At 47.8% G+C, this 71,888-nt stretch overlaps 2 protein-coding genes across 2 annotated transcripts; one reads left to right on the forward strand and one right to left on the reverse strand.

The window, feature by feature from the left end:
* Window positions 1-12,081: 12,081 nt before the first annotated feature.
* LOC112889273 (protein DJ-1 homolog B) lies at window positions 12,082-18,495 on the forward strand. The gene is made up of 8 exons (XM_025955827.1): window positions 12,082-12,306; window positions 12,396-12,599; window positions 13,961-14,110; window positions 14,205-14,387; window positions 16,279-16,359; window positions 17,594-17,794; window positions 17,876-18,016; window positions 18,111-18,495. The coding sequence occupies exons 1-8, from the start codon at window positions 12,136-12,138 to the stop codon at window positions 18,309-18,311; spliced, it is 1,332 nt and encodes a 443-aa protein (XP_025811612.1). The 5' UTR covers window positions 12,082-12,135; the 3' UTR covers window positions 18,312-18,495.
* A 361-nt stretch (window positions 18,496-18,856) lies between these two features.
* On the reverse strand, window positions 18,857-22,972 carry LOC112889274 (glucan endo-1,3-beta-glucosidase 14). The gene is made up of 5 exons (XM_025955828.1): window positions 22,809-22,972; window positions 22,083-22,671; window positions 21,455-21,920; window positions 19,672-19,858; window positions 18,857-19,340 (listed from the first exon to the last, which is right to left on the reverse strand). Exons 1-4 carry the CDS (start codon window positions 22,879-22,881, stop codon window positions 19,778-19,780), a joined length of 1,209 nt encoding a protein of 402 aa, XP_025811613.1. The 5' UTR covers window positions 22,882-22,972; the 3' UTR covers window positions 18,857-19,340; window positions 19,672-19,777.
* Window positions 22,973-71,888: the final 48,916 nt, after the last annotated feature.

The raw sequence follows: 71,888 nt of genomic DNA on the forward strand, positions 1-71,888 counted from the left end.
CTTTGAGACGCACGCCGCTATCACCAACATTACCGATGAGGACATCATCCGTTGCTTCCAACACGGCCTCTTCTTGAAGAACACGTACCAAGACTTCGGGCGCAATCGCCCGACTACTGCCGTGGAGCTGCGTGACATGATGGCCAGGTGGGCTGACCAGGAGGATGAGAAAAACGACCACTTTCCCAAGCACATCCACGACAAACAAGGCAACAGCAATGGCCACTTCGACAAAAGCCAGCGGAACCACTCGGGGAACCCCCGAAAGCGCAAGCCAGACCATGAAGTCGCGGCTGTCGAGCGAAACCCGCGCAGCAAGAAGTTGGGGAACAACCACTCGGACTACGAGCAAGTCTTGCATAAACAATGCCCGATACACCCGAAGTCGCGGCATACGCTCTTCGAGTGTGTCACCATCTAAAAATCACTCAATGCTCCACCCCCCCAAGCAGGAAAGCGAAAGGACAAGGAGGATGAAGAAGGAGGTGACAAGTCGAGGGCTCAAGATTTCCAGGATCCAAAAAACGTCGTCAACGTCATCTTCGGCGGAGACGGTGGATTCCCCTCCAAGCACGCGCAGAAGCTAACCCTGTGCGAAATACTCTCTGTGGAGCCAGCCACGATAAGGCCACTGAGATAAAGCAAGGTCCCGATCTCCTTTTTCAAGGATGATCAATGGACCAGCTTCTCCGAGCCGGCAAAATTCCCGCTCGTCTTAGACCCTGTCGTGGCGGGCTCACAGCTCACTCGAGTACTCATTGACGGCGGGAAATCTCAACCTTCTCTTTGCGAGTACTCTCAAGAAGATGGGACTGGACATCTCAAAGATGCTCACTCCCAGCAAAGCCCCCTTCTACAGCATTGTCCCGGGCAATGGGGCTACACCACTCGGGTCCGTGGTCTTGCCAGTCACCTTCGGGACAAAAGACAACTACCGCACCAAGTACATCAAGTTCGAGGTGGCGAATTTCGACTCATCTTACTATGCTATCCTTGCAGGCCAGCACTAGCCAAATTCATGGCCGTGCCTCATTATGTCTACCTGTTACTCAAGATGCCAGGCAAGATAGGAGTACTCACACTGCATGGCGACCTGAACAAGTTGTACGGCTGCGACCAAGAGGCGATCGAGTACGCCACTACGTCATGCATGCCAGAACCGTTTGCAAAAGTACTCGCGGCCGCGTTGAAGCTGACCAACATAGAGATGGAGATCACCAACCAACGGCCAAGCCAGTCGAGGGTTAAACCTAACCCCAACGACGTTGGCATCAAGACCATCCAGCTGCAAGAAGGCGACCCGTCCAAGATTGTTTTGATTGGAGGCGGCTTAGGTGACAAATAGGAAAGCGCGCTTGTCAGCTTCCTGAGGGCCAACCGTGATATATTCGCGTGGAAACCAGCAGATACGCTAGGGGTGCCCAAGGAGTTGATCAAGCATTGCTTGAAAGTCAATCATAAAGCCACTCCAAAGAAGCAATGACTGCGACACTTCGCCCCCAACAAGAGGGAGGCCATCAAGAAAGAATTAGCAAAACTACTCGCAGCTGATTTTATTAAGGAAGTATACCACCCCGAGTGGTTAGCTAATCCTGTACTTGTACTAAAAAAGAATAACAATGAATGGAGGATGTGTGTGGATTATACCGATCTCAATAGACACTGCCCGAAGGACCCTTTCGCGCTCCCACGCATCAACCAAGTCATCGACTCCAGGGCTGGCTGCATTATGCTCTCGTTCCTCGACTGCTACTTTGGCTATCATTAGATAGCTCTCAAGGAGGAAGATCAGATTAAAACGGAGTTCATCACCCCCTTTGGAACATATGCTTATACTACAATGTCTTTTGGGTTGAAGAACGCAGGAGCCACATATCAACGGACCATCCAACTATACCTTGCGGATCAACTACACCGCAATGTTGAAGCTTACGTGGATGATGTGGTCATCAAGACCAGACCCCACGACAAGTTCATCACTGATCTTGAGGAGACTTTCAACAGCTTGGACGGTTTCGATGAAAGCTCAACCCAACAAAGTGTATCTTTGGCATCCTCAAGTCAAACTACTCGGATTCATTGTTAGCCACCGCGGGATCAAAGCAAAACTAGAGAAGATCAACGCCATTATAGCCATGGATGCACCAAAGATGATCAAGGACGTCCAGAAACTCACTGGCTGCATGGTAGCTTTGAACCGATTCATCTCCCGACTTGGAGAAAGGGGACTACCCTTCTTCAAGTTGCACAAGCACCATGACAAGTCCAAGAGGACTAAGGAGGCAAACTAGGCACCTCAAGACCTCAAACATCACTTGCAGTCGCCATCCATCCTGACAGCTCCCCAACCAGGCAAGAACTTTCTGCTCTATATCGCCGCGACTACTCACATTGTTAGCACGGCAATCGTGGTGGAACAACAAAAAGAAGGCCACGCCTTTGGGGTGAAGCGACCAGTTTACTTCATCAGTGAAGTCCTTTTCGAATCTAAGGTTCGTTACCCGACGGTTCAAAAAATTCTTTACGGTATCCTCATCACTTTCAGGAAGCTTCGCCACTACTTTGATGCATACAATATCCTGGTGGTCTCGGACTTCCCATTGGCGGATATACTCCACAATCGGGACGCCACCAGGCGCATCTCCAAGTGAGCGGTTAAGCTAGGAGCCCTTACACTCGACTTCAAGCCCCGGACAGCCATCAAGTCGCAAGCACTAGTCGATTTCATGGTGGAGCGGCGAGAAAACCAAGTGGAAGCCCCAACTAACCAGCCAGAGCATTGGTCATGTACTTCGATGGCTCACTCAAGCTCGGTGGCGGTGGTGCGGGAGTACTTTTCATCAGCCCGAGAGGAGAACAGCTCAAGTACATGTTTCAAATACTATTCGAGGTTTCCAACAACGAGGCCGAGTACAAGGCATTGTTGCACGGTCTATGCTTGGCAATCTCCCTAGGCATCAAGCGACTACTAGACTATGGCGACTCCTTGCTGGTAGTTCAACAAGTTAATAAGGAGTGGGACATCAACAAGGACACCATGGATGCCTATGTCATGGAAATACACAAGCTCGAGAAAAAGTTCTCGGGGCTGGAAATTCACCATGTGGTCGGCGACAACAATGTGGGCGCGGACGTGCTCTCCAAACTAGGTTCTGATCGTGCTAACGTCCCACCAGGAGTATTCGTTCACGAGTTGCTCACCCTTCCATCAGGGCACCAGACTCAAGTTCCATCGTTCAGGGTCCCAAGAAACCCGATCGAGAGGCCTTGATGATCGAGGTCGACTGGAGGGTGGCCTTCATCAACTACCTCTAGGAGCACAAACTACCCCCCGACGTCAATCCAAAAACCGTTGAAACTACTCGCATCCTACGGCGTAGCAAAGGGTATGTTCTAGTTGGAGGCAATCTCTATAAGCGTGGATCAGCTTCAGGCATACTCATGAAGTGTGTCAGCATGGAGGAAGGCAAAGAAATACTCCAAGAGATTCACGAAGGCGTGTACGGGAACCACGTTTCTTCTCGCACACTAGTCGGCAAGGCATTTTCCTCTGGTTTCCACTGGCCGACTGCTTTGGCAAACGCTGAAGCACTCGTTCGCCGGTGTACCAACTGCCAATTCTTTGGCAAACAGCCCCATGTTCCGGCTCATAATCTTATCACTATACCACCTTCATGGCCGTTTGCATGCTGGGGCTTGGACATGATTGGGCCCTTCACAACTGCGCTAGGAGGTTTCACACACGTATTGGTGGCCATCGACAAGTTTACAAAGTGGATTGAGTACAAACTAATTGCAACACTCACTGCTGATCGAGTGGTTACTTTCATCTGCGACATCTTACACCGCTTTGGCTTCCCTAATACTATTATCACATATTTGGGATCTAATTTCCACTCGCATGAGTTCTGGGATTTCTATGAACGCAGATCCATTGAAGTCAAATATGTATCGGTGGCTCATCCGCGGGCCAATGGCTAGGTTGAGCGCGCCAATAGCTTGATTCTTGATGGACTGAAGAAAAGACTTTATGATGAGAACAACAAAAAGGTTGACAAATGGATCAACGAGATCTCATCAGTAGCCTAGGGGCTTTGCACACAACCAAGCAAAGCCACATGCCAGTCACCTTTCTTTCTCATATACGGGTCTGAAGCCATATTAACAGCTGATGTGATATGGAAGTCTACACGACTGGAGATGTTTGAAGAAGGGGAGGCTGACAGTGCAAGATATCTTGAACTTGATTCAACTGAGGAAATCCGATACAATGCATTGATACAGTCGGCCCGCTACCTACAAGGAGTTCGTCGTTACCACAACAGGAACGTTCAACCACTCTCTTTCAATGTTGGAGATATGGTTCTTCAACGAATCCAGAATGATATAGGGCTTCACAAGCTTAACTCGCGATGGGAAAAACCTTTCATTGTGCACAACGTCACAGGCCCTGGATCTTATCGATTACAGTACCCGAATGGCCAGGAGGTGCCAAACTCATGGAATATTGAACATCTACATCGGTTTCATCCTTAATCATCTGGGGACATCTTCTGTTGGTGCCTAGAGTTTAATTCTACCGGTACAACTTCATTTTACCGGTTTACGACTGGTACTACGCGCAAGTTTACTGGAGGGGCCTCGCTCCCATACTCCCAGTACCTAATTACTAGTTTCCGACTAGTTCCTCGGATTACTGAAGGGGCCTTGTGCTCATACTTCTAATACGATGCTGTTTTACCAGTTTATTGCTGGTACTACGCGCAAGTTGGCTGACGGGGCCTCGCTCCCTTATTTTCCAGAAATATATTACTTGTTTTCAACTCGTACACTATGTTATTGAAGGGGCCCTGCTCCCATGATAAGAACTTTACTTGTTTACAACTGGTTCCACACCTGTTCGACTATTTCGACTACTTGTCTTCACTACAATCCTAGTCGGGATAGATTTCGACCAGATGGGTATTACGCTCTCAGCGGTTTGAACCTGTCTAAAATCTTATGTTTCTTTGCACCTTCGAGTTCCTGATCTCGGTGACACCCTACCTACAAACTCACCACCTCGGGGGTATCCCTCAGTGGGCATGGTGGTAAAACACCGACGGACACCGATGGAACTTCCGCTAACTGAGGATCCTCTACAGGGACACAAGGCGTTGTACCGGAGTTATCTGCCACAATCCGACATCCCCCGACCGTACCACCTTCTCCCCAGCATCGCAGGTGAAGCAAAAAAGGCTCAATCGACTTGACCGTTGGCTCTTGGTTGTGCAACGGAGACGTATTTCACTTCGATGCACGCATTTTTATAGAACTCCCAGAACTGGTTAGCTGTGAAGTTTGATCCCAGATCCGTGATGATGGTGTTCGGGAAGCCAAAGCGATGCAGAATGTCAAAGATGAAATCAACGACTCTGTCTGGTGTGAGCTTGGTTATCGGCTTGTACTCGAGCCACTTGGTAAACTTGTCGATTGCTACCAATGTGTGGGTAAAACCACCTGGTGCCGTTGTAAATGGCCCAATCATATCAAGGCTCCAGCAGGCAAACGGTCAGGATGGCGGTATGGTGATAAGATTGTGGGCTGAGACATGAGATTGCTTGCTAAAGAATTGGCAGTTTTGGCATCTCCACACCAGGTCTTCAGCGTCTGACACTGTGGTGGGCCACCAAGAACCAGCTCTATATGCTTTCCCAACTAGTGTTCTTGAAGCTGCGTGGTTGCCGTATACTCCCTCATGTATCTCCCGCAGTATGTCATAGCCGTCTTCAGCCGTAACGCATTTCATGAGTACACCTGATTGTGCGCCATGCTGTTAGAGTTTATTGTCGACTAGGATAAAACCTATGCTTCTGCGCATGACACGAGCTGCTGCTGTGCTTTTTGCGCACATCCCCGCTGGTAGTCTTTGGTCCCGGATGAAGTCGATGTAAGTTTCTCTCCAGTTCTCCCCGAGCATCATAACCTCCCGATCGGGCTTATGAGGGTCAGTATCAGTGGTTATTTGAGATGAGGACTTGATGGATGGTTGCTTCAGCTCCTGGACAAAAACTCCCGCTGGGACTTGTGCACGGGTGGATCCTAGCTTGGATAGTATATCTGCGCTGGTATTGTGTTCCCGTATCACGTGATGAACCTCCAGTCTGGAAAATTTATTTTTCAGCTTGCACACTTCTTGTACGTAGGCGTCCATTATCTTCTTGTTGCAGTCCCACTCTTTGTTGACTTGCTGAACGACCAAAAGTGAATCGCCGTATACAAGTAGTCGCTTGATGCCTAGTGATATCGCCAAACATAGCCCGTGAAGCAAGGCTTCATACTCGGCTTCGTTATTGGATACCTCCCAAAGGATCTGGAGGACATACTTCAGTTGTTCCCCTTTCAGAGAGATAAATAGGACTCCCACACCTCCGCCATCGAGCTTAAGAGATCCATTGAAATACATGGTCCACTGCTCTGGCTTTTCGACTGGAGTTGGAATTTGGTTCTCTCTTCATTCGGCCATAAAATCGACTAGAGCTTGAGACTTAATTGCAGTGCGTGGCTTAAATCGATTGACAGAGCCCCCAGTTCCACTGCCTAGTTTGATATACGTCCTGTGGCATCCTAATTGTGTAGAATATCCGCCAATGGAAAATCCGTAATCACAGTGATCTTGTACTCGTCGAAATATTGGCGTAGCTTTCTTGATGTGATCAATATTGCATATATGAGTTTCTGAACTGCCGGGTATCGTACCTTAGATTCGGAGAGTACCTCGCTGACGAAGTACACGGGCCTCTGCACTCCAAATGCATGGCCCTCCTCGCTGCACTCGACGATGATGGCACTGCTGATGACATGAGTTGTCGCCGGAATATAGAGTAGTAGATCTTCTCCCAGCAGTGGTGCTGTGAGGACCGGGGGTGACTGTAGGTGTTGTTTCAGATCCTGCAGGGCCCGCTCGGCCTCTTCCGTCCACTGGAACTTGTCTTGGCGCTTCAGGAGTTTGAAGAAGGGTAGTCCCCTCTCCCCGAGTCGGGAGATGAACCTGTTCAGGACTGCCATACATCCTGTTAGTTTCTGCACATCTTTGATTGTGGTCAAAGCCTCCATGTCAGTGATGGCCGTGATCTTTTCAGGATTGGCTTCAATTCCCCGGTTGCTGACAATGAACCCGAGCAATTTCCCTGATGGTACTCCGAATATGTACTTTGTTGGGTTGAGCTTCCATCGGAACTTTCGCAAGCTGTTGAACGTTTCTTTCAAGTTTGCAATCAGTTCCTCGGGACTCCTGGTCTTGATGACCATGTCATCCACGTAGGTCTCAACATTCTGATGCAGCTGATCGGCGAAGCACATTTGAATTGCGCGTTGATAGGTTGCACCTGCGTTTTTCAATCCAAACGACATAGTTTTGTAGGCATATATCCCGAACAGGGTGATAAACATGGTCTTTATTTGATCTTCTCCCTTGAGCCTGATCTGGTGGTACCCCGAATAACAGTCAAGGAAACAGAGGAGTACACAATCCGCCGTCGAGTCGACGACTTGATCAATGCGCGGTAGCCCGAAGTGGTCCTTTGGGCAATGCTTGTTGAGATCGGTGTAGTCAACGCACATTCTCCATTCATTGTGCTTTTTCTTTACAACGATGGGATTAGCTACCCACTCTGGATGGATTACTTCTTTAATGAAGCTAGCCGCGAGGAGTTTAGCTATTTACCTTTTGATTGCCTCTCATTTGTCTTGAGCAAACCTTCTAAGGCATTGCTTTTTGGGCACAGCTTATGCGTGTACATTTAGGCTATGCTCGATCAGTTCCTTGGGCACCCCTGGCATATCCGCTGGTTTCCACGCGAATATGTCTCGGTTAGCCCGGAGGAAACTGACGAGCGCGATTTCCTATTTCTCACCTAAACCTGCGCCGATGACAGCGGTCTTAGATGAGTCGCCCTCCTGGAGCTGGATGGTCTTGAGGACCACATCGTCGGTCGACTGGATGCTCGACTTGCTTGCCTTCCTCGTTGGGATTTCCAGCCCGGCTTGGGAGAGTTGTTGCACGGCCGTGAGTACTTCTCCTGAAGCATCTGGCACACACGTAGTCGAAGCGTACTGGATGGCTTCCTGGTTGCAGTCATACGACTTCTTCAAGTCGCCTCGGAGAGTGAGTACCCCACTTCGTCCTGGCATCTTGAGAAATAGATAAACATAGTGCGGCACTGCCATGAATTTGGCCAGTGCCGGCCTGCCTAGAATGGCATGATATGAAGATTCGAAGTTGGCAACTTCGAATTTGATGAACTCGGTACGGTAGTTCTCCCTCGTTCTGAAGGTGACTGGAAGGACCACCGTGCCAACTGGATGCGCTGCGTTGCCTGGGACAATGCCGTAGAAGGGAGACTTGCTTGGGATGAGCATGTCCGTTAAGTCTAAGCTCATCTTTCTCAACGTGCTGGCGAAGATGAGGTTGAGACCGCTTCCGCCGTCGATGAGTACTCTGGTGAGCTTGACTTCTGCCACCACCGAGTCCAGGACTAGGGGGAATTTTCCAGGCTCCGAGAAGCTGGTCCATTGATCGTCTTGTGAGAACAAGATGGGGACCTCCGACCATCAGAGTGGTCTTGGTACCGCCGGCTCGACTGACATGATTTCTCGGAGTAGTAGTTTCTGTTCCCTCCTAGAACTGAACACTTTGTCACCTCCGAAGATGATGATGATGGTTTTCAAGGCATCTTGGAACTTCGTGTTGTCCGATTTGTCCCCTTGGTCGTCCTCTTCGGGCTCTTTATCCGTTGACTTGTTCTTTGCATTGCTGGGATTGCTGAATGTCCTCCAGAGGTTATAGCAATCGATTGCCGCATGATTGGCACCTGGATGCCATGGGAATTTCTTCTGCAAGAGTTTTTCGAATTGCTCCTGCGTTGTTGTCCTTCTACCTCGCGGAGGACGATCCACAGCCACGATGAGGTCATCTGGCTTGCACTTTCGGGATAAACTTGAGTAGTCCCGCTGGCTCTTATCGGTACGGTTGTCATTGGTGCGCTTCGAGTTGTTGTCGTTGCACCTCGGGAACCGTTCACGCATCTTCTCCTCTTGCTCGGACCAATTGTGCATCATGTCACAAAGTCCCGCAACAGTTTTTGGTCTGTTCCACCCAAAGTCTCTATAGATGCCTGGGTCAGTGAGGCCATTGTAGAAGCAGTCGATGATGTCCTCTTCCGAGATGTTCGCAATGGTGGCTCGTACATCGAAGAAACGGCGTGTGTATAACCGTAGGAGCTCGTTGCATTCCTGTTTACACTGAGCAAGGTCATGGCGAGTACCTGCGCGGGTGATCGCCCCCTGGAAGTTGTCGATGAAGACTTTCTTGAGCCCGTCCTAGGAGTCGATCGAGTTGTTGCTGAGGCTCTCCAGCTCATGTGAGCGGTGCAGGGTCCAAAGCCATCGGGAAATAGACGACCTTGGTGGTGTTGGAGCCTCCTGCGACTTCTATGGCGGTAGAGTAACCTCGTAGCCATTGCTGAGGAGCTTGTTTGCCGTCGTACTTGGTGATCCCAATTGGCTTCAAGCTCTCAGGGTACTTGTAACTGTTGAACCATGCTGTGAATGCTGGAAAGCGATCACTGCAGTCGGTACCCTCTGGATCGGCTACTTCACGCTCTCTGCATCTGGAATCAATTATAGATCGCGCATCACGTCTTTCATTGATTTTCTGGAGCAGGTCTTCTTGAGGATTCCGATGGTTGGGATGATTAGGTTGTCGTGGGTTGCCTCCTGGAGGTGGCTGCTGCCTCCCGCCAGTGGCCTGACTTCCACAAGCGTTGTCGTTGTTATTGCTTCGTTGATGTCGAGGACGGTCGCCTACTGTTCGACTGTTAGCCTGGCCGCGGCTTTCACCCATGTGTTCTTCTCCGATGGCTGACACCGGGTTTTGTTGATCGAGCTGGATCCATGCTCTCTGCGCGTAGCGAAGTGCTTGGCGCAGGTTTGGATCGTTGCTGCATTCGAGTATGGCGGTTATCCGGGCGATGTTAGCCACGGGGGTTCTGAAGCCCCGCTCGCTCACGACGGCGAATTCGGCGTCCAGTTCATGATGCATAGATCGTATGCGCTCATTGACCCTCCTTCGCCGGGCTGCGCGGGCTCTGTTCCTGGCCCTTCGTGCCTCACGCTTGGTGTCGTTTTTGTCGCCGACGTTGGTTGTGGCCTCATCTTCGGATATCATGTCAAGTGTTTCGTTGGGTGAGATGCCATCATCCTCCCCCTCTTCTACCATCAACACTTGGCGTGATATGAGTTCGTCGGAGCTCGCTTCGACTAGCTCGATCGATTCTTCTGCCGTGGTGGCTAATGGCTTGCCCTCCTGAAAAGGCAAGGGCTTGAGGTGTGACACGAGTCGGTCTTCACCTTCGAGTAGATCGGAGAGTTTCATGCCCTTCCAATGCACGAAACGACCTTCTGGGGTGGAGGTGATCATCAGACCATTGTCACCAAGGCAACCCGTAGCCCCCGGAAGTGCCGTGGCTTCGGGTTTCCCGATTTGGAGTAAAAAGTCCAAGTCCTTTTCAATGCGGAGAGGGACTCGGAGTTGTTGGCCTCCTGAGGTTCAGTGGCCGAATTGCGTGGACCGAGTCGTGATCGGCTATGCAAGTCCTCAGATTGGAGCGAGTCCAATCCGGGCGTGGTCGTTGCAGCACAGGGTGAAGTCGCGTTGAAAACGAACTCCTCCTCGATCTTCCTTGCAGAGCCATGGGTCAACAAGTCGTTGAGATTGTCGACAAACTCGTCGAGCTCGCTGCGAAAACTTGCTGCGAGAGTTTTCGGCTTCATGACGTCGAATCGATGGAAATCGCCCGCGCCATCTGCGATGCAGACCCATGAGCCGAAAACGAGAGTCATGCCCTCGGGGAGCATGGCACTGGTGAACTTGAATGATGCCATCGAGTTCGCCGGTGGATCTTCGATGTGCCCCCCCTACCTGGTGCGGCAGCTGTCGGTGTTTTACCGCCTGTCCACCGAGGGGTATACCCGAGGTGGTGAGTTTTAGGTAGGGTGTCACCGAGATCAGGAACTCGAAGGTGCAAGCAACATAAGGTTTAGACAGGTTCGGACCGCGATGTGCGTAATACCCTACATCATGTTTGGTGATTTGTATTGCCTTGGGTATTGATGTGTTTTTAGGGGGTCCCTGCCCGCCCTTATATATATATCCGAGAGGACAGGGTTACATGAATCCTAATCCGACACTAGCTTAGGAATCTTACCTGAGTACAATTCAAGTCGCTTCTTTCTGTATCGACTAGTTCTACTTCGCATGCGAGTAGAATACAGCACATATAAGGTATAGGACATGTCCTATCCCCTACTACTGTATGAACTACGTTATGTACACAGTCCCGTAGTCTCGGATCCGACAACAGGGAGGGCAGGCAGTCAGGGCCCGTTGGAGCTTGGGCTTGCACGGCGCCTCCCAGAGGGGCGGCCGAATCTTGGGCTCGCGCAGCACCAACACGAGTGGCGGTCAGAGCTTGAGTCTGGCGCGTGGAGGGTGGCCAGAGCTCGGCATTGGCATGCAAGGGCCGGTTGGATCTCGGGTTCGCGCAGCGCCGGCGGGAGGGGCAGCTAGATCTCGGGCTCACGCGATGCCGGCGGGAGCGGCAGTCGGAGCTCGAGCCTAGTGCACGGAGGGTGGCCAATGCTCGGCTCGCGTGGCGTCGGCAAGCGGGGGCCGGCCGCGGCATAGGCAGGAGCGGCGGCTGGAGCCCTCGTCTAGGAGGGAGAAAGAAGTGGTGGTTGGGTGGAATCCACGCACGGAGGGCTCCCTAGATATCTCCGGATCTGAGGGTGGACAAGGAAATTTGGAGATCTTATTACTTTAGGCTAAGTAGAGGTTCTGCTGGAATTAATCTTTTTGACGTCACTCTCCAGATTTAGAGTAAGGGATTTAATTGAATCTGCTAGGGTTGCTGTTAAACACCCTGTCCACGGGCTCCATTCTGACCCCTTCGCGGTCACTCACTCATCCAGACGACCGACTACACGTGACACCCACCCGCTTCCACCAGAATGGCTGAAACGCCCACGGTGTCCGCGGTTCTGGAACACCACCGCGAAAGCGAGGAATAACGAAGCAAGCACGGCACCCCGAAGGAAATGGCCACGCGGCCCCTCGCCTCCGCGCTCACCCTCTCCAAAACCCCACGCGCCCCCTCCTCCGGCTCCCACCACTCCCCACCTGCCCTCGTCCGCCGCCTCCAAACCCTAACCCGCGCGCTCGCGTCCTCGTCTCCCCAAGCCATGGCGTCGCCTCCCGCCCCCAAGAAGGCAAGCTCCACTCTCTCTTCTCTCCGTACCTCCTTTGCCCCGCAACGCGTTCTGACTGGTGGCGGGGGGAACGGTCGGATTGCTCGCAGGTGCTGGTCCCCATCGCGAACGGGACTGAGCCGATGGAGGCGGTCATCACCATCGACGTGCTCCGGCGCGCCGGGGCCGACGTCGCCGTCGCATCCGTCGAGCCGGGGTCCGCGACCATCGCGGCGGCGTGGGGCGTCAAGCTCGCCGCCGACGCGCTCCTCGCTGACATCGCCGACGCCGAATTCGACCTCATCTCTCTCCCCGTGAGTCACCTCTCGCTTTCCCTATGCCCGTTGTGGATGGTCCCTCTTATGTTTTGTTCTTTGCAAAATGGAAGTGAATCGGAGGCGGTTGTGCTGGGTTGGGGCATTTTTATTTTTTTCCCCGTATGATGCAAACGAAACTACCGTCAATTCGATAAGGAGGAAATTGAATTGAGTAGGTTGTGGGTTCAGACCATGTGTGTATAACTGTATACGCAGAACAACAGCTGAACAGAGCATAACTGGACGTAGCTGTTTTTAGATAAAATCTGCTCCCTTCGTTTTTAGATATAGGACGTTTGGGGCAAGCTAATTAGTTCAATTTTTGAACGAAATTGTCCTAAATGTCATATATATTAGCACAGAGGGAGTACTAATTAAACATGGACACACTGAAATTCTGTTATTGTTCTTGCCGTAACTAGCTAAAAGAGGGATTCTTCAGTATTTGCTGCCTACTTTAAGACGTGTATTCAATCTGATTCTCTTTTATGGATCTCCTGTGAATATGTATTTTGAGAACAGCATGCCAACTTTTGTAATTGCTGTCGTAAGTTTGTTGTTATTGGGTATATTATTTGTTATATAGGTCACTTGTGCTCTGCTCTAAAAAATTGAACAGCCTGATAATACCTTTATTTACTGCCACATGTAATGGGTTGTGTACCTGTGGGTGAAATATGTGACAATGTGACAAGTTCGCTAGGCTAAACTGGATGAGTAGTGTGGAAGTAGTGAAATAGACCTCCTAGGATGGAAATGGTGAAGATTGGTACCAGATGATCTGCATCTTCTGAAAACAATAAGATGAGTAAATCTGATAAATACCAGATTCTAATATAGCGATAAAAGTATTATCCTTATTTCAGAGGGTAGGGAGACATGGAGTATATCTTGCAACAAAAAGATGTATTTATTAATTGTCGCATCATATTTTACTGTGGTAGTTGGTCTGGTTTACGAGATGATATCCGATTAACTAAGATCCATGACTTATCTTATGTATAATGAAAAGACTGTCTCTAGAACAATCTATATTTTGGTTGAAGCAGAACATGTTCTGTCTTCTATCATTTTTCAATCGTCATGCACGGTACCTACAGATTTTCTGTTGTATATATATGCAACGACCTGGCATCATGCTTGACATTTATATTATGCTTGACATTTATATTATATCTCTCTCTTCCTGCAATTAAAGCTGTTGATATAAATGGAACTTTTCCAATTAAGTGCTTGCTTGTACAGGGACTACTTGGATCCAAGCCCATAATATAAATGAAATCCTAGAAATTTGTATAGCCCTCTCATCCAAACACTATAATATAACCTTTGGAGCTATTTGGGGTGTATTTATGCAGGGAGGGATGCCTGGGGCTTCCACTTTAAGAGACTGCAAACTTTTGGAGAATGTGGTTAGAAAACATGTAGAGAAGGGCAAGCTTTATGCTGCGATATGTGCTGCACCAGCTGTGGCTCTAGGAGCTTGGGGTTTGCTCAATGGCTTAAAGGTAATCTTTTCAATTTTCATCCCTTTTTCAGTATTGTGGTGTAGTGTGTCAACACCTTCTATTTGGTTAAAGCTTATTCTAACTTTTTCGACAGGCAACATGTTACCCTTCATTCATGGATAAACTTCCTTCAGAGGTGCATGCTGTGGAATCAAGGGTGCAGATTGATGGGAAGTGTGTGACCAGCCGTGGGCCAGGAACGGCCATGGAGTATTCTGTTGTTTTGGTTGAGCAACTATATGGGAAGGAAAAGGCTGAAGAAGTTGCTGGTCCGATGGTAGGAATTGCTTTCAACACTGCATATATTTGCTGGGACTTTGTTATCTTTGCTGTCAATTGCATAGATTTTACATTGCTGAAAAATTTACATTTTCATTGTACTGTACTAGGCATTTTACAGTGCTCTATTGTTTCCTTACAAAAGTATTTCATTTTGTTTGCTTTTAGAATCATGCTGCTTAGTTTTATCTTATTTTTCTCAATCAAATATTCAGGATGAATCTTCTTTCATGGATTTACATTTCACAGTTAACACACCATTGTCAGTATTATTTGATATCATGGGATGGGTTGTGATTTAACATAAAATTTTTCTTATTGTTTTTTGAGAACCAAGGAGCTTCCGTTAATTGACAGCACTTACACCACATCTTATTACAAGAGACCTGCTTCACACACTTTTGCACCACCCTTTTACGAAATCGACTAGTAAAAAGGAAATTAAATTCAGTAAACCTCCTGCTAAGCTCCTTCATATCCTTGGGAATAGGAGGCAGTTCAGAATGTTGGCCCCTCCATGTATAGATGGCCATACGGGCGGCCCAGCCCGACACGGCATGAGCCAGATGTGGCACGACCTGATTAGGCACAGCCCGTTTAGGCACGGGAGCTAAACGGGCCGTGCCGTGCCAGCCCACGGGTTGACCCTGTGGCCTAGGCACGGCACGAGGCAGCCTTAGCCATGCCGTTTAGCAGCTGCATGCCTGGAACATTGCTTGGCGTGGAGGGATGAGCGGGTGCCGGCCGTGCCGCTGCGCGGGGTGAGGAGGTGCAGCGAGCACCGGCCGTGCCGCCACGTGCGAAGCGGAGGAGCGGTGGCCGTTGGTCGCGCGGCCGTGTGCGGAGGGAAAGAGGGCCGCTAGCCGCGCCACCATGCAGGGAGAGGTGGAGAGGCGAGCGACGCCGGCTGGCCGCGCTGCCATGTCGGGAGGTGAGGGTGGAGAAGTAGCCGAGCCGAGGGAAGGGTTGAGCGCCGTCCGCGCCGGGAGAGGAGAGGCGGGAGGAGGGGTGAGGCGGGTGCCGGTTGCCTCGGTCTGAGGGTGTGGCGGCTGGGATGAGGGATTTGGGAATGCGAGGAGTTGGGGTTTTCAGGTTAAAATTGCTATATATATTTGGGCCGGGGTGAGGCATGAGCTAATCGGGCCATGCTGGGCTGGCACGACGTGCCCGAGGAGCGCCCCAGGCATGGCCCGACAACTTTGTCGTGCTGGCCCGGCACGACTAGACTCGTGCCATGCCTGGGCCGGGCCAAAATCCCGTGCCTTGGGCTGGCCCACAGGCCGCGGGCCGATTGGCCAACTATACCTCCAGGTTTCCCCATGGATCGATCAACACCTGTCATTCTTGTACTTCTATACCATCTTGCATAAGCCCCTCGGAAATTCTCCATACTGTTAGATTTTTGCTAAACTATGTAAAATTCTGTGGAGACTTATTGCCATTTTGAGGATAGGGAACTCAACATCCTAGCTGAAATTGGTTGCTAATGCTAGAGAGCTAGAGAGGTTAGTAAATGCTATGTTTTGTGTTTGTTATTGTTATAAGTAGCACTTATATTGAATAATAGCCTCATGGGGGCAATATCTAGGAGTACATGAGAGGGAAAATGGTAATATGTGAAGGACTCAAGTACCCTGTCTATTATACCCTTAACATTTATGATAACCTATCCCAACTTGCTTGGGACTAAAAGGTTTTGTTAGTGGTGGTGGTATGTTTGTTTATGACTTCCCTTCATATTTTGAGTTCTGTTTTAACTTGATGTCATCATATTTTTGATGCAATGGTTGTTCTGTTAAGATTTGGCATGTCTCTTTCCTTTCATTTTTCTTTTTGGCTATTGTTGCTGCTGTTGTTTACTATTCGACTAAGTGATTACATCCTTTCAGGTTATGCGTCCTCAGCATGGTGTTGAATTCTCTATGAAAGAGCTGAATTCAATTAGTTGGAATGTTGGTGAAACACCTAATGTAAGCATTGTTAGTGATGCCCTATTTCTTTAAGTTGGCATTCATTTGCTTGTGTTTCATGCCATGTGCAGTTTTGTGATTCCTAGTGAAACCAGATAACTAATATAAGTAGTCAGTAACTTGCTTTTCCTTCGAGAAAATCTTTTTCACATATATATTATGATATGGAGGGAAGCAGGGGCTTTTAGAGGATCTGGATTAAGTACCCAGTGATTGCATATTCATGATATTGGGCATTATTAAAGATTAGTACAAAAAGATTATATCACAGTAGCCACCTCCAGCAATTGAAGTTCTGTAAATTACTATGATCCCTTCATTTAATTTGTTGAGTTCTGTTGATTTGGACTTTATTTTTGGTCCTCTACAAGTCATTGGTACATTGTTATCAATACTTCGCTCTTTCTATATATCAGGAAAGGTTCATTTACAGCTATCTACATGTGTTTATTGTTACATCGTGTCATTGTTATTTATCTGTATTCTGTCCAAATAACCCCATGAATGTTTTTTCGTAAGTGAAAGTGACATCTACTGTCTTCTTGTGGCATTGCAACTCATGTGCATGTCCATACCGTTTTCTTTTTGAAAAAAAATGCAAAAAGCACCCTTGATTCTAACCCCATTGCAAGCTTGCACCTTAATGGTGTTATCGACAGCAGTTCTCTGAATTAGCATGATGTCACAGTGTACTAGGATACTTGCTTGGAAATTGTAGGCAGAGCAGCACATTGGGAAGAGTAGGTAACTGGCTTTCAGAGTGGTTTTGCAATATTCTCGTTTTCTTTTTTTGTGCTCTATACAATCACAAACTCTTTAATTCCATATGGTTTTGACTTTATGCTGTCTCTGAACTATTCGCGTCGGCCATTTGTTTTGTTACGTTATACTTGTGATAAATATCAGAATATAGCAAAAATAATAATGTTTTCTGTTCATTTATGAATCTTATTGTGTTTTATTCATGGTACCAATAAAGAAATAGAGAAATAAAATCCATCAAATATCTAGAAATGAAATAGGTCAAATATCAATAAGTTTCACACACTTTCCACATTGACAGGCATTTTGTTATTAGAGCTAGTAGTCTTCTTTCTATGCAGAAGACACATAGCTTACACTCAACTTTGTTGCTTGTGTGCTTGTACTTCGCCATTGGCTGTTCCATTGGAACTGAGTTAAAATATATGGTTCTGTATTTCACAGTTAAGTTTTTTGGTGATTGCCTATGCAGATTCTTGTACCAATTGCTAATGGGACAGAGGAGATGGAGGCAACTATGATCATTGACATTCTGCGCAGGGCGAAAGCAAATGTTGTGGTTGCCTCGTTGGAAGACAAGTTGGAGATTGTTGCATCCCGGAAAGTTAAGATGGTTGCTGATGTGCTGTTGGATGATGCTCTTAAGCAGCAATATGATCTCATTCTGCTACCTGTAAGTTGGATGGATCAATTTTCCCTGAACAAGTAGCATATAACTCCCAAAATCTTCTGACCTTCAAATAATTTTTGATAGGGTGGTCTTGGTGGTGCTGAAGCTTATGCAAAATCTGATACATTGATGGGTCTGATCAAGAAGCAAGCTGAGGCAAACAAATTGTATGGCGCTATATGTGCCTCTCCTGCGATTGCACTTGAACCACATGGCCTCCTAAAGGTATAGTACGAGACAAACACATGGCCTACCATCCTAGAAGAGAAAACATGCAGAAATATTTTTGGCACTTAACACTTCTTGATTACTATGCCAGGGAAAGAAGGCTACATCGTATCCTGCTATGTGGAACAAACTTGCAGACCAAAGCGAGTGCAAGAACAGAGTTCTTGTCGACAGCAACCTGATCACAAGCCAAGGTCCAGGCACTTCAATGGAATTCTCGCTTGCCATTGTGGAGAAACTCTTTGGCCGCGAGAGGGCCCTTGAGCTTGCCAAAACCATGGTTTTTGTTTGAGTTCAGTTACTTCAGTTGGTATGTATTAGGTTCCTGGAGTACGAACTTTTTGTGAATATGAGGCATGGTATGTTTTCCCCTTGTGTTGAATGTACTTTAGTGCCCTTTTTAGCTACAATAACGTGACACCTTGTAATGAGTTTAATATGCAATAAAGTTGAGGCAAACATACTTTGTATGAAAATGTTTTTGCTACTCAGTCTGCTTACTTCAAGTCTGTCTGCAGTGAACTGTGAACTGGGTGTATCGGTGAGGGCTGAGGATGCAGACATTCTGATGCGTACTTGATGTAGGTGCTTGTTGTTCTGTATGGTTAACATTGTATACTACTTGGTTAGCTTTATATGGTTCTGATGAGCTGGCTGACTTCCTTGCTACAATAATCAGTAGCTAAGTAACCTCAGTTGTGTTGAATATCCTGTACCGCCCTTAGACGACTTTCTAGACCAAAGCCTGGGTATTTTTCATCCCCTTCAAACATAGGTAATATTGAACCTGAACAGAACTATGATTAAACTTGCAGCTGAATGGCCGGTTTTCATTCATAGAAAGAATAAGAACTTTATAATCTCAATCAATATAGTTTTAACTGATTACAGTAAGAAGAGGCTGCACATGCCCCAAGTTTCCACTTATTTACATCACCGTGCACTTACCCCTGATCACCTATCACCCAGGTAAGAATGATCACCTAACTGGAGTTACCAATAAATAAATGAATCAATGATATGTACACATAAATTCGCATCAGCAAAGGCCTAACCCGCAGTTGGGCAAGGCAAAGAGAATAAAGCCTCCATCAGAAAGGGATGCCAGCGCCCAAGCAAGCGACGCAGACCACCCCCTTCCCCTCCGCCGGCTCCTCGTCACATAATTCTCAGAACCCATCTGTTTTCTTCTTCGTTCTTCCTCTTTGGTAAGAAACCAAGGAATAAAGTTGCCGCGCGCGCCAGAAAATGGCCTCGTATTTACACGCTGTTGCCGTCCTCAAGATAGTGCCTTCCACATCGCCCCCTCCCAGCTTTTCCTCTGCTCAATGGCAAAAGAGGAACCCTCATTAGCTTGTAGTTCAGTAGTCGTATATATGCAATGCAAGTGTGCAAAAAATAATAAAGATTGGTTGCCCTATGGTGTGATGTTACAACATATGAGCCGCCCCTTTTCTTTGTGAATGAGCATATGTTTTTGGGGTGTCCCATGGGTGAGGCATGTGAAAAGGTGCTAGCAAAAGAGGCCTTTCTTGCTTGATTGTTGGGGCTTGGTGATATAAAGCTGCAGATTAAAGGAGGTTGGGCAAGGGCAATGCAATGTTGTGTCATGCAAGGTCATATGAATATGGCGGGAGGGGCCACGGCTATACCTTGGAATGGTCCATCTCCCCTTTGGTCTTGGAGAGGCTTTTGGTCCACAAAAGCAAGGCCATTTTGCTGGCCTTGCAGTCGGCCGGCGTTGGGTGCCTTTTGCTATCACAAGAGCAAAGCTTGGGTGATAAGCAGGATGGCCAGAGATGTGACGAGACACAGGCCGGCAAAGTCCTTCCTTACATCCTGGGTGACAAATAGACGACGTATTGTTAGATATGTAGCAAAAGCAGTATATAATGTTAGAAAGAATGAATCTAAATCTTTTTTTAGACAAATAAATATGGTAAATCTTTCATTGCTTCTCTTTATTATTACTGGAATCTACAGAGAAGCACTTCCACTATCAAACTCCAGGGTGCTAAATTGACCAATGAAGAATAATGCCTCCTATCTTTTGTGGGGGAAAAAATCATCGCTACTTTCGGTTATTTCCAATAGTTGATCATCAACCATCATTTTGCTCCACTACAGCATATCTTTCGCCGGAAGAATCCCATTGACACCTAACGCCGATTGCTCAATCATGAAAGTTTGGCCCTCAAGACAGTAACCGTGCGAAAAGCGCACACTACGGAATTATTCTTGTGTGCGCAAATGCGCAAGGAATATATAGAAATCTTTGCTAGCTCCTCCATGCTCACATTTTAAATAGAACACACGGCCTTACAAATTTGACTCGTGCAAGCTAGGTCACATTGCAATCCCCCTCCCCCAAGTTCCAAGAAGATATGGTGTGAACTCGACCATGTGTAAACGGCCATTTTTTCCCTGTCATTGGATATGGTATCTTTGTAAGCTATGCCACTTTTGTGCCCTTTTTTTCCTCATGATGGAGCAATCTGTTGATGGTCCTTGCAGGTTCTTGATACCATGCGTGCACTTTGAGTGATAACAGGGGGAGGGAATAACTGTGCGGCAAGGTCAATGGTAAACTGCCGCCTAAGACTATCTACGCTGCGTGCTCGCTCTGACTTGTTTCTTTCCATCTTGGATACATATGAAAAGGATCGATCGGTCGATCGGATCGATCAAGTGGTTCATTTCCTGTGGTGTTTGATAGGGACTTCAAGTGACATGCACCGTGTATATATCCATGGACCACTTTGGATTGTGTTGGGGCTCTGATGTTGCAGAAAACAATTCCAGCTTGGACCAACGGTGCTCCACATGTGTAGTGCACCCATGTGGTCGATCTCTTGGGTGACGTTTTTCGGTGGAGGATGCTAATCTTAAAAGGAAACATCACTGTGAGTGATCTGGCCGAAAAGGAAGTGGCCCTGTTGTGTAGTACCACCGCACATTTCTGAGAACGCTTAGCTTTCATGCAAACATTGACTGCTGCTAAGGTCGTACTGTCGTAGTTGTCAAATTCTCTTACGTCCTTTATTTTGATCTTGATTAATAAGCTTGATTATTGCACTCCTCTTGTCAGTAGAGTTTCTGTTTTTACAAATTTATTTGCTTAAGATCCTATAATTTGTGATTCTGCTACTTGAAGACTTCTAATGTGATTTACAATCTGCAATCCTGACAACATCTGTACTCCTAATTCTACTTCACAATTAATTTACGTATGATTTGTAACATACTAGATAGCTCCTAAAATGTCGGTATTGCCTAGCATTCCTTGCATACCTTCACTGTCGTTTCTCGTGAAATGGTAAACCTAGAGCTCGAATAATTTTGAGTTTTGAATGTAAATTTTCCTTGCATTGCAATCAGAAATTCAGAATAGAACTACTATTAGAATGAAGAAAACACTTGTGGGGTAGTACTTACCCTCCTGCTGGCCGGCGACGTGGCGAGGGAGAGGGACGCCGCCGACATGGTCGCCTGCTGGTTGAGGCCGACGTTGTAAACCATGCTCATGTCCGGCTGGTACAGCCCGTAGTTCCTCTCGGAGGTCGGCCCGGGCTTCATGTCCTCGTTGAAGAGCGCGAAGAGGTAGACCTCGAGCCGGAGCTTTGGCCGCAGCGGCGTGCCCTCGCCGCTGATTTGCCGCATGAGCAGGTTGCGGTTGTACTGGCGGGCGTTCTCGACGGTGGCGCCGGCCTCGTTGGCGTCGCCCTTGGACGGCCACCCGGTCTCGGAGACGTGCACGGGGACGTTGCCGTAGCCCAGCCGCGCCGCCGCGAAGGTCACCGCGTCCACCTGCGCGTACAGCATGCTCGTGTACTGCAGGTGCGTGTAGGGGTCCACGGCGCCGACGTGGCTAGGGTTGGACAGTGCGTAGTCAAGGGACACCCTGCAGGAACGTCGTGACATCGTCGTACATGTCAGCAAGCAAACATGTCAAATGTACAATGTATCAAAGGAATTCAAGTCAAATTTGCATTGAGCTGGAGTAAACTTATCCAGAAGAGAAAAGATGAGGAGAGTAAAAAGTGGAAGCAGAAGGGATTCGCACTTTGTTGGGTCATCCTTGTAGGCGAAATAGGGGTAGGCATTAATCCAGAAGGGCGCGCTGGTGTCGACGAGGAACCGCAGCAGCTGCGCCATGTAGGGGGCGGCGGCCTGCGTGAAGACCCCCTGCGACGGCGGGTACGAGGTGGAGAGCACGGCGAGGGAGTTGGCGGTGGACACGCGCACGTACGCGTCCATGCCCAGCTGCGCCAGCGCCGCGTGCAGGTTGCGCATAGCGGGCACGAGACTGGCCTTGAGCTGCTCGTCGTCGCCCGTGAACACCTCGTTGCCCACGGCGATGCCCGTGACGCGCGTGGCCGGGAAGTAGGGGCGCACGCCGGCGGTGAGCCATTGCAGCGCCTGGGACGCGCTGGCGGCCATGCCCGGAACCAGGTCGTCGGGGACCGTGACGATGAGCTCGATGCCCGTGCCCGCGAACGCTGACAGCACCTGCGGGTTCACGTCGTAGATGCGCACCTTGCCGATCCGCAGCGAGGAGAGCAGCTGCACCACCTGCGGCGGCGGCGGCAGGTTGTTCCCCACCTGCCCGTAGTTGATGCCCAGCGCCGCCGCCTGCCGCAGCACGCCGACCTCTGCACGCATTCCAATCGAGCATACCAAATTAAGCCTCTCTCCTTCTATAACCTATATTATCAGCACTAGGCAGACAATGCTGTTTCGGAATCGGAATCGCGACGGGATTCAGAACGCAGCAGAATATGCACAGTACCTGAAAATAGAAAGACGCAGAGGATGGCGCAGATCACAAGCCTCGGTGATTTCGACAACAATGCAGCTGCCATTGTTGTGAGACGAAGCTGGGCGTGATCGAGTGGGCAGAGGAGGGAAGGGGGAGGGAGGATGGCAGGAGGGTGCCGGGTACTTATAGGCGGGCAAAGTGCAGAGGAAGGCTTGCGGAAATACAGCTAGGCTGGGAGGAGGTAGGTGAGGGGTTGGGTTAAGCTAATTGGGCGATAATTCTTTTCTTTACGTGGGTGAGGGCCTTGCCGGGATGGGAGCCGATGAGCTAGCCGAGTTTTGGTGGAGGCAGAGGCTTTGGACTGGGGATTGTGTTGGGTTGCCTCTGCCGTCTTCCTCGGTTCCGTCGTTGCCGTGCTTATTTGTGGTTGCCCTTTGGAGCAAGGAAAATGGCGGATGCCCTTGGGGAACAAGTTCACCGGCTGGGACATGTGTGAAAGCAGCCGAGCTATCATTTGCAGGAGGTTCTGTGGTGACATCCTGAGGGAATCTTCAATAAGTTTTTCTTTAATGTTTTCATGTAACGAAGCCCACCGAAAGAGAACGCCGGAGCGGTTATAGGAATTTTCTAGCAGCAACCTGGAAAGTCATGGGAAAAAATATTTTATTATAAAATAGAAGGACTCCACAATATAACCAAACATCAGACATTTCGGATGAATTAATTAGTTTGTCCCCTAATTAAGCTTCCTTGAAGCCGCCGGAGGGTACCCCAGCCTCTTATCCTCTAATTAATTAGTTTGTCCAACAATGGAAAAAGTATTATGCAACTGGTGTGATTTTTGTATCAGGTAAATCATCCGGTGTAAATTAAAATTGACAACAATTTTAAAGGGATATTTGGGTTGACTTTCAATAGTAATTTTATTCAACTTCAACATTATAGACTTATTAGTAAAATTGCCATAATTAATTCGCTGACTATATATACATAAATGCCGATTTTCAGACAGTTCCCCTTTCATGCAACAAGCCACCAAGGCCACACCCAAGCTGACATCCCTCCACTGCGGGGAGCACTCTAGTTCTTCAATTCCCTTGCCTTTCTATTTTCCCCCCTGGTCCCAACTCGAAGAGCCTGTCCACTTTTTAACCATGAATTGAAAGTTGCGCCGACTAAGCCCTTTGCATCCGCAGCACATCGACAAGAAAAGTGTGCTCGCTACATGCTCCTCTGCTACGCGTAGCCAGGCAGCCCGTTTCCTTAGCCTGCTTTGCCTGGATTGTATACTCGCCGTGCAACGCAATGTGCTCCGCATCTGCGGCTACACTCTAAGCTCACTGATGATCATCATGATGCTACTGGTTTCCCTTTACCCTTTGAGCCTCCTCCCGGTCTTTTCAATAACGCCCTGTTGTTGTCCTACCTGGTTACACATCCATGGACCAGCTGGTTCATCAAATTCGTAATAACGTCTGCTTCATGTCAGGAGAAGTACATGGACTTTTTTCCCCCAAACAGTAGAAGTACATGGATTATTCATCCATTGTTCTTGCACCCTTCCTCTCGCAGACTAAGCACAAATACAACTTGAATGTCTCGGAGTCATTAAATCTGTTAAACTAAAGAGGGTGGATTCCGTCAAGGTCACTAATTTGCTCGTCATGGTATCTTGCAGAGTAAAGGTCCTTGCGAGCATGGTAGGGATTTCACCAGATGAGTTCTGAGTCTTGCAGGATTCAGTTAAAAATTTGGATGTCGCGAGCAGGGAATATCTTTTTCACCATTATGCGTAGTGAGATTGTTACTCTCCTCGCCCCAAGTTATTAGTCATTTTGGCTTTTCTAGGGAATATCTAGGTACCTAAATATAATATCTATCTAGATGTATAACAAAAACGATACATCTAGAAAAAATAAAATGATTTATAATTCGGGACGAATGGAGTAGATTGGAATTTTGACCAGGTGCTGCAAAAATGGTAGTGCATTAGTACAGCTTCCTTTGCTACTTATGAGCAGGGGGGTCGTTCACCGTGGTTAGTGGTAGTCACATGATGCAGACACAGGGCTTACGTGTTTATGTTGGTGGTTAGTATAGTAGTTTTCAATTACCAGGAGCATTCCAGGACGTGATTACTGAAGTAAACTTTGACACGACTGCACAGCCTAGGTTCTGCTTTTATAGACTCCATAGCAAGAAAGGATGCATCTGTTAACCACATGACTAGCTAATTGCGCACCTTTTTGCCGTTGGAATTGGACTAGACCACGTAGTCAGAAAAGCGATTATTTGTAGACCAGGGTTATCTTCTACTTGATTCTTATTTTATTTTTCTCCTCAGCACTAATTGGTAGCCACCCGCTCAGCATCAACGGCAGCAGCAGTTTCCTAAATGACCCCGTGTATTTGCAGTCGTTCAACAAGGTTTTTCCAACTCAGCCACAGGGAAAATGTGTGGAAAGGAGTGGCAACCATATGCTAAGACCCAAAGGGCACTTGCGTCTAGCTTTGCCTTTGCACGTAAGTGCAATGTACTAATCCGCCTTTTGGTGGGGGCAACAGATGCTTCTCGGGATATTTTGATTTGGTTATCATTCTTGTCTTGTCAATTTCCACGGCTGTGTCCAAAGGTCAGATTTAGTTTTATCATTGCTGTTATATCTACATACAGTAATAGTACCATTTGTGGTTGATGACTACCCTTAGTAACTAATAAATTTCTCTAACATAATCTAAATTACTAGGCTATATACCAAAAAAGAATGTATGTATATGTAGCATATAATAGTTATAATAATTATCGCTGAAAATATTGTAGTTCTATTTTCATACAAACGCCACATTTGTTCTCTTGTTCTGACTTGGTGTCCGGTTCCATATACTTTCCTATAGCCTGGAGGCCAGGCACCATGAAGGGATGTAGGACATCTTCTTGGGTCTTGAAAGGACTTTCCTCTATTGGTAGATAGATATTTTGTAGTAGCATTCCCTTTCTCCTTTCTTCTAATTCAGATATGCGAGTCTCATTAAAATACGGCAGTTGGGCCCTTACACTATTCTCAATATAGTATTGTAATCTGGCTGATTCTACTATACTTCGTCAACAGCCCTAACTTCCCTCTGGTAGGAGCGTGCGCGGGATGTCAACTAGGAGAACTCTTATGCCACGGTGCTGGTTAGTGGGAGGTCGACTGCGGAGGTTGTAGCCGAAGAAGGTACATGAACGAGGGGTCAAATATCACCGGTGACCCATGGCTGCTAGCGTAGGAGAGGTGGCCAGCGTATAGAGGGAGGAGGAGGGTGTGCGGCGAGGGAGAGGGTCACAGTTGGAAGTAGGTCAAACATGACCTAAAAAATATCATACTACAACATGGATTATTGGAATTATGTGATAAATTACCAGCCATATTTAATTAGTAAAATATTCTTACGTTCAGCCCTCTCCTTCCCTTTAGTTAATAATATAAATGATTGCAGTAGGGGTCTCTCTTACTTGTACTGTTTCCGTTAACATAAGATGCGTTGTGATGCGATGTTGTGACTATACCAATATAGATCCCTGTGCTGGATGCATGCTGCGTGGTACATGTTATAATTGCTTTCCTTCATACTTCCACTTTGCAATAGTTTGCTCCAATCCATATTGTCAACGTATCTATATTGCTTTTTGCTTCGTTCTAAGAGATAAGATCGATAGGCTTCTAAAGTGTTTCGCACTGTTCCATGCATGTTCATGCATGCCGATGACCAAAGAAATTTCTAGGAATTTCATCACAAGTGGAGCAAACAGTCCATAACTATGTGCAAGATCTTGCAAAAGTAACTATAAGATTAGTGACACGAGTGTTGAAAAATATATAAGAAAATTATGGTGGTGACATCGGCAGGGGACGAAGACTTTCGCAGCCGAATTGCATCATCTCTTTTGCCTGATGATCAAGACTGCACTAGCATTGCCGATCTTTTGACGGATATAGAAAACAAAGTGATCGATCAGTTGATACCTATCCAAAGCTAGTATTTCTGTGCTTTTATGATTAGCGAGTGTAAGCAAGCATGGCCTCAGCCTCCATGTCCATTACTGCAACTGCGAGTAGAAGGTTGATCGAGACACATCGACGACCCTGTCCTGCTAGCTGCCTCTGTCGACTTTAATTTGTCAATCTCTAATGAACTGTGTAGATTTCATGATCATCATTAGATGATAAGCTGACTAGGATGGCACCTAAAATTGACAGCTGTGGTTTTTTTACACCTAAAGGAAGACAGATGATGGATCATGTTTCAATCTTTAGTTGATAGTATCTGATTTGTTTGAAAGAGGATCAGAGATACTTAGGGGACAAGTATTGCAAAATTGTGCACTTAACAAAACCAGATATTTCTAGTAACTTTGATAAGTATCTTTCTACTGGTCAATGATTCGACGGCTGATCATGTTGCAATCGTCTACCTGCCTTACATTGTTCGGTCAAATGAAATTGAGGATTACCTTGAACTTAGGAACGAAAATCTTACTCAACCTTTTGTGTAAGTTTATGAAAAATAATTAAAAATGGACGGATTTCAGAATTTGTCTTACATTAAAAATATAAACCAGACTATTTGGGTCCGTTTTAAAAGTACTAGTGACACCTACAAGGTACCAGCTGTTTTGATTTCACTGGTAGTGAAACATGAGCAGCAGCTATAGCAGCGCCCAAGCTGCACCAATGACTCTTGTTCTTGACCCTGAGCTGAAGTTTGCAAGGGGAATTAAGATAATAGAGCAGTGCATAATAATGTCATGAACAGCCCAAGATACAGTCACTGTTTTTTTTAGAAGTTACATTTCACACTCAGTATTGCGCAGTGCCTTTATATATCCATATATAAAAGGGCAAACCACACGTAAACAGCTTATTTTGAAACCTTTTGCAACACAGAGATAAACTAAAAAGCTTCTGCACTTCCTGGTTAGAGCATGACCACGTTCCCGTGATCTCTATGTCCCCCTTTCTGTCTTGTGTTCTTGTGATATATGTATACTTGTTTAATGCAGCGATTTCTTTCGGGTACTTATTATTTAATCGATCACTTTGTGCTGCAAAAGACTCACCTTTGCAACTGATGATCATGCGCATGGTCCAGTGAGATGTGCATCGCATCTTGCGAAGACGTAAAGATTCATCATTCATAGATGCTAGATGCTTCATTAGGAGGAATTTTACTGATTAGATTCTTTAGGGCATGGCTTCTTTCCATATTAAAAATGTTTAGGACAACTATGTGCACGAGGCGCCCATGATCGCAGGGTATTTAGGGGTACGGTTAGTTCATAAAGGAAACTTCTCTTAAGGCTTAAGCCAAGAAATATATAAGAGAGCTAAGATCTGCCAGCTCGATCAAGAGCTCACCTGAATATAACAATCGAAAGATCCTATGTACATTATCTTATTCATGAAAAATCAATCATGTACATTATATTATTCAAATCGAGCTTGGGCAGACATTTGCATACACATAGAGTTGAAAGTTGGCCCAAACTGATAGAATGTTATTTTATCAATAGGCATCCGTTTTCTTTCCTATGAAGCCGTTCCACACCGTTCAAACACACCTTTATAATCTTTGGCATCTAACCACAAGTTGTAGGCCTTAGATCTTTCACATGGAATTTTGTGTCACATTAGCACAGATAGATGTCATGGAGATGTATGTTCGATTTCAACCCTCTAAGCCGTGGCATAAACATTCCCAGTCGGATTTGAAAAGGTTGTACCACATAAGCATGAATTATGAACTAATCAGTTTGACATGATCTGTATTGAAAAACTGTCAAGGAATGATAATTGGAATTTTGTTGCAAGTGAAGATATGCAATATTGGATGATGAGGATGATGTATTCGATCTACTAGACCAGTAATAAAGCTGCATGATCTCTCCTTACATGATGTGGATCCAATTGAGGTGGGAAGCCAAGTTTGAACTCAGGACATGAATCTTTAGGGAGTCTTTGTATGATGAGCATATCATCTAAGCTAGCATTTGCCGTGTCATGGAACCTTGAAAACAATTGTATCTGAATCTAATTTGTTCATGCACATTTCTATTATGGGGCAAATTAGGAGCAGAAATAATAAAAAACATACAAAATTGATTTATATGCTAAAAGTAAAATATACTATAAAACATGCTAAGCTTAAAGTTGTAAAGAACAATAAGCACCGGACATTTTTGTATCAAATGTCCAATGCCCATTTCCCATCTTAAAACATAATTCATGGGTGTCCGAGAATTAGCTGAGACCTTCAAATCTTGAGAAAGGAGTTAGACCGTACCATATGAACTATAACATGATTTGTGATGAAAATGTAAAATAAAGCCATAACTTTAGGTTCACAGTATTAGTACTACAATGTGGTTCATTGGATAGTACTATGTTGTGTCATTTAAAGATTAGAAATCAAGAATAATGGTGGGTGTATGAATTGTAGTTCAATATATATGGTTTATGTCAAAGTACTATGGTGTGTTGATCAAAGATAATAAAGTGTGAGTTGTAGTACTAGAAGATGACGATTAACTTCAATCTGACAATATCGATCTGTAACTTATGTCATATCGTGTTGATCTGATCAGAAAACACAGAACCAACCATCCAAATGTACAATACACTGAATCCCCCTAAGCACATGGTCCTGTAAAGGTCTTAGGAATATTTCCCTACTAATTAACTCGCAGTGTCTGCTAATAGGGAATTTTGAAGGATCTGGGAGACTGGAACTCGTCGTGGCGACTGGTGAGTTTGTTATATCGGCTTTAATAAGCAAAGTCATCACTTGATCTGACACTGTCGACAGGGATAGACAACCAACAGTAGCTGGTGAAGAAGTTCTGATCGAACATCATAAGAACATATCAAGGGCATCAGCTGTAGTATATGCGTAAGGAATCGGCAGAAAACTAGAGACGGTGGGGCTTGGAAGAAGCATATATATTTGAAAATTTTTGGTAAATATACATTTATCCTTTTTGCGAATGTGCCTGAGTACGTATTTCATCGAGAGGGAGCTAGAAACAAACACACAGTGACAAGTACAGAGTCCACCTCACTCAAGAGGTGTGAAGAAGAAAAAAGAGAAAAAGAGATTACATCGCGGTTAGGGCGTGATCCGAAGTACAACCGAAAGCAATGGCGAGGGCATCCAGTTGCTTGTAACCCACCAGGACCCAACAGACGACCTCATCTGCAATTCAGGAGAGGAGCTGATTTGCCGACCTTGTATGCTGATCGAATATTCTCTTGTTAAGCTCATTCCAGAGTATCCACGAGGCGAGAATGATAACTATGGAATCGAAACATCTGCGGTCATCTTTAGGGAGATGTTTCCGAGATAGAGTCCACCAATCAGCAAAGCTAGACTCCAGGCAAGTAGGTGTGAGAACATGCCAGCGCATCACAAGGAGTACATACTAACATACCATGGCAATGGAACAGCTGGCGAGGAGGTGGGATATTGTTTCAGATTCTTGGCTGCAAAGCTCATAAGTATCATCTTCCTGAAGATTGTGCGTGCCGTTTTCTTCTCTCCGCTGTCTAACAGCGATCATGCAACACCAACCAGACAAACAATTTACACTTGCCAGTGCCTGGGTCTTCTACAAGATTTTGGCTTCTGGAATCAACCTGCCCAATAAAGAAGTCTCCGTAGGCTGAAGCTGTGGAGAAACATTGATCAGTTGTCCACTTCCAAACTAGTCTGTCAGGTGAGCCCGAGTGAAGCACAATCGATCTTGTGAGCTCCCAAATGTTGAAGGTAGTGAAGCAGTACTTGTACCTTAGTTTGATCTCCCAGACCATCGGACCCTAACGGGCCCGACGGGCCTCCTCACCTCTGCGCCCTGATCGGGGGCGCCCCAGCTCGTCCCTAGCTGGTGGGCCCCAGTCGCGCCGCGCTATATAGACAGGTGGAGGCCAGCGGCACGGGGCACGAGAATCACCGGCCGCCGCCACCCCACCAACAAGTCAACCCTAGCCGATCTAGATTGAGCGCGGCAGCGGCGGGAAGCACCACTGCGGCCATCCTCCACGCCTCCGCCTCGACCCTGAGCCCGTGGACACGACCCGGACCTCGGCCACCGCGAGCAAGCACACCTTCGCCTCGGCCACCGCGAGCTCCTGCGCTGCACGGCAATGGCGGGCACGATGTCGTCTGCTGCGACGCAAGGGCACGAAGGTATACCCTATGCCCCCCTATCTCTCCCTCTCTCTCTTTCTTGCACAGCTTGTGTTAGTGTCAATGGTTTTTCCTAATCTAATCAATGCGGTAGCCGATCCTGTATCTACCAATGGTATCAGATGCCTAATCACCTAGTGTTGATTAGATTTTGGAGATCCCAGAGCAAAGAATCCAAAGAAACCCGAGAGAAAAGACCCCAGAAACCCTAGATCAAGCGCAAAGGAACCCTAACCCTAACCCTAGCTCACAAACAGAAGAGGGGAGGCGGTCAAAGGAGCACTTACCTGGTTTCTCCTTGCGCCGCCCACCGTCGGCGTGCGCGGGACGCCGGCGCGCCGACCAGATCCCGCGAGGACCTGGGCCTCGCGCGGACAGAGGCCGCGCAAGCACGCCGCAAGGCCGCTCGCCGCGCCACGAATCCGGGCACCACGGTGAAGCCGCTCGACGGCGGCGCGCTCACCTTGCGGTGGACGCGCGCGCCGGCGAGGGGGCTCGCCGTGGCGCCGCTCGCTCGGTTACCGCCGGCCGCCGCTCACTCGCGTGCTCGAGTGGGAAGAAGAAGGCGCCGGGGGATCGGGGAAAGAATGGAGCTAGGGTTTTCGGGGGCGAACGGCGAGGGGGTTTTGTTCCGCCGAGATCCACGCACAGCCGTCGATCGCGATCGGACGGTCGCGGTCGTTCCGCGCGTGAATGGGCTCCTTTTGGCCCAGGCGAGAGAGCGAAATGGCGGCCCAGGCCCAGGTTGCCTCGACCCCGAGCCGAGAGCGCTCGCGCGGGGGAGGAAACGGGCGCGCAGGCCGGCTTGTGACGGGCCGCTGCCGCGGGCCGCGCGCGTACGCGCGCGGGGCTGTTGCCGCTGGGCCATCGCAGGGGAATGGGCCGGCTGGGCCGTCGCAGGGGAATGGGCCGGCTGGGCTGATTCAACAGAAAAGAACTGTGCATCCTTTTTCAATTTCCAGAAGCACTTTTCAATAGAATTTGATTGAATTTGATGCATTTCAAATTCAAACTTGATTGAACTTTTATGCACTGCTTATAAAAGACAAATTTAGACATAAATTTGATAGAATTAAAGTTTTTCCGCTGCAAAGATTAAATAGTTTTATTTAAAGTTTCTCATGCTTTCATGTCTTGTCAGTTAAATTTGAACCAACGGGAGAATTTAAATTCACAAGGCAAATAGATAATTTTTTGAGTTGTAATATTGTTTTTTTTTACCAACGTTAACAATGACAATATTGCAATTACTACTATATCATCCTTTGATAGATATTTTTCGTGTATTATTTCTGTTTATGCCCAACGGTATTCTAGATTTAATACAAAAAGAGATTATGCCTCAATTTTTGATAGATAATTTTCATGTATTATCTCTAATTCTGCCCAACGGTGTTTTAGATTTAATACACAAGGTTACTGCATATTTTAACTTATGACCAACGTCGTATTTATACATATGCACTAATTTATTTGACTTTATTTTAATGTTTTCACCACTCATGAATATTTTTCAGGAGGATTATCAATGATGATTTCCATCAACGATATTCCTATATTAAAGGGAGATAATTACAATGAATGGTACAGAAAGCTGGACCTCTATTTCATCATGGGTGAATTGGATTGGGTCCTAGCTACACCGACTCCCAAAGAGCCTGTGCTTCCTGAGAGAAAGGACACAGACACAGATGCTTCTTGGAAGCAAATAGAGCTTGCTTATAAGAAAGCAAGAGCAGACTATGAGAGACTTTATGCAAAATGGTTCCCTGCCAACAAAAAGTGCTTGGCAGTGGTAAAGAACACGATTGAGCCTGCAATTATGGGCTCAATCCCAGATTGTGCCACCGTCATAGAATATTTTGAAAAATTAAAGAACCAGTACACTGGTTCTTCAAAGACTTATGCAACCCAGTTGATTAAACAACTGGTCTCAGAAAGATACACTGGCGGTGGCATCAGAGAACACATTCATCGCATGGTCAATCAGAACAACAAGTTTAAGTCATTGGACCTTGCCTTTAAGGAGGATCACATTGTCCATCTTGTCTTTGCTTCGTTGCCAATAGAATTTGACACTTTTGTTGTCAATTACAACACCCAACCACAAACTTGGGATATAGAAAAGACTATTGCGATGTGTATTCAGGAGGAGGAAAGGATAAGGTCCACCACTGGCGGATCCTTAAACTATGTGAACAAGAAGAAGCAAGCCAACTTTACAAGTAATTTTTCATCTTCTTCTTCATCCTCCTCTAAAGGCAAAAGCTCTCAACAACACAGACCTCAAGAAGGACAGGTTCTAGTTGATAAGGACCAATGCCTCTACTGCAAGGAAAAGGGACACTACAAGAAGAACTGTCACAAATATCTAAAGATGATCATGGAAAAGAGAGGTGAGAATATTATTTATTTTGTAAATGAATCCTTGTATATAGAATATTCAAAAACCACTTGGTGGATTGATTCAGGAGCAACCGTTCATGTTGCAAATTCGTTGCAGGGATTCCATTCGACGAGAACCACTCAAAGAAGCGAAAAGCAAGTTAGAGTGGCAAATGGAGCTCAGGCAGACGTTGAAGCAGTAGGAGATGTTCATTTGGAACTCAACACTGGCTTCATTATTGTTCTTAGAGATGTTTTATTTGTTCCATCTTTACATAGAAACTTAATTAGTGTGTCTCGCCTGGACAAAGATGGTTATTCCTGTCTATTTAGAGATAGCAGGTGTTTGATCGAATGTAATGACACAGTTATTTCCATTGCATTTAGAAAGAATGATCTTTATTTGATATCGTTACGCGACAGTGTGAATTCCGTATGCGATAACAGTGCGAATGTATTCTCGTCTACACTCGCGAATAGAAAACGAAAGAGAACTCAAGATGCGTCGTCGAAATTATGGCACTGTCGTTTAGGCCATATTTCGAGGGGGAGAATAGAGAGATTAATTAAAAACAAAATTCTTCCTCCATTAGAGTTCTCCGACTTAGAACAATGCATTGAATGCATAAAAGGCAAATTCGTTAAGAAAATAAAGAAAAATGCTAAGAGGAGCACAGGTGTATTAGAAATAATTCACACAGATATCTGTGGTCCGTTTAATGTAAAGAGTGTGGATGGTTATGACTCGTTCATAACATTCACAGACGATTATTCCCGTTATGGATACATTTATCCAATTAAAGAAAGATCGGAGGCTTTGGATAAATTTAAAATATTCAAGGTCGAAGTAGAAAATCAACACGATTTGAAGATTAAAATCGTAAGATCCGATCGAGGTGGGGAATACTACGGCCGACATACCCAATATGGCCAAGTCCCAGGACCTTTTGCGAAGTTCCTGATGGAGCAAGGCATAGTAGCCCAGTACTCGATGCCGGGCGAGCCTCAGCAGAATGGAGTGGCTGAAAGACGCAATCGTACCTTGATGGATATGGTGCGAAGCATGATGAGTTACTCTACATTGCCAGTAAGTTTATTGATGGAGGCTCTGAAAACCGCCATTCATATTCTCAACAGAGTTCCAAGTAAATTGGTGCCGAAAACGCCGTATGAAATGTGGACAGGAAGAGTACCCTCACTGAATCACCTGCGGGTGTGGGGGAGTCCTGCTGAGATAAAAGTGTTTAACCCGACCATTGCAAAACTAGATTCCAAAATAGTATCTTGCCATTTTATTGGCTATCCAGAAAGGTCAAAGGGCTTTCGTTTCTACTGCCCAGACAGATCTACAAAATTTATAGAAACGAGACACGCAGTCTTTCTTGAAGATCAAATGATCCGGGGGAGCGGCACAGCAAGGAAGATTGATCTTGAGGAGAAGCGGGTGTATACACCCAATCCTGTGATTCAGGAATCTTTCTTCCCGCTGCCCGCTGTGTTTGCGCCGCCAGCGCAAGTCGCTGCGATGCCAACACCTGTGGTGGCTTCTCCTGTGGTAACGATGAATGAGGAAGTGGAACCCATTCATCAGGCTCCTGACGAGCCCATTGCCGCACAAGAAGAGGAGCAACAGCAGCCCCAAATAGATGAGGCACCGCAGGCTTAGGCTAACGGGAGACCTCAAAGAACAAGGAAGCGCGCTATTTCTGATGATTATGAAGTCTATAATAGCGAAGAAATTCAAATGGAGGATGATTCCACTTTATTTGAAGAAGCCATGAGAAGTGAACACTCGTCGAAATGGCTCGATGCCATGGAAGATGAAATAAAATCGATGAGTACCAACAAAGTGTGGGACTTAGAGAAAATTCCTAAAGGAGCCAAAACAGTAGGCTGCAAATGGGTCTACAAAACCAAATATGACTCCCAAGGGAATATAGATAAATTTAAAGCACAACTCGTGGCAAAATGATACACACAAAGAGAAGGAATTGATTACAACGAGACCTTTTCCCCAGTCTCTTGTAAAGATTGTTTCAGAATCATAATGGCTCTTGTAGCTCATTACGATCTAGAATTACATCAGATGGATGTGAAGACAGCATTCCTGAACGGGGATCTAGATGAAACCGTCTACATGGCACAGCCGAAAGGTTTTGTCGTGGAAGGTAAAGAAAAATTGGGATGCCGTCTGAGGAAATCGATTTATGGGCTAAAGCAAGCTTCAAGACAGTGGTACTTGAAATTCGATAAGACAATAAAATAATTCGGATTTAAAGAAAATGTCGAGGACAATTGCGTTTACGCAAAGTTCAAGAATGGGAAGTACGTCTTCCTGATCTTGTATGTGGACGATATTCTACTGGCAAGTAGTGATGTCAGTCTGCTACTAGAAACGAAAAAGTTTTTATCCTCACATTTCGAGATGAAAGACCTTGGTGAAGCAAGATTCGGTCTAGGAATCGAGATTCATCGAGATAGATTGAAAGGGGTATTAGGACTGTCGCAAAAGTCATATATAGAAAAGGTCCTAAAGAAATTCAACATGCAAAAATGCAGTGCCTCACCTGCACCTATAGTTAAGGGCGACAGGTATGGGGAATTTCAATGTTCCAAGACTCAGTATGAAATCGATCAAATGAAAATGGTACCATATGCTTCTGCTGTGGGAAGCTTACAGTATGCACAAGTGTGCACACGCCCTGATATAGCTTATGTTACCGGGTTACTTGGCAGATTCCAGAGTAATCCAGGACCAGAGCACTGGAAATTGGTAAAGAAGGTTCTGCGCTATTTGCAAGGAACAAAAGGCCTCATGTTAACGTACAAAAAAACAGAATCTCTGCGTATCGTAGGATACTCAGATTCCGATTACGCAGGAGATTACAGAAAATCCACGTCAGGATATGTGTTCACTCTAGCCGGGGGAGCAATATCGTGGAAAAGTTGCAAACAAACCGTCACCACATCGTCCACAATGTATGCCGAGTTTGTTGCATGTTATGAGGCTACAGGGCAGGTGAACTGGCTAAAGAAGTTCATACCCGGTCTGAGAATGGTTGATGATATATCTAAACCATTACAGTTGTACTGCGATAATGAGCCCGCAGTAATGTACGCACACAACAACAAGATAAGTGGTGCTTCCAAACACATAGATATAAAGTATTATGTTGTGAAAGATAAAGTCTGAGATCAGATTATAAATCTTGAGCATATAAGCACAGTGAAAATACTTGCGGATCCGCTAACGAAAGGCTTACCACCCAACGTGTTCAAGGAACACGTAGCCGGCATGGGGCTAAGGGATAGCCTATGATCTTCGGACTACAAGGGCCCAAAAGGTTAAACAATCCGTCTCTGAATGGAAGCGTGAATTGTAGCTGCTAAATCTATCGACAGATGATCGTGACGATGAGGCATGCTCTATACACAAATCTATGACGAAACGCGAAAAAGTAAAAGTAAAAGAAAAGTACAGGGTGAGATCAAGGGGGAGACTGTTAGTTTGATCTCCCAGACCATCGGACCCTAACGGGCCCGATGGGCCTCCTCACCTCTGCGCCCTGATCGGGGGTGCCCTAGCTCGTCTCTAGCTGGTGGACCCCCGTCGCGCCGCGCTATATAGACAGGTGGAGGCCAGCGGCACGGGGCACGAGAATCACCGGCCGCCGCCACCCCACCTACAGTAAAACCCTAGCCGATCTAGTCTGCGCGCGGTCAGCGGCGGGAAGCCCCTCCGGCCATCTGTGACGCCATCTCCCTCGACCCCGAGTCCACGGACGCGCCTGGATCTCGGCCACCGCGAGCACGAACGCCTACGGCCCGACCACCGCAAGCTCCCGCACTACACCGCCATGGCGGGCATGTCTGCGTCAGCCGCCGCCTCAGGGCACGAAGGTATACTTGTGCCCTTCCCCTGTTTCTCTCTCTCCCCCTCTCTGTTGCTCGATCAAGTCAATTGCACAGAGTATCTTCTAATCTAATCGCGCATTAGCAGATCCAAGGTTATAACAGTACCGTGAGGGCACCATTGACGTCACGTACCCAACGATCTTCATGCAGACCCTGTGCCACCATTCTAGATCTTCATACACATGGATCGGAGAAATTTGTTGTTTGAAATACATTTATCGCTTAATTGGTTGTTTAAAAAACTTACTGCAAAGATTGTCTCGGTGAAATGGATCTACGGGATTATGGCTACTACTTCAAACAAGGCCCAAGGTATGTGAGATTGAGGTGTGAACGGGAATGTGTGTGCGGCCTCGTCTTGTTTATATATACTCAAAGAGAAAAGCTGCAAGCATTATGCGCTCAAGCAGCTGATGAGGCTTTTGAACCAGCGGTTAAAATCTCGTTGCCACAATGTGCCCCACCGAGATTTGCATCTCTGTAGCACCAGAAGATCGATCGAAAAGGCCCCAAAAGGAGCAAGAAAGAGCTCCCGACATGTGCACGCCCGAACGATGACGACCCCATGCAGGGAAAAAGCAGCCGGTACAACGGATAAGACGAAGGACTGCGTCAGGACGTCGAGTCGTCGACAAAAGCACAAGACAGCGCATATGAACGTCACCGTCTTTCTCTCTTCCCCCTCCTATGTTCCACGACCTCTCTCTCTCTAGGAGCTTTCTTTGCGTTGCTTTCCCTTGTGGTTCGGATCCCTTTCCATGGCCGTCCTGCCACGCATGAATGGACGAAGAGCAAGGGCGGCCATCATCCGTCGACGATCCAGCTCGTAATGCAGGTACAGGGACATTAATCCCCTCGTGCCGGCCGCAAAGATTTGGCCAAATCTCTCGGCTACACGGTCGCCATCTCTGGAAGGCTCGCTGATCGTTCCGTCCGGTCCATGTCAATTGTCAAGCCATTAGGCAGTGTTCGGCCCGTGTTCCGTTGCCCTACGGGCACTTTTATTTTGGTCGAGTGCGGCAGTAACATGCGTCGTGGTCCCCAACCATGGGCAGCCATCCTGCTGATGCGCATAAAACTAATAAAACTATAGGGAAGATATCACTGTTCACCTACACGGCCGTTTAACCCGTGTACACACCGAGTAAACGCTACACAGTGGCCCGTGTCCGTTTAATCAGCCGTTTACCCTATTTAATAACCATTTAATCTGTTTAAATGACCATTTAGTCCGAACAAATAGCTAAACGGCAGGCGGCCGACTGTTTAGCGTTCACCGTTTAGGCTAACACTGGAAGATATATATGGCGACTAGCAAGGGTATCTATGGCTGTGTGGTCTGTGGGCATGTACAATAGTGAGACATGAAGCATCTGTAATTTCGTGCCATGTCCTACAAAGGCTGCGACATACTCCCTCCATTCTTTTTGATAGATCTATATATCATCTTGGAAAAATATTTCGACTTCTCCCATGAAAATTACGATTCTATATATATTTGCCACAAAAAATATGTTAAATTTAGTTTTATTGATCATCACTAGCGTTTAACCAAAAACATGATCAAATTATTTTGTGCATTTATGCGAATAAGAGACTACCTTGGTGGGAAAAATGAATAAAAATTCTTATACGGCAAAAGTTTCATTTCATTCCACAACCCAATCCTGTGTGCGCTGCGCATTAAGAGACCCTTTGGGTGGGCTTCAAAACCAGCTCCAAACCTGGCTACACGCGAAGCCCTGCCAAACGGGGTGGAGGCAGCTGACTCCACGGAAGAAGACCCTGAAAATGCAATCTCGGAGCCCAACGACGGAGGGGAGCCAAAAAATAGCTCCCCGTGGCTCCTCCACCTCCTCCGTATCTCCTATCATCTTTGCCCTCGGGCTCTGTCACACCCGGTTTAGAAAAGGTAACCGAATGCTTCCCATATGTGCGCCAGGATAAGTTCCGCACATACAGTAGACGTCACAAGCGAATATCCGAACAATGCATTAACAAACAAGAGTATAATAGAACTTTATTACATGACCGACAGTCTTAACCTTAAGCGAACAAATAAACGTCGATAAATAGCAGCGGACTTCAACTTCACAGGCAGTTGACTGGGAGACACTCGCCTAGAAATCTCCAATTTCTTCGGGGAACTCCGGAAAGTTGTCTTGTTCTGAGCAGCATTGGTTTTAATAAAGCAAGCGTGAGTACACTTATAGTTGGTACTCAGCAAGTGGAGTAAATTATATGACATGCAAGGCCAAATCAAGGATAAGCTGACACGGTTTGACTGCGATAAGCATTTTAGTTGGTCAAGTTTTATTTAGCAAGCATTAACTAGGTTTAAGTTTATACCAACCCTTATATAAAAACTGATTAAATAAACAACATCAACCATAAAGAACAGCAGCTTAAATCATCTTCAAGTTCAATTATCATGTGAGGGTCCAAACCGCTCTTAACCGTGAGCACGGCTGATATATCAGTTTTCACTCTGCAGAGGTTGTATACTTTACCCACAGCTCGTGTTTCCCTTTATGCCCGGGTTTGCAAGGCTCTTAAACACTTCCAAGGTGAGTGGCAGGGATTCACTACGAGGCCTTTACAAAGATTCCCTAACTTGTATTGGTCCGCTAAGGTTTCAGGCCGCAGTGGTCATAACCCTCCCTAATGAGAAAGACGCCTTACCCAGGATCATATCTACACCTCAAGAGGACCGGGCTATACCCCATCAACGCACTCCCCTCTTGCCCTTTCGGTAAGACCTTTACAAGCCAAGGTTTCTAATTAATTAGCTAAGACCAGAGCCATATAGTACTGTGGTTGTACTGTTTTCCTGGGTGGTTCTCCATGTTCCAATTCATTCGATAATCTTGTTCATTGCCATAACAATATTCCAAAGGACATGAAAGGTATAGGAGGCAACATGATTTCCAGCCATCCAAAAACTATTAAAAAGCATCTAGCGTAGCTATAACATGAATAAAACAACCCAGGTTTAAGCAAGGAAGTTAAATAAAATCTAGTCATATCCTTAATTGGGTTCCATCATATTCTAGACACATGCATGCATAAAGAGTAAAGGTGTAATTGTGATATCAATAGGACGGAAACATGATCAAGGACCACTTGCCTCCGTTAGCAAACTGCTGCTGCTCAGGAAATTCTTCAAAGTCTTGCCCCTACGGATCCTCGAACTGCGCACCGTCTAACGTCGCGCACAAGCACATACAAACAAGCAAACAAAATAAAATAAGAACAGTACACCAGTCATTGAAAACAGAACAAAATAATATTTTAAAAACATTGTACAAGTCGTAAGGATCGCGTGAGCGCAAGAATCGCTGAAAACGGAGTTAAAACGAAGAAGTTAGAGCTAAAACGGGGTTCCAGGGGCTTATCTGCGAAGATTTGGATCTAAAAGGGCCTAAAACAGAGAAACCCGGGGCTAGATCGTAATTAAACCCTAAACAGAGGGGTTAGAACGCAAAATCTAGGGATATTGGATGGCGGGTTCGATTTTGAAAAACCTCAGGGGCCTAAACAGAAGAATCAGGACTGAAACGCAATTACTTTTGAACTGAGACGGAGTGCGGGTTGATTTCGGAAAACTCAAAGGGCTAAACTGCAAAAGGGGCGTGGGTTGACCGGTACTCCGGTTGGTTTGACTCGGGTTAGATCTGAAGCGCGCCGTCGGATCTTGATCCGACGGTGAGGACGCGGGGGCGGGCTCGGGCGGCGGCGGGATGACGCCGGCGGCCTCACGGGCGGCGGCGCGCGGCCGAACTTCTCCGGATTACGCGATCTCGCGCTTCCGGCCGCGGTTTGGCCTCGGGTTTGGTCGGGGAGACGGTGCGCGCGACGAGGAAACCCACTGGAGGGTTGCGAGGGGCTCTCGGGGACGGTAGAAGGCGGCCGGCGACGAGGGGCGGCGAGGAAAGGGCGGCGGAGCCGGGCGGACGCGGGGAAGCCGGAGAGGGGAAACGGAAGGGCGGCCGGAGGTCCTCACCACCACGCGGTGCTTCGGGGGAGGTTGGTCGGCGGCAGACGGCGGCGGATCGGCGGTGCGGTGGCGGGCCCGAGCTCAAGCGGCAATGGCGGCGGCGGTGGCTGCTAGGGTTTGAGCGGGGGCGGCGGCTGCGGAGAGGGGGCTAGGGCACGGAGGCGGCGGCTTAAATAGGGGCACCGCGGAGCGCCTGGGCGTGCGGGCCCGAGGCGGAGGCGGCGCGGAGGGGCGGATCGAGCTCGGACTCGAGCTCGGTCCGGCTCGGGCGCGGGGGAGGGGAAGACCCCGACAGGTGGGGCCCCCTTGCCAGCGCCAGAGAGAGGGGGAGCGGGGAGGGAGCGAGCGGATCGGGGGAAGAGAGCGGGCTGGGCCGGGGAGGTGGCGGCCTGCGCGAGGGGAGAGAGAAGGAAGGAGAGGGTAAAGGCCGTGGGCCGGGCTGCAGGGGGGAGAAAGAGAAGAAAGGGAGAGGAGAAAAAGGGGCCGGCTGGGCTGGGCCCAAAGGAAAAGAGGGAGAGGAAAAAGAAAGAGAAAGGGGCAAATGCTTTTGAATTTGAACATGGGAATTGAATTCAAACTTAAATCCAAATGAACTACAACCAAGGAAACAATGCAAAGAGCATGAATGCGCATGACATATATTTTCCCTTACATTTATTTTATACCTTAAGAAAATTGCTTACCAAAAAAAAATCATGTAACCCTTTGACCTATCATGCCATTCAAATTATTTTTTGTACTTTGCGAAATTAGGGTGTTACAGGCTCGTCTCCTCATGAGGGTGGATGGGGCCTGGCCGCGGGAGCACCACCGGGGCAGAGGCAGCCGGCGGCGCAGAGGCAGGGTGTGAGAGGGAGGCCAACGCGAGGAGCGCGCGGCCGGTGGCGGAAGGGAGGCCAGCGTGGAGGGAGGGAGGCCGACGCGAGGAGCTCTTGGCCGGCTGCTGGCAGCCAGTGGCCGGAGCGCGAGGGAGCCAGCCGCGTGTGCAGCGAGGGAGAAGGGGATAAGGAGAAGAGAGAATGTGAAGAAAAATTTAGAAGGAAAAAAAGGGAAAAATAAGGGTAATTTGGATATTTCACCTTTTAGACAATATGAAGAAACCGTTTTGGCAAACATTTTTCAAAACGGCTTCAGCTCCACTAAAGAAGCCGGAGCTGGAGCTATTTTTCGAGGAGCCGCAACCGTGCTAAATGGGGCCTAAATGTTATGGCCAACCTAGGAAACAATAAATGACACTATACAATATTGAGGGAAATTGTTTCATTCATTATTTTAAAGAACCTTAAATAACGTGACACTCTTGTAAACAACAAAAATAGAACTCGTAGGATTAGTCTAAGTAGAACGCCTTGCAGTTTCCGAGTCCCAAACATCTGCAGTCAAACGTTCAAATCTTAATAAGTAACATATAAGTAGAAAATCTTGACTTTTCCCTTGAAAATTATATATGATTCTAAATATGTTTGCCACCAAATATAAGGTAACATGGAGTTTTATTATCACTGCGTTTAACCGGAAGCATTGACACAAAAGTTTATGTGATGCATAACTACTAGCAAATATGCCCATACGTTGCTACAGGCGAAACCGTATAAATATATTGATTATCATATTATAATGCTAAAGATAATTTTATAAAATACAATATAGTATAACGTTTATGTATATTTTTTATTATAACTAAAAGAGTAAACCTAGTACTTCTTGGTCGAGGAATTCAGTTTTTTTTCTGAGTTTACTCGCCAAGCGTTAATGATTCTATATTATTTCGAACCTTTAGCCCAGCATAAGGTTTGGTTCCTGATTTTGATTCGATCTTTTTTCGTCCATGGACCCACCACATCATGAGTCCACCAAGATGGATGAAATGAAGTTAATGGAGGACTAAGGAAACAGTCCTCTCAGAAATAAAGTAAAGATATACGGATGAACCAATACTAGACCGGTGGGAAAAAATGTTGTTGATGTATAAAAATATGTCCTGCATGAAGATAACTTAGTGTTTTAGATTTCTGTACATGTCCTGCTGTTGAGAGGTCCATGGCCGTGCTGCTTTATTTATAGGATATGTACAGGGATCTATGTTACTTTTTCTTTCTTGCTCGCTCATCGCTTTCGTGACATCTGATCTGATCAGCAGCTAAAGCCGCTGCTGCCTACCAGTGCAAGGAAAAGGCGAGTAACTGAACATGCAAGCCGGTACGGTGCAGGAGAGAGACGTGCCTGTTCTTTACTAGTTTTGGCAACGATATGGCCGGCCGCCGAGGTTGAACGGTGCCGGCCGCCGGTGGTGGTGGACTGGTGGTTATTCCAGCGACGGCCGGCCGGCCGGCGCGGCGCTGTTTCCTTTTTACGTGGAGGTGAGTCAGTGACATGCTCCATCGGCGCTGCCGCACGTTCTTGGCGGGCCGCACGTGGTCGCATCAGGAGGCCGGCCGGCGACGAGAGGGATCGGACATGCTGCATGACATGCGGAGGGAGACGAGAGAAGACTTAGCGTGGTGGATTTCTTAATTTCTCCGTCTCTTTTTCGTTCTAGTAGTAGCGTGACTGGTCGATCGATCGATCTGGAGATAGCTAGGGTCTTTGACAAACAGCTTGTCCTCCTATGGCCTTTTTGAGAGGACCATGTAGCTAGAGGAAATGCATGTTTCCGAGTGCAGCCGCAGTGCTGCTTGTCTTTCTGATGAGTCAACCCATCCGCATCATATCCTGATGGACTTGCAAAGATAGTGACGATGCAGTTCTTTTCTTATATCCCTCTTTCATCTCCCTTTCTCCATCAAGAATCAGATGCACCCAGTAATAAAATTTGAAGTGACACATTCCTCGTAGAAAAAGGGAGTAACTACTTCTGGGAAAAAATAAGATTAATTCCTAGATATTGAACCAGAAACTTAAGCTCCCAATTAAGGGGAGAAGTATAAGTATTATCTCGTCGTGGCTTAATGTTGGTCCCTCAACTGCAAAACCGGGTCGAACAAGTCGGCAAGTCGCTGATCTCTTGACACATGCAGTGCGAGTCTTAGGTGGTGGCACGGCTATCAGCGTGGTTTTGAGCTTGGCGCCCAGCGATGTAGTGACACCAGGGGAGTAGGGGACGCTGAGTGAGGGGAAATATTATTAACTACTACGTCCATCATCTTTTTTACTTCGTCGCTTGATTAAGACATTTTTCCTTGAGGTTTTGATTAAGACATTGACATGGTGTGCAGCATACATGTGCCAACGCTTCTTTACCTATTTCTTAGAAAAAATATGAATGTATTAACTTTTCAAATTATTATCTCATGGTAAGTCCACCTAGCCGTACGGTCTAATTCAATTTTGCCGGAAAGAACAATGATCTCATCATGTGGGCTTCATAGGTCCCACAATTATCAACCAGGCAACTTTACGGGACGAATATCAGGAAACTATGCAAAACATATACCATTCCTTATCTAAGCAACATTACAAATTCTATATATTGATACCCTATAATTTTAAGTAAGTGTTCTTCGACTCGTAACTCTTTAAGTAAGCAGTTTTTATTGGACTTTGCTCGTAATCTGCATGGAGTATAGCAGACTTGTAGTGTTTGACTCGAAGAGGACACCAAAGCTGGAATGCAACACATCATAGATGCATTGAACAGGTAAGTTTGCACAAAACACCATTCATATTGTATATCTACAATAAAATATGTTGCATTTTTTGAATCAATTAAGCATCAAACATATACCTTTGATTTTTATGCGCAGGGCGTGGAGAAAGTTCGTGAAAAAGAATCAAGGTGATTTTAAGGAACAACTACAAAAGTTAGAACGGACTTTCCGGTACGTGGGGTCCCTACTGTTTGCACATCTCATTTAGTGTTCTGTATATGCATACACAAATATTTTATAACTAATTTGTTCCTCCTATAGTGTTCGAGACAAACCAAAGTAAATAATTGGTGTGGGTACTACGTATATGAGTACATACACTCCCTAATCGGATATGGAAAATATACGACCGAGGACTTATGTGTACGTACAAACCATTCATAAATACATTTCTAATTATGCTCATGTGATGAAAAATTTTATTTTTACAAAATGATAGATGATGCAAATGACAAATGAAGTTCTTGAGGCGGATAGGATCATGGCCATATCGGAGAAGCTCATAGGATTCATTAGTAACGAGGTCGTGAATCCTAAAGCGAGTTCTACCACGACGGACATATATATCAATAGGGAATCCGCATCGATGTCATGATATTTTTAGTAATTGTTATCGAGACAAAAATAACCAGTGGTGATATTATTTCAACTCTATCGCGACTAATGGATGCACAGTAGAGTATAGGATGGGTACGCGTAGCAATTTTGCAAAAATAAACAACAATTAAAAAAAATTAAATTTGGAAAAAAAGGAAAATCCTTTAGTACCTGTTGGAAAAGCCAGCCAACGTGGCGACCTCTTTAGTACCGGTTGGAAAAGCAGCCAGCTGATATTAAAGGGTCCGCCAGCTTTCGTCAGCGTGGCAGCCCATTTAGTACCGGCTGGTCTTACCGGGTGGTGTTAAAGATCGAGACTAAAAGTCTCAGTCTCGTAGTACCGGTTTAAGAATCAGGACTAAACCGGTTGTTTTCAACCGGTACTTATCAACGTTTTTCTAGTAGTGCATATCATTTTCATGTGTCAAGTCTTAACCAAAGTTTAGTAGCACATATCAGTGCCCGCATCATTCTAAAATCACATTTATTGAAAATGGTGGTAACAGTAAGCTTCACCAATTAAATTCTCCTGACATCACATATTTAAAGAGGAATTTCTATAATTTCTATCCACCACTCAAGTGTTCTTTTTGTCGTCTTCTTACTGAGTTATCTAGGGTGGTGACTGTTTGAAGATCTGTGCAGCTCTTTGTTGGATTTGTGATTGTTTCCGTGCTTGGTGGGCCGTTTTGCAATCCACTTGTCTTGGCCCATTTTGTTTTTTTCACACGGCATTGACCATAGGAGTGGGTATTTCTTTCCGTCAAAAAAAATCGGGGTGGGTATTTCTTAGCAGCAGCGGCACATGTCTCGTTGTGTGGCTGCGGATTTCTCGGCGATGACGTCTGAGGAGGTAAGTCTTGTATTCGTACCTTTCACCTCGCACGGACCGGAGGCTTTTGCTTGTGCGCGTGGATTCAGTTAGATTTCATATACATATTTAAAATGGGCAGCAAATAATCCTCCACTCCGCCATCCTTTGATTTTGTATTTTATTTTCTTTATTGTTGTTTCGCTGTGGATAGATGTTTAGCAATTGCGACTTCAGGATTAGGTATTTTGGTATTTGATATCACGTTTCTGTGCGGTTACAGCAGTCATGGAAGGATGGCGGAGTGGACGATTATTTGCTGCCCATTTTAAATATGCATATGGTTTCTACTTTTTACAAAAAGTAGTTTCTTCCTGGACCGAGCCAAACAATGGCCTATTTTTTTTATTTTTAGCGAATTTGCTCTTGCTCTGTTAATATTGTCATGTGTTTTGTGTCAAAAGTGGATGTGGAGATGCCTTCTGATTTATGGTGTTTAACGCCACATGCCTGTTGAAACGAACCAGCACACTGACACTAACGAGGTTCTGGCTTCCTGTACCTCTGAGATATTTTTCTATCTTGGAATAATATCACATTTTGAGTTAATAGAGTATTTCAGTTATATATTACATTCTAAATGGTTCTGAATATGAAAATGGCGTAAGCTGTTACAAGCCCGTTAGACTAAACAACATGTAGAAGTTTTGTGCAGCAGTAGCTAAGGTTTCGCGGCTTTAACTGCGGTCTTCACTCATCGCCACAGCATATCCATGTGTTGTTGCGGTTACAGCAGTCGTGGAGGGATGGGGGAGTGGATGATTAATCAAGAGTGCTGCCCATGTTTAGTGCGATATATCCGTGTATTTACAACTAGTTAAATACCTTATGGGCAACAAAAAGTCACGTATTACCTTAATTTTTCTTCGTAAGAATTTTACACCAAATTATAGTAAAATAACTTAGCGCTTATATGTGTTTCTTCTGTTCTCACGTGCCAAAGTTCTCTCTACACAAATTTTCAACGTCAAACCCCTCATTTCATTATACAATTTCAAAATGCATGTTATGCTCGGATGATTTATTTTTGGAATTGTGACACATTGCAGCATAAAAAATACAACTAAACAGGGTCCTGGAATTGCCTGCTTGTTTTTCATTGTATGCAGCTGCAGTGAGGAAAATTTAATAATATTATTCGTAGAATGCGCAATGGATTCTGGGCCAGCCCGATAGATCCACAGGTCAGTACCTCACCAGGTGAGATCTAGATCCATTGAAGCACATAGTAATTAAAGTTTGAGGGCTGTCCTGCTTTATATGTTGTGCTCCTCCATCATTAATTTTTAATGTGGGACTAAACCTAACAATCTTTTCATTACAAGCAACTCATGTGATCTTCTGGAAGATGTTATCTTAGATTCTGATTCCAACTTTTCAGTCACACACAACCTATGTGATCCTTGGAAAATGTTTACGGATTCCCCCGTCACCATGTGACCTTGAAGATGTTATAGACTTTCCAACATTCAGCTTTGATACCACTTATTAAATTATGCAATGGATTCTGGTCCAGCCCATTGTACCCACATGCTAGCTTCCTACCAGGCTTAGGTCCAGCGGAACCCACATCAATCAAGGTCTTGGACTAAGTTTAACCAAAGGACTAGCCTAATAGGTGAGGGGCTCCTCCACTGCCAATTTTCAATATGGAACTAAATCTAACAATTAATTCATACAATGAAAAACAATCTCAACGGTTCAAGGTTGAGTCACCAACTTATTCTTTCGAAAAATGTCATTCCATCAACTATAATTTTTTGCTTTCTTACGGATGCTTGGAGAAATTATGTGCAAAAATGGACTCTTTTACTAGCGCCATGATGTTTGGCATCATAGATAAACTGCACGACACTCCAGGATTTGGTGTTGTATGGTGCCATATAGATGGTGAGGTGGCGATGTAAGCTGACATGGACACAGCGGCGCCATCTTGTTTCGTGCCGTCTCTTCGCGCCAAGGCGCCGCGTTGCTCTGCGCCGTATCAACGATGCACCCCACCTGATTGTCTCATCACACCAAGGCACCGCGTGGTTCAACACCGTATCAACGACGCACGACACCGGATTTCTCCCGTGCTCGCACCTTCTCCCGTCCCCACTGCCGTGAGCAAGATAGAGCAGCGCGGTGCGATGGTGATGAGCATTAAATGGAGCTGATAGCCAAAGAAAGATGAGATAAGGGAGAAAGAAAGCCGAGTTCACGGGTGAAAGAAAAGTAGCACTTATTTATCTCTATACTGAATTCAACGAGAACAATAATAAACTATATAGCGCAGGGTCTATAAGCCTATGCAGGTACCACTAGCATAGTGTGCCTGAGTTTAGAGAAGGTCAAGTGCATTCAAGAAGAAGCATCACAAATCAACTAAAATGCAGCATTGCAGCTAGTTGAAATAAAAGGATTTGTGGTGTACATGGACTTCCCTGGATTCTAACTGGTACCCAAATTAGATATTTGTATAATATATCTTTCGGCTAGGGTTACATTAAAAGAATCCGAAAATATTACAATAATATTTAGATATTTTTTATTAATGTAATGCTTTCTAGATAGATTTGTCAAGCACTAACATACCATACATTTTCATTAGAGTATCTCATTAGTGAAAACTAGAAATTAGTAAAGATGATGTACATGCTTCTTAAGTAGGCTTCAGACTTCTCTCTGTCTAGAGCATAAGGCAAAAGAAAAGCAGTGAAAATACTAAGTTACACCATGTTCTGCACCTAGAGATTTTTTTATTGTGCCTCCTCGAACTCAGTAAATGAAACAACATATTACACATATGCTACCAGCTTGTTTCACCCGTGAACTCGCTCCTACTTCAATTCCTTTTCTTGCTCATCTATCATTTCAGCTCACTTGAACATTTGGTCCCGTATAGTAATTAACTCAACAGATATACAACCAAACAACACTATACATCTTATATTGAATAAAATCACAAACACCAAATATACTAAATCTCATATTTTTTCTCAACATGAAGGGAATTAAAGCCACAATATCTGATCTAACCACATCTCATCATAGGGCATTGGAACATTACAATATATATGACCTTTTGTGATGAATGCCTCGTGACGTTGTAGCTATTTATCATTATGACATTCTGTTTTATGACATTCTATATTGAGTACTATGACTTAGTAACAAAACATGGCATGCGCCACTAAAATCAAATAGAAATCATCATAAACTATTCTAATGCATATTGTGACAAATATTATTTTGTCATATAGGTTAAGCGCGGTAAACTTCACAAGTTTCTAACAATGTTGATTTTTCATAGATTTATATTTTTTTAAATAGAGAGTTTGGTTTTAAAGTGGTCCCATCGCCACCAAGGAAAGTGGGCGCTGCTGCCACATGGTGAGTGGGTCCCACAGGTCATATATTTTCTGGTTTTTTTTATTTTTTTTCAGCCCAGATCCTTTTGTTCATGGGCTTGGAGTGTTTTTCAATTCAGTCCAGCACCTATTGAAATTCAATTCAGCCCAACCCTGAAAAGTGGGCCACAACCCATTAGCATTGTGCAGCAGCAAGCCCATCAACCAGCCCACTGAATTCAATTCAGCCAATCCCGAAAAGTGGGCCACAGCCCGTTAGCAGCATGCGTAGCAGGCCCATCAGCCAGCCCAGAAACAAGATTAAAACAAAATATGCGATCACCAACGCCAGAAAAAAGAAAAAGAAAAAGAAAAGGGGCCAACACCAGAATCGAAACAAGGACTTGTTGAATAGCAGGCTTCTCTACGACCAATATACCAGAATTGTTGTTTTTAATTGCCCAGAAATATATGTATAACATAGGCTATTAGCAGCCCACCGTACAACAGCAAAATAGATGTGAAATGAGAGTAAAATCAATGGGCTAGAGCCGGAACCGAACAAGGACCTTCAATTTACCCAGTAGTTGGACCACGAAGCTGCAGGTTTGTTTTGGCAATTTTATACGAAGTAAGAGCATCAATAAAAACATCTCCATTACTCATACCTAAAACATACTCATACCTAAAACATACTCTCTCCATTACTAATAATTATTTTTATATTTTTAATAATTGCTGCAACATACTACTAAAATCCAATCACCAAGAATACGGTAGAGAGATAAATCCCCTTCATTTAGATGAGAGGGAGGTGTCTTTTGATGATTATCAAAAAATTTTAGGTAATGGGGATTGGATGGGTAATCTGCTGGATCACCTCCAATCACCAAAATATCAACTTTTTGATATTGGGGAGAGGGATGAGTAATCTGTTGTAGATGCCCTAAGTTATATAAACATAAACTTTTACTAGCTGGATTGAGATGAAGAACACATAAATAGTCCATCTTGCTCTTTTTATCCGGAGTTCAAACTTGTAACGGATATTTGTTCCCCATAAGAACTCCAAATTTGATGGTTCCTTTTTCTTAATTTTTCCAAAATCTCTTCTTTCATTTAATGGTGTGTATTTATATGTGAGTTGCTATTTATTGGATATTTTTCATATGACTTGTTTTCTTCCAACAAGTAGGGAATATAAATTTATACTTTTTGGCAATAATTACTAATATAACTTCATAATTTCTATTATTGTGGTAAACATAAGATTGTGTACACATTTGAGGTGCATATAAGTTTAAGAATATTTTAAGGTGTACAAATTTCAATGTTTGACTTTAGTTATATAAAACTTTATTAGAGATATATCCATTTGTGACTCCATCAAAGGCAGCGAGAAAGTCTTCCTGTTAGAAATATTTTTTTACGTGGTAATGTGACTCGCATTACCAGATAGGCATTTCGTAACAACTAATCCATCAAGAAAAAGAAATCGACTTGAATTATGAACATATCATAGACGAATAATGTCAATTGATTGGTCAATACTGATCTTGTACACATAACAATAAGTCTTGCAATCGCCATTAATAATATTGACTACATGTTGGGTATTTTAACTATTGCGAATAAATCCGCAAGCGCATGGATACCATTGTAAATTAGAGTATTCCAAGGGTATCAAATCTAAGGGAACGTGTGTATACTAACTTCTAATTTAGTCGGTCCAAGGACTCGCCAAGATAGGTGATGATGTTGAGAGAGGATTCCTAAGGTAGCAAAATAGGTGAGTAAAAGGTGGAACTCTCGGCCAAAATACTTTCTTCGGGCACCGGCTTACAACTTGAAGCGTCCCCCCATCAGGGAAGACTTAAAAGTGTTGATTTATCAGTCTCAGGAGGCTGATAACACTTTTATTACATCAGATGATACATCACCGTACAACTCTACGCGGTAATGGGCAGTGAAGCGCCACTATCGCGAGGATTACAACTAAAACCCACACCATTATACTAGCTACATAAAGAGGATCATCAGAGTCTTGCGCCATGCGGAATCCAACGGTGGCCTCAACCACAGGCAAGACTGGGTGCAGGACGAAACCCTACTCGTTGTCTTCGGGGAGGTAGTCTGGGTCTTCCACTGTAAAAGTAAGAATGGGGTAAGTACAAACGTACTCAGCAAGTCCAATCACACCCACGGGGGGGGGGGGGGGTAAATCAGAAATTAATGCACGGAACGATCCAAGGATACGGTTATGGTTCATTTGCGGAAAGCTCAATTGTATGCAAGGGTTTGCTTAAAAACAATTTCCAAAACGAGTTTTCTAACACCATAGAGCACACGATGTTGATCCACACCGGACCCAAGTTTTAAACAGCTACCGGACTCCCCGTCCGCCGTAGCACACGACTGCCGGATATTTTCCAAACAACTCACACCAGCCCATCCATTCCCAGAGAGAAACACTAGTTATGTGACCACACCATAACTTGCCCAATACCGTGGGCACGGCTATTCGAATAGATTTTCAACTCTGCAGAGGTGTGCAACTTTACCCACAGGTGGGGTACCACAGCACGAACACCTTAGTGCCGGTGCAGATCCCATCAAAGCCATTACCCACCTTAGCTAGACCTGACTAGCCATCACGGGATCCGTCAAGGGGTCATTTGACCTACCTCCGAGGTTTAACCAGGGCATAAGTCACACAGAGCTTATCCCTTCCCCTTGATCACCCGTTGCTCTCAGCTCTCCTGATGACTATCAGGCTAACTAGTGGGATTTATGCTAAGCTGTTGCCCATACAACGGTCAAGTGGTTCGCACGACAGGAAGCTAGGTGAGATGTCACATCAACTCGGTCCTTAGGGGTGACAAGATGGATATCTCCCCTCCACGCTCAACCACACAGGTACGAGCACACCAACGGCAATTCACACAGAAATGCCATCCATCCCGTCTAGCTCACTTTTCAAATCCACACTTTATTCCTTCCCACACGCACACACATTTTCTTTGCAAAACCAGGTGGTCAAGGTATGGTTATCACAAGTAGGGGTGGCTATCCTACCATGTTTTCAGCACGCAAAACCATGCAATTTTATAAAACAGGCCTCCAGGTTGTGTTTATAAAAACTAGGACAGAAACATGCATCAAAGGGTGGAGTTGAACTTGCCATCGTCAAACCCTTGCGGGAGGTCCTGATCGAAGCACTGTCCCTCGGGTTCGGGGTCGCAGAACTGGTCCTCGTTCGCTTGGTCACAGTCGGGACCTTCCTCGTTCACTCCGTGTCCTACGACGCAAACAAACAGACACACAATCAAGCGCAAGAACTAAAAGCTTTTATCGTTGAGCTTGAATCGGAAATAATTTAGTTATGGAGATAGGGGTAATATTTTTGGGTGGTTTCTTAATGGCATGGCTAGGACTATACTAGAAAGGGTGTGGTAAAGTTTCGGGTCAATCGGAGGTCGTTTCGCACATAAAATGACGCGCTAAAGGTGGTTTCAGGGCTTAAACGGGGGTCCCGGGACTTGTTCGTAATTATCTAAAGGGGGTAAGGGCTTATTTGCTAATCCTAGAAATACCCTGTGCATGCTAAAAAGCATCAAATATATCTTGTTTTATGTATCGAGGGGTTCGATTTGAAATAACGGAAAGCGTAGGGTTTCTTTTGCAAAAGGAAGTGGATAGGGGGTTTTCTTTGGAGAAAAACAGAAAGGGGGGGGGGGCGGTTATGGGTAAAACTGCCCTTCTCCTTCCTCTCCCCCGTGCAAAACAGAGGAAGGGGGGGGGGGGTAGGGCGCCGGCGGCGGAAATCCCGGCCGGCCCGGGGCCTGGCGGCGGTCGGGGCGGGGGAAAAAGAAGGGGGGGGGGGGGCGAGGGGGTCGTATTCCCCTCCTCACCTCGGCTTGGGACGCAGCGAGGAGGCGGGACCGCGGTGGGGGGCGGCGGCCGGTGATGGCGTCCGTGGCGGCGGTGGTGGGGGCAAGGATGTGAGGGACTAGCTGGCGCTGTGGCTTGTGGGGGGTGCCGGGGTGCTCCTCGGCCCCTTTTATAGGCGGCCGGGGCAGTGGAGGGGCGGTCGCGGCGGCGGCAGGTGCGGGGCGCCATTAATGGCGCCTCGGCCGCTTGCTGTCGTCGCGACGCGGCGTCTGTGCGCGCGTGCGCGTACGGCGCGGCACGGCGCGGCCAGGGGGCGGGGCGGTGCGGCGTGCGCACGTGGGAGCAGTGGCGAGGGAGGACGCGGCAACGGCGGACGGCACGGCGTCGCGGGCGCAGCAACGGCGGGCGGCGCGGTGTGTGCGCGCGCGGCGCGGCGAGACGCGGGCCCGAGCGGGGCGCGGGCACGGCGCGGCGCACGGCGTGGCGCACGGCCACGCGGGGCACGCGGGGGCGTGCGCGGCACGGCAGCGCGCGGCGTGTGGCGCTCGGGAGCAGAGGGAAAAGAGGGAGAGGCAGGGAGGAAGGAGGGAGAAAAGAAAAGGGAGGGAAGGAAGAAAAGGGAAAAGAAAGAAAAGGGAGAAAAGGAAAAAAAAAGAATTAGGGAGAAGAGAGAAAAGAAGAGAGGGGAGGGGAGAAGTGCCGGCGCCGGTCGCGGCGGTGACCGCGGCCAGTCGGCCACGCGCGGGGAAGCGCGCAGCGCGAGGAGAAGAAGAAAAGGGGTCGCGCCGGCTCTAATCACGGCGGGCGGTCGCGAGCGATGCGGAACGGGACGGCGATCCGGTTAGGGCTAGGGTTTTGACGTCGAACCGTTTCTACGAATTACTCTAGCGCATGATTTAATTAAGTGAATTTTCGGGGCGTCACAAACCTACCCCACTTAAATGAATCTCGTCCTCGAGATTCGGCCGGCTCCTGAACAGATGGGGAAATTCCTTCTTTAGAGCTTCCTCGCGTTCCCAGGTTGCTTCCTCTACTCCGTGTCTGCTGCATTGAACTCTGCATATCCGTACTTCGGAGTTTCTTGTCCTCCTAGTGACAGTGTCCAGAATTTTGACCGGTACTTCCTGGTATCGCAGATCCGGTTGCAGGTCTATTATTTCTGCCGGCACGTGTTCTCCTTCGGGTACTCTCAAACATCTCCTTAATTGCGAGACGTGAAACACTGGATGTATATCCGACATTTCTTCTGGTAACTCCAGTTGGTATGCCACTGCTCCGACTTTCTTTAGAACCCGATACGGCCCAATGTATCGAGGGGCTAATTTTCCTTGTACCTGAAATCTTCGTGTCCCTCGAATGGGTGAGACTTTGAGATAGACAAAATCTCCCGGATTGAAACTTATTTCCCGCCTCTTCTTGTCTGCGTAGCCCTTTTGTCGGGACTGAGCCGCTTTCAATTTCTCGCGGATTTCCGCTACTTTTTCCTCTGCTTCTTTTATAAGTGCGGGTCCTACTAGGGCATGTTCTCCAACTTCTGACCACATCAGGGGAGTTGTGCACTTTCTTCCATAGAGGGCTTCGAACGGCGACATGCCCAGGCTGGCTTGGTAGCTATTGTTGTACGAAAACTCTGCATAAGGCAGACTCTGTTCCCAGTCCTGTCCATAGGTCAGGACGCATGCTCTCAGCATATCTTCCATAATCTGATTCACCCTTTCGGTCTGGCCATCCGTCTGCGGGTGATATGCGGAGCTGAAATCTAATTTGGTGCCCATGGCTTGATGCAAGCTCTTCCAGAATCTAGAGGTGAATTGGGTTCCTCTATCTGAGACAATTCTGCTGGGCACTCCATGTAATTTTACTATGTTTTCCACATAAAGCTTTGCCAGCTTTTCTCCACCGTAAGTGGTTCGTACGGGTATGAAATGAGCCGATTTAGTGAGTCGATCCACTATTACCCATATGTAATCGTGTCCCTTCTGCGTCCTGGGTAGACCCACTACGAAGTCCATTCCTATTTCATCCCATTTCCAAACCGGGATAGGCAAGGGTTGCAATAATCCTGCCGGCCTTTGATGTTCGGCCTTGACCCTTTGGCAGGTATCGCAATGTGCCACAAACCGTGCAATATCCGCCTTCATCCCATTCCACCAATATTTTTGCCTTATGTCCATATACATTTTGGTGGATCCTGGGTGGATGGAGTAGACCGAGTTATGGGCTTCGTCCATGATCATCTGCCGGAAGTCTCCATTCTGGGGCACACAAATCCTATCCTCATACCATAATGTCCCCTTATCGTCTACTCTGAAACCCGGCGCTTTGTTTTCTCCAGTTTGTTTGCAGATCTTCATTAACTCCTGATCCGAGCTTTGAGCCTCTCTAATTCTATCCTCTAGTGGTGGTTGGACGCTTAGCACATGGCTGGAACCTCGAGGAACAATGTGCACATTTAATCGTGCCATTTCCTCGCGTAGATTGTCATCCTTGGGTCCATAGGATTTTCGGCTTAAGGCATCGGCTACCACGTTCGCCTTTCCGGGGTGATACTGAATTTCCAGATTATAGTCCTTGACCAACTCCAACCATCTTCTCTGCCTTAAATTTAAATCCGGCTGGGTAAAGATATACTTCAGACTCTTGTGGTCGGTGTAAACCTCACACTTATTTCCGATCAGGTAATGTCTCCAAATCTTAAGGGCATGCACTACGGCTGCTAGTTCCAAATCATGGGTCGGGTAATTCTGCTCATGAGTCTTGAGTTGGCGGGAGGCATATGCAACGACTTTCCCGTCTTGCATCAGTACGCACCCTAAACCTTGTCGGGATGCGTCACAATAAATGACGAAGTCCCGATGAATATCCGGTAGGGTCAGCACTGGGGCGGTTGTCAACCTTTGCTTCAATTCTTGAAAACTTCTCTCACAGGATTCTGTCCAAGCGAACTTTTTCTCCTTCTTAAGAAGTTCCGTCATGGGTCGGGCTATCTTAGAGAATCCCTCGATAAATCTCCGATAGTACCCGGCTAACCCAAGGAAGCTCCTGATTTCACTGACGTTAGTTGGTCGCTGCCAGTTGGAGACTGCTTCGACCTTCTCTGGGTCCACAGCTACGCCTTCCGCGGTCAGGATGTGGCCAAGGAAAGCTACTCTTTCCAGCCAGAATTCGCACTTGCTAAACTTAGCATATAGCCTATGTGTCCTCAGTTTTTCTAATACTACCCGCAGATGTTGTTCATGTTCTTGAATACTCTTGGAGTAGATAAGTATGTCGTCGATGAAGACTACGACAAACTTATCCAGTTCGTCCATAAATACCTTGTTCATGAGGTTCATAAAATAGGCAGGGGCATTGGTTAGTCCGAAGGACATTACGGTGAACTCAAACTGCCCGTAGCGGGTGACGAAAGCTGTCTTAGGGATGTCACTTTCCTTAATCTTGAGCTGAAAATATGCTGACCTTAGATCGATCTTGGAAAAGTACTTGGCTCCTTTTAGCTGATCGAAAAGGTCATCAATCCTTGGGAGGGGGTACTTATTCTTAATGGTAACTTCATTCAGTGCCCGGTAATCTACACACAATCTCATACTACCATTTTTCTTCTTGACAAACAGCACTGGGGCTCCCCATGGTGACGAGCTCGGTCTAATGAAGCCAATTCGTTGCAGTTCCTCTAGTTGCTTCTTTAATTCTGTTAACTCCGAGGCCGCCATCCTATAGGGTCTCTTGGCTATAGGGGATGTTCCGGGGATAAGGTCTATGACGAACTCTATATCCCTATCTGGCGGCATACCGGGAAGCTCTTCGGGGAACACATCTGGGTATTCGCTTACTACCGGAACTCCTTCTAAGAGCTTGGCCTTCATGCTAAACATCATTGGGTCAAACTTACTATCCCGGGTATGGCAGATCACTTGTATTCCTTCGGGGTTTGTTAGGTGTACCACTTTGTCAGTGCAGCCTATGAGACCATTGTGTCGGCTTAACCAATCCATCCCAAGGATCACGTCTATTCCCCCAGGCTTAAGTACTACCAAATCTGCTAGAAAGTCTACCCCACTTAAATTGATCCTTACCCGTGGACAACCTAATTGACAATTGATGTCGCCTCCAGGCGTCCGGGTTAATAGGGGTGTTTTTAGTAGTACTGTAGGTATTTTGTGTTTCTCCACATAGCTCGAGAATATAAACGAGTGTGATGCTCCAGAATCAAATAATACTGTCGCCAGAGCCGAGTTGACTAGGTACTCACCGAGCACTACGCCTTGGGCCTCTTGAGCCTCCTGCGCGTCGATGTGATTGACGCGGGCTCGTCCAAATGATTGCTGCTTCACCTGCTGGCTGTTGTCGTTGTTGCGGACGGGCACTCGGTTGGCGCCGGTCAGGGCTGGTCTGGGCCCATTCACCGTGTTGGAGAAGGCCGATGTAGCCGGCTTGCTCTTGGCATAAGGGCAATTGGCGATGAAATGCCCTATCTCACGGTAGTTGAAACAGGCCCTAACATTGTTGTTGTCGGAGGCGACCAGGCTTGTGTTGCTCTGCGGGGCCCTCATGGTATTCTGACTCTTAAGCTGTGCTTCAGGGGCTCGTGATCCTGTCACTTGGGACTGAGTCCTATACTGCATTGGGGCCTGAGATCTTGGTGCAGTGTAGTTGGAGTTCCTCGGCTTTTGGAAGCGGTCCTGTTGGCGGGCCTTACTTTCCAGGAATTTGTGTTTATTATCCTTTCTCTCTTCAGCTTTGACCCTTTCTGTGAGGATAGCCTTGTTCATCAGGGTGTTAAAGTCCGGATAGATCTGGGGAGTAAGCAAGGTCCGGAGTTCTGGGCTTAACCCCTTCTTGAACATGTCTTGCTTCTTATCGTCGTCATTCACTTCTTCCGGCGCGTACCGGGCCAATTCTATGAACCGGTGGGTGTACTCTTCCACCGACATGCTTCCTTGTTGTAGTGCGCGGAATTCATCCGCCTTGCGCTTCATAGTGGCTGAAGGGATGTGGTAGCGGCGGAACTCCCTTACAAATTCTCCCCAGGTGATGGTAGAGGCATCTTCGGCTGCGGCACAATAGTTTTCCCACCAGGATAATGCTGTTCCGGTGAGCTGGTGGGCTGCCAGAAGGACTTTATCCCGGTCCTGGCATTCGAATGGTTCGAGCTTCCTCTGAATTACTTGCAACCAGTCGTCAGCATCCAACGGGTTGCAGGATCCGGCGAAGGTAGGTAGCTTAGTCCTTAGAAAGGCCGTCAGCTTGTCGTTCATATTCTGCCCTCGTGGCTGCCGGTTAATGAGGGCATTCGCCAGAGTCTCCAGTATGAGGGTCTGGTTATGGATGATCTGCGCCAGGTCTCCGAGGGGTGGGGGTGGTGGTAGTTGTTCTCCTTCTTGACTTCCCTCTCGGTTCTGGCTTACTTCTTGTTCTCCTTAGGGAAGATCTTGTTCAACGGGATGTGCTCCGACACTAGCGGCTACGGGGTTCCGGCCACGGGAGGCCCTCGCGACGTTCCGGGGGTTCACCTGTTGATTGGGTAAATCGGAGTTACGATTTTGTGATGTTTAAGTTGTTTAATTCGTATATATAAGGCAGAATCTACCTTCTGCCGGTACCCGTATAAACAAGTAGCACACATCAAACCAGCACACAATCACCACAAACAGCAAGCACAAACCCTTTTTATTACAGCAAGGGGGGGTACAGCGTGGGGGTACGACTAGGTCTCGTGCTACTCAGCCAGGGTCTTGTCTTAAGGGTACGGCGCAAACAGAAAAGCTGGGGAGGGGCATCACTGAGATGGCGTCGGTCACTCTACTTGCGTGGTGTGTCTACTTCCGGGGCGGACAGGGTGAGAGGTTCTCGCTCGCCGTCTTCTGGGTTCCCATCGGTCAGGGGTTGCATTGCAGCATCCCCTTCGTCGGCGGCAGCAGAACTTTCAGGATTCTCGGGTGGGGCTCGTGTGCTCCCAAAGAGTGATCCCCACCCTATGACGGGTGTCCCGAGTAAAACATGGTCTTCCCCTATTGCCGGGACTGGCATCCCACTTTGGGTCCAATCTTGCATACGCCGGTCTCGGGCCTGCCTGAGGCTTTCTTGGGCGACTGCTTCGCTACTGACCGCGGCTGCGGCTCTCGCCTCGGCATGGGCGGCTCTGATCTGCTGTATCCTCACCGCGAGCTCTGCTTGCTCGGCTCGATGGGTCTGCTCCCTTAGAAGGTTGGCTTGCTCATCAAAGAGTTGGTCCAGGGCGGCTAGGTAAGTAGCCACTTGGTACAGGGGGCCCTCTTCGTGGCGACGTCGTTCTAGGTTTCTCATGCGCGCTTCCCAGACTGGGGTTCTGATGGCCGGCGGGAAGAACTTCGCTGGTGTGGGGGCGAGGTGTTCTTCAGAAATCCGGCACAAGTAACGGAGTGCTTTTCGGATGGCCAAGGGGTAGGTGTCTTGGTTTCTAAACCCTGTGGCGGTCGCTCGCCAAGGTTGGATGTCGGGGTAGCGGTTGCTCCTGGCGATGACCTGGATCACCCTGCAGCGGAGGGTACCATGGTGCTCGTACTCTCGGATGTAATACCTTGGGCGTTCCGTAACGCCAAAGTCTTCCAGGGTGTTGATTAAGAGGCCGGGGAATCCAGGTGCAGTTTGGCAATCGCCCTGGGTCCATCCTTCCTCAGCCATCTGAAACAGAAACAGGGTAAACAACCTGGTACAGGTGCAAAAGGGAGTGGATGATATTTATTATTACAACAAGGGTGGTACAGTTTTCATAGATACGTGGTCATTAGGGTAGGGTTTTAGCTAGGGGTGCTAATCTTATCATGGGGATTCTTCCTCGGTCCTGATAGAGCGCTTCTTTATTGGAAGGAACCGATCCATCTCATTTTTGGTCTGAGTACCCTTATCCCAATGGGTTTCCATGGGTTCTTCTTCTTCTTCCTCTATCCATCCACCTATTCCGTTGCGGTTCTCGTATTCTTGCATCTGGGCTTGGAGGGCGGCTAAGGAATACTCGGCGTTTGCAGCTCTTGTCCGTTGTTCCTCCAGCTCCTGGGTTTTCCTTTCAATCCCACGGATTAGCTGCTTCAGTTGCGCCGACTGTTCGCGGCAGAGTGCATCCAAGCCAGTAAGGTAGATGGATAGGTGGGAGACCGTATCTTCTAGGTCTTCTTCTTCTCGTCCAAGTCCCCTCATCCGGGCAATCCAAGTGCGTCCTCTTCCCTCAGCGGGTGGGAAAAATCCCATAGGAGTCTGCTGAAGGTGTCGCCTGTAGAGCACACGCAGCCGTCGCAGGGCTTTACGGGCGGCTTTTCGGTAGGTGTCGGGGAAGCGAAAGCCAGCGGTGGAGATGAACCAAGGGTCCACATCAGGGTAGCGGGTGCTTCTCTCCACAAAAACCATCATGTCGCACCGAAGGGTGCCTCCGGCGACGTACTCACGGTAGGCATACTCCGGTGGTTCCATAATCCCAACACGTTCCAGGCTGAGCAATAGTAACTTGGGGAGGCCGGGCTCTGCGTGGCAGATTCCGCTAACCCATCCATTGCCAGCCATCTGGAACAAGGCAAAGACCAGTGGTGAGTGTTTGTGCAGAAAACTTCTAAATCGGGACAAGTTCTAGGGCTTGAAAAGGGGTCTCGCTCCTAGGGTCACGTCCTACGGCCAGCCTACGGCTCTGATACCACCTGAATTATGAACATATCATAGACGAATAATGTCAATTGATTGGTCAATACTGATCTTGTACACATAACAATAAGTCTTGCAATCGCCATTAATAATATTGACTACATGTTGGGTATTTTAACTATTGCGAATAAATCCGCAAGCGCATGGATACCATTGTAAATTAGAGTATTCCAAGGGTATCAAATCTAAGGGAACGTGTGTATACTAACTTCTAATTTAGTCGGTCCAAGGACTCGCCAAGATAGGTGATGATGTTGAGAGAGGATTCCTAAGGTAGCAAAATAGGTGAGTAAAAGGTGGAACTCTCGGCCAAAATACTTTCTTTAGGCACCGGCTTACAACTTGAAGCGTCCCCCCATCAGGGAAGACTTAAAAGTGTTGATTTATCAGTCTCAGGAGGCTGATAACACTTTTATTACATCAGATGATACATCACCGTACAACTCTACGCGGTAATGGGCAGTGAAGCGCCACTATCGCGAGGATTACAACTAAAACCCACACCATTATACTAGCTACATAAAGAGGATCATCAGAGTCTTGCGCCATGCGGAATCCAACGGTGGCCTCAACCACAGGCAAGACTGGGTGCAGGACGAAACCCTACTCGTTGTCTTCGGGGAGGTAGTCTGGGTCTTCCACTGTAAAAGTAAGAATGGGGTAAGTACAAACGTACTCAGCAAGTCCAATCACACCCACGGGGGGGGGGGGGGGGGTAAATCAGAAATTAATGCACGGAACGATCCAAGGATACGGTTATGGTTCATTTGCGGAAAGCTCAATTGTATGCAAGGGTTTGCTTAAAAACAATTTCCAAAACGAGTTTTCTAGCACCATAGAGCACACGATGTTGATCCACACCGGACCCAAGTTTTAAACAGCTACCGGACTCCCCGTCCGCCGTAGCACACGACTGCCGGATATTTTCCAAACAACTCACACCAGCCCATCCATTCCCAGAGAGAAACACTAGTTATGTGACCACACCATAACTTGCCCAATACCGTGGGCACGGCTATTCGAATAGATTTTCAACTCTGCAGAGGTGTGCAACTTTACCCACAGGTGGGGTACCACAGCACGAACACCTTAGTGCCGGTGCAGATCCCATCAAAGCCATTACCCACCTTAGCTAGACCTGACTAGCCATCACGGGATCCGTCAAGGGGTCATTTGACCTACCTCCGAGGTTTAACCAGGGCATAAGTCACACAGAGCTTATCCCTTCCCCTTGATCACCCGTTGCTCTCAGCTCTCCTGATGACTATCAGGCTAACTAGTGGGATTTATGCTAAGCCGTTGCCCATACAACGGTCAAGTGGTTCGCACGACAGGAAGCTAGGTGAGATGTCACATCAACTCGGTCCTTAGGGGTGACAAGATGGATATCTCCCCTCCACGCTCAACCACACAGGTACGAGCACACCAACGGCAATTCACACAGAAATGCCATCCATCCCGTCTAGCTCACTTTTCAAATCCACACTTTATTCCTTCCCACACGCACACACATTTTCTTTGCAAAACCAGGTGGTCAAGGTATGGTTATCACAAGTAGGGGTGGCTATCCTACCATGTTTTCAGCACGCAAAACCATGCAATTTTATAAAACAGGCCTCCAGGTTGTGTTTATAAAAACTAGGACAGAAACATGCATCAAAGGGTGGAGTTGAACTTGCCATCGTCAAACCCTTGCGGGAGGTCCTGATCGAAGCACTGTCCCTCGGGTTCGGGGTCGCAGAACTGGTCCTCGTTCGCTTGGTCACAGTCGGGACCTTCCTCGTTCACTCCGTGTCCTACGACGCAAACAAACAGACACACAATCAAGCGCAAGAACTAAAAGCTTTTATCGTTGAGCTTGAATCGGAAATAATTTAGTTATGGAGATAGGGGTAATATTTTTGGGTGGTTTCTTAATGGCATGGCTAGGACTATACTAGAAAGGGTGTGGTAAAGTTTCGGGTCAATCGGAGGTCGTTTCGCACATAAAATGATGCGCTAAAGGTGGTTTCAGGGCTTAAACGGGGGTCCCGGGACTTGTTCGTAATTATCTAAAGGGGGTAAGGGCTTATTTGCTAATCCTAGAAATACCCTGTGCATGCTAAAAAGCATCAAATATATCTTGTTTTATGTATCGAGGGGTTCGATTTGAAATAACGGAAAGCGTAGGGTTTCTTTTGCAAAAGGAAGTGGATAGGGGGTTTTCTTTGGAGAAAAACAGAAAGGGGGGGGGGTTATGGGTAAAACTGCCCTTCTCCTTCCTCTCCCCCGTGCAAAACAGAGGAAGGGGGGGGGTAGGGTGCCGGCGGCGGAAATCCCGGCCGGCCCGGGGCCTGGCGGCGGTCGGGGCGGGGGAAAAAGAAGGGGGGGGGGGGCGAGGGGGTCGTATTCCCCTCCTCACCTCGGCTTGGGACGCAGCGAGGAGGCGGGACCGCGGTGGGGGGCGGCGGCCGGTGATGGCGTCCGTGGCGGCGGTGGTGGGGGCAAGGATGTGAGGGACTAGCTGGCGCTGTGGCTTGTGGGGGGTGCCGGGGTGCTCCTCGGCCCCTTTTATAGGCGGCCGGGGCAGTGGAGGGGCGGTCGCGGCGGCGGCAGGTGCGGGGCGCCATTAATGGCGCCTCGGCAGCTTGCCGTCGTCGCGACGCGGCGTCTGTGCGCGCGTGCGCGTACGGCGCGGCACGGCGCGGCCAGGGGGCGGGGCGGTGCGGCGTGCGCACGTGGGAGCAGTGGCGAGGGAGGACGCGGCAACGGCGGACGGCACGGCGTCGCGGGCGCAGCAACGGCGGGCGGCGCGGTGCGTGCGCGCGCGGCGCGGCGAGACGCGGGCCCGAGCGGGGCGCGGGCACGGCGTGGCGCACGGCGTGGCGCACGGCCACGCGGGGCACGCGGGGGCGTGCGCGGCACGGCAGCGCGCGGCGTGTGGCGCTCGGGAGCAGAGGGAAAAGAGGGAGAGGCAGGGAGGAAGGAGGGAGAAAAGAAAAGGGAGGGAAGGAAGAAAAGGGAAAAGAAAGAAAAGGGAGAAAAGGAAAAAAAAAAAGAATTAGGGAGAAGAGAGAAAAGAAGAGAGGGGAGGGGAGAAGTGCCGGCGCCGGTCGCGGCGGTGACCGCGGCCGGTCGGCCACGCGCGGGGAAGCGCGCAGCGCGAGGAGAAAAAGAAAAGGGGTCGCGCCGGCTCTAATCACGGCGGGCGGTCGCGAGCGATGCGGAACGGGACGGCGATCCGATTAGGGCTAGGGTTTTGACGTCGAACCGTTTCTACGAATTACTCTAGCGCATGATTTAATTAAGTGAATTTTCGGGGCGTCACACAACTGGTCTACCAAGCGACTCCGGCCAATGGCTCTACGCTATATCCGAACGTGGACGATTACAAAGGACCAATAGGGTTGTCACCACCTACAGCTTACCTCTAGCAAGCCGTGGGATAGAAGGCAAGTGAAGGATAACCTTTAGTCTAGACACCACGTCTATGCTACTGATTACTATAGTAGTTTAACTACGTTTGTCGACCCATAGCAAACTACAGCACTCCGTATAAGTATGGAGCGATGAATCCGCGAGTAAGAGAATTGATCTCACTCAAATATTATGCAAGAAATAAATCACGAATACGAACTTACTTCGTACTAGAGAAAGTCAGCATTCGTAGAGATACAGGTTTGGAGAAGAGTGCCGACACCCCGGTGCTTCCCCGAACTACCCCCTCACTCTCTCCCAACAATAAGCACAAGCTAAGCAAGGCTTTTCCTTTGGAATGAAGCACTAAGCTCTCTTGGCTGGTGTTGTGTGTCTTCATTTGAGCCCCCCATCTAGTATTTATAGCCTTATCCATAGGGGAGGCGCTTTGGGAGAGTGGACTTCCTCCAAGCCTCAACTCCTCTCCTTTTGGCACCTAGCGCTGTCTGAGGCGGTAACTTCACGGTGAAGTGGTCACAACCGCCTTTGGAATGTCATGAGGAGCTAACACGTGGAAGATGGGCTCAAGGGGCCACCGGAGTGGTTCGGCCGAACTGAGGGTTCGGCCGACCCCTGGTTGGCTCCCCTCACGTTGCCTTTCGTCCGGGACATTACGAGGTGGGTCCTTAAGTCGGTTCTGGGTGATTGGCGGTAAGTTTAGATGGTTTAACCCCTGATGTGGGCCCTCCAATCCTTATTCTTGCGCCTGATTTGCCGGAAGTTCAGATGATTTAACCCCTGATGTGGGCCCTCCAATCCTTATGCTTGCGCCTGATTTGTCGGAAGGGTGTTTCCTTGGATTGAGAGTGTGTTTCCTTGCTCTTGAGATGTGTTTTCTCTCTTAATGAACCTGCATACAAATATTCACCAACATTTGTCGAATTTATTAATAATAATCCCTATCACGAATGTTAATGCTTATCTTTCATGTGATTATGCAGGAGTTGATGGCATGGATTTGGCACTTAAGAGCCATCAACACTACCATATATTCATATCTATAATCTATAATCATGCATATTTTTATTTTAAATTTTGAGCTTCTTCACCACTATTTATATTTTTTTTGTTTGAGATAAAATATATTTGGTGGTGAAGCAAGAAAATTTTGGGCTGCAGTGCCAAAGCCCCAAACCATCAACCACTTTTCCATACCGCACCATGCCATGCCTCCACGCACAATTTTTTTTTCAAAAGCGATATGTTGTTTCTATCCATGTATATGTTAATTGCTTAGCCCAGATCATGGGCAAATAGGTAAAAGAGCCATCAGTGATTTAATCATACCCAGACTTCCCCGTACCCTAGCCATTTCAAATCATTCCCCCTTCCAGTCCACCTTTCCCCTTCTCCTTCGACGCCGCATACTAGCTGGGCGCCGTCATTCATACGGAGAAGCGGCCCTGCCCATCCCCTACGCGGTGGGGGCAGATCAGCTAGGTGCCACTGCGCCCCGTGTGGAGTAGCGGGGCCGGGGCAAAGCATGGCCGCCCATGAGGAGCAACGGCCCTGCCCGTCCTCTCCACCGCCGGATCCCCTCCAAGCTCTTCCCTTCCGCCGCCGGGTCCTCGACTCCTTCCATCCCCAAGTCCATGACACTCGGCTCCCTAGCTACCTCTACCTCTGAATCCGTGACGACCTCGCCCAACTTCCACCTCAGTCGGCGACTCCAACCGCATCCAAATCAACGATGCCCTCGGTCAGCTTCCAGTTCTCTCGTGGACTCTTCCTTATTGTTGACATAGTTTTTGGGCATATGTCTTACAAACGCTAAGGCAGGGATGTGTGACGCCCCGAAAATTCACTTAATTAAATCATGCGCTAGAGTAGTTCGTAAAAACGATTCAACTCGAACGGGATCGCTGTCCCGTTCCGCATCGCTCGATGGCTTGTTGCCCACGCGCGACCGCCCGCCGGGATTAGCGCCGGCGCGACTCCTTTTCTTCCTCTCCTCGCGCGAATACCGCGCGCGTGGCCGACCGGCCGCGGCTGCGGCCGCGATTGGCGCCGACGCGTCTTCCTTTTTCCCCTCGCTGTTCTCCTCGCGCTACGCGCTTCCCCGCGCATGGCCGACCGGCCGCGGTCACCGCCGCGACCGGCGCCGGCACTCCTCCCTCCCTCTTTTTCTTTTTCTCCCTATTTCTTTTCTCCTCTTCCTTTTCTTTTCCTTCCCTTCCCTTTTTCTTTCTTTTCCTTTTTTTTTCTTTCTTCCTTCCCTCCCTTTCCTTTTCTCCTTCCTTCCTGTTTCCCCTCCTTTCCCCTGCTCCCGAGCTCCCGGCCTCGCCGCCCGCGCTCGCACACACGCCCGTGCGCCACCCGCTCCGGCCGTGCCGCGACGCGCGCACGCGCACCGCGTGGCCGCGCGCCGCGCCGTGCCGGCCGCCGCTCGCACTCCGCCTTGGGCCCGCGCCACGCCACGTCCCGCGCGCACGCGCGCGCTCTGTTCCCACGCGTGCCGCGCCGCCCGTCGCTGCCCCGCCCCGCCGCGCGCGCGCCGTCCTGTGCCGCGCAGCGCCGCCCCACGTGCTCGCACCGTCACGTCGCCCCGGCCTCGCTGCTCGCTGCACGCCGCGTCGCGACGACAGCAAGCGGCCGAGGCGCCATTAATGGCCCCCGCTCCGGCCGCCGCCGCAACCACCCCTCCACCGCCTCCCCCGGTCTATAAATAGGCCCTCGCGCAGCCCCTCGTTCCCCCACAGCTCCCACCGCCGCCTCCTGCCTCTCCCCGCGCCCCCATCGCCGCCCGCCTGTGCCGCACCACCCGCCGCCGCCGCCTCCCGTAGACCGGCCTCCACGCGCCACCCCAGCCCGAGGTGAGGGCGGGAATCGAACCCCCCTCTTTCCCCTCTCCCTTTTCCCCCACGCGCTCGAGCCGCCCAGGGCCTCGGCCGCCGGGATTGGGCCGGCGCCAAGCCCCCTTTCCCCCCCTCCTCTGTTTCCTGCGGCAGGAGGAAGAAGAAGGGGTGATTTTGCCCATAACCCCCCCTTCCCTGTATATTTCTCAAAAGAAACCCCCCCACTTACTCCCCTTTGCAGAAAAGGCCCTGCTCCTTCCGTTATTTCAAAATAAACCCTTCATTACACGAACCTAATTATACTCGACATCCTTTAGCGTGTCCTGCGTATTTCTAGAAATTGCAAATAGGCCCTTGCCCCCTCCAGATACTTACGAATAAATCCCTGGAGCCCTGTTTAACCACCCGAACCCTGTTTAGCTCGTCATTTTATGTGCGAAACGACCTCCGATCAACCCGAAACTTTACCACGCCCTTTCTAGTATAGTTTCAGCCATGCCATTAAGGAACCACCCAAAGATATCACCCCTAACTCCGTAACTAAATCATTTCCGATTCAAGCCCAACGATAAAAGCTTTTAGTTCTTTCGCTTGATTGTATGTCTGTTTGTTTGCGTCGTAGGACACGGAGTGAATGAAGGAGTTCCCGACTGTGACCAAGCAACCGAGGACCAGTTCTGCGACCCCGAACCCGAGGGTCAGTGCTTCGATCAGGACTTTCCGCAAGGACTTGACGATGGCAAGTTCAATCCCGCCCTTTGATGCATGTTTCTGTCCTAGTTTTTATAAACACAACCCAATGGCCTGTTTTATAAAATTTCATGGTTTTGCTTGCTAAAAACCTGGTAGGATAGCCACCCTTGTTTGAAATAACCATGCTTTGACCGCCTGATTTATAAAGAAAATGCGTGTGTGTGGGAAGGAATAAAAAAAATGTGGTTTTGAAAGACGAGTCAGACGGGGTGGATGGCATTTCTGTGTGAATGTCCGTTGGTGTGCTCGTACCTGTGTGGTAGGGCAAGGAAGGGAGATATCCATCCTGTCACCCCTAAGGACCGAGTTGATGTGACATCTCACCTAGCTTCTTGTCGTGCGAACCACTTGACCGTTGTATGGGCAACGGCTTAGCATAAATCCCACTAGTTAGCCTGATAGTCATCAGGAGAGCTGAGAGCAACGGGTGATCAAGGAGAAGGGATAAGCTCTGTGTGACTTATGCCCTGGTTAAACCTCGGAGGTAGGTCGAATGACCCCTTGACGGATCCCGTGATGGCTAGTCAGGTCTAGCTAAGGTGGGTAATGGCTTTGATGGGATCTGCACCGGCACTAAGGTGTTCGTGCTGTGGTACCCCACCTGTGGGTAAAGTTGCACACCTCTGCAGAGTTGAAAATCTATTCGAATAGCCGTGCCCACGGTATTGGGCAAGTTATGGTGTGGTCACATAACTAGTGTTTCTCTCTGGGAATGGATGGGCTGGTGTGAGTTGTTTGGAAAATATCCGGCAGTCGTGCCGTGTGCTATGACGGACGGGGAGTCCGGTAGCTGTTTAAAACTTGGGTCCTGTGTGGATCAACATCGTGTGCTCTATGGTGCTAGAAAACTCATTTTGGAAATTGTTTTTAAGCAAACCCTTGCATACAATTGAGTTTTCCGCAAATGAACCATAACCGTATCCTTGGATCGTTCCGTGCATTAATTTCTGATTTACCCCCGCGTGGGTGTGATTGGACTTGCTGAGTACGTTTGTACTCACCCCATTCTTACTTTTACAGTGGAAGACCCAGACTACCTCCCCGAAGACAACGAGTAGGGTTTCGTCCTGCACCCAGTCTTGCCTGTGGTTGAGGCCACCGTTGGATTCCGCATGGCGCAAGACTCTGATGATCCTCTTTATGTAGCTAGTATAATGGTGTGGGTTTTAGTTGTAATCCTCGCGATAGTGGCGCTTCACTGCCCATTACCGCGTAGAGTTGTACGGTGATGTGTCATCTGATGTAATAAAAGTGTTATCAGCCTCCTGGGACTGATAAATCAACACTTTTAAGTCTTCCCTGATGGGGGGACGCTTCAGGTGGTATCAGAGCCGTAGGCTGGCCGTAGGACGTGACCCTAGGAGCGAGACCCCTTTTAGGCCCTAGAACTTGTCCCGATTTAGAAATTTTCTGCACAAACATTCACCACTGATCTTTGCCTTGTTCTAGATGGCTGGCAATGGATGGGTTAACGGAATCTGCCACGCAGAGCCCGGCCTCCCCAAGTTACTATTGCTCAGCCTGGAACACATTGGGATTATGGAACCACCGGAGTATGCCTACCGTGAATACATCGCCGGAGGCACCCTTCGGTGCGACATGATGGTTTTTGTGGAGAGAAGCACCCGCTACCCTGATGTGGACCCTTGGTTCATCTCCACCGTTGGTTTCCGTTTCCCCGACACCTATCGAAAGGCCGCCCGTAAAGCCCTGCGCCGGCTGCGTGTGCTCTACAGGCGACACCTTCAGCAGACTCCTATGGGATTTTTCCCACCCGCTGAGGGAAGAGGACGCACTTGGATTGCCCGGATGAGGGGACTTGGACGAGAAGAAGAAGAACCCATGGAAACCCATTGGGATAAGGGTACTCAGACCGAAAATGAGATGGATCGGTTCCTTCCAATAAATAAGCGCTCTATTAGGGCCGAGGAAGAATCCCCATGATAGGATTAGCACCCCGAGCTAGAACCCTAATGACCACGTATCCATGAAAGCTGTACCACCCTTGTTGTAATAATAAATATCATCTACTCCCTTTAGCACCTGTACCAGATTGTTTACCCTGTTGCTTTTTCAGATGGCTGAGGAAGGATGGACCCAGGGCGATTGCCAAGCAGCACCTGGCTTTCCCGGCCTCTTAATGAACACCCTGGAGGACCTTGGCGTTACAGAACGCCCGAGGTACTACAGCCGAGAGTACGAGCACCATGGTACCCTCCGCTGCAGGGTGATCCTGGTCATCGCCAGGAGCAACCGCTACCCCAACATCCAACCTAAGCGAGCGACCGCCACAGGGTTTAGACACCAAGACACCTACCCCTTGGCCATCCAAAAAGCACTCCGTTATTTGTGCCGGATTTTTGAAGAACACCTCGCCCCCACACCAGCGAAGTTCTTCCCGCCGGCCATCAGAACCCCAGTCTGGGAAGCACGCATGAGAAACCTGGAACGACGTCGCCACGAAGAAGGCCCCCTGTACCAAGTGGCTACCTACCTAGCCGCCCTGGACCAACTCTTTGATGAGCAAGCCAACCTTCTAAGGGAGCAGACCCATCGAGCCGAGCAAGCAGAGCTCGCAGTGAGGATACAGCAGATCCGAGCCACCCACGCCGAGGCGAGAGCCGCAGCCGCGATCAGTAGCGAAGCGGTCGCCCAAGAAAGCCTCAGGCAAGCCCGAGACCGGCGCATGCAAGATTGGACCCGAAGTGGGACACCAGTCCCGGCAATTGGGGAGGACCATGTTTTACTCGGGACGCCCATCATAGGATGGGGACCCCTTTTTGGAAACACACAAGCCCCACCCGGGAACCCTGAAAGCTCTGCTGCCGCCGTCGAAAGGGATGCTGAAGCGCAACCCCTGGCCGGTGGAAACCCAGAGGACGGCGAGCAAGGATCACTCGCGTTCTCCGCCCCAGAAGAAGGCCTGCCCCGCGAGTAAAATGACCGACGCCACCCTAGTGATGTGTCCCCAGCCACTTTTGTTGTTGTGCCTGATCCCTGGCCGAGTAGCACGAGACCTAGTCGTACCCCCAAGTTGTACCCCTTTGCAGTAATAAAATGGTTTGTGCTTGTTGTTTGTGATATTGTGTGCTGGTGTGTTGTGTGTTGCTTGTTTATATAACTACTGGCAGGAGGTAGATTCTGCCTTATATACGAATTAAACAACTTAAACATCACCTAATCGTAACCCACTCTACCCAATCAACAGATGGTTCCCCGGAGCGTCACGAGGGCCTCCCGTAGCCGGAACCCCGCAGCCGCTGGTGCCGGAGCACAGCCTGCTGGACAAAATCCTCCTCAGGCAGATCAAGAAGTAAGCCAGAACCGAGGAGAAAATCAAGGAGGAGAGCAACTACCACCACCCCCGCCCCTCGGAGACCTGGCGCAGATAATTCACAACCAGACCCTCATACTGGAGACTCTGGCCAATGCCCTCATTAACCGGCAGCCACGAGGGCAGAATATGAACGACAAGCTGACAGCCTTTCTAAGGACCAAGCCGCCCACCTTTGCCGGATCCTACAACCCGTTGGATGCAGACGACTGGTTGCGAGTGATTTAGAGGAAGCTCGAACCA

The sequence above is a fragment of the Panicum hallii genome, chromosome 4 (genome assembly GCF_002211085.1).
Source record: "Panicum hallii strain FIL2 chromosome 4, PHallii_v3.1, whole genome shotgun sequence".
In the NCBI taxonomy this organism is placed as follows: Eukaryota; Viridiplantae; Streptophyta; class Magnoliopsida; order Poales; family Poaceae; genus Panicum; species Panicum hallii.

Excerpts from the sequence above, each read along its gene's own strand:
- LOC112889274 (XM_025955828.1), bottom strand. The coding sequence starts at position 22,881 with ATGGCAGCTGCATTGTTGTCGAAATCACCGAGGCTTGTGATCTGCGCC. Across the intron at positions 22,672-22,808 it reads CTGCGTCTTTCTATTTTCAG|AGGTCGGCGTGCTGCGGCAG; the intron begins GTACTGTGCATA and ends GAATGCGTGCAG. Across the intron at positions 21,921-22,082 it reads TACAAGGATGACCCAACAAA|GGTGTCCCTTGACTACGCAC; the intron begins GTGCGAATCCCT and ends ACGTTCCTGCAG.
- LOC112889273 (XM_025955827.1), top strand. The coding sequence starts at position 12,136 with ATGGCCACGCGGCCCCTCGCCTCCGCGCTCACCCTCTCCAAAACCCCA. Across the intron at positions 14,388-16,278 it reads AAGAAGTTGCTGGTCCGATG|GTTATGCGTCCTCAGCATGG; the intron begins GTAGGAATTGCT and ends ACATCCTTTCAG. Across the intron at positions 16,360-17,593 it reads ATGTTGGTGAAACACCTAAT|ATTCTTGTACCAATTGCTAA; the intron begins GTAAGCATTGTT and ends TTGCCTATGCAG.